The sequence below is a fragment of the Henckelia pumila genome, chromosome 1 (assembly GCF_033568475.1).
Source record: "Henckelia pumila isolate YLH828 chromosome 1, ASM3356847v2, whole genome shotgun sequence".
In the NCBI taxonomy this organism is placed as follows: Eukaryota; Viridiplantae; Streptophyta; class Magnoliopsida; order Lamiales; family Gesneriaceae; genus Henckelia; species Henckelia pumila.
The window spans coordinates 119986363-120048469 of record NC_133120.1 but is presented as its reverse complement, the minus strand read 5'-3'; the positions used below and the strand labels follow the sequence as shown (position 1 = coordinate 120048469).

The 62107-nt window shown below is 33.5% G+C and overlaps 5 protein-coding genes across 5 annotated transcripts; all 5 read right to left on the bottom strand.

The window, feature by feature from the left end:
* Nucleotides 1-13503: 13503 nt before the first annotated feature.
* On the bottom strand, nt 13504-16301 carry LOC140875912 (transcription factor bHLH30-like). Its single transcript, XM_073279744.1, has 2 exons — nt 15674-16301; nt 13504-14013 (listed from the first exon to the last, which is right to left on the bottom strand). Exons 1-2 carry the CDS (start codon nt 16070-16072, stop codon nt 13531-13533), a joined length of 882 nt encoding a protein of 293 aa, XP_073135845.1. The 5' UTR covers nt 16073-16301; the 3' UTR covers nt 13504-13530.
* Nucleotides 16302-20435: 4134 nt separating this feature from the next.
* On the bottom strand, nt 20436-23502 carry LOC140875386 (uncharacterized). Its single transcript, XM_073279052.1, has 6 exons — nt 23373-23502; nt 22519-22581; nt 22355-22434; nt 21493-21601; nt 21253-21412; nt 20436-21159 (listed from the first exon to the last, which is right to left on the bottom strand). The coding sequence occupies exons 1-6, from the start codon at nt 23373-23375 to the stop codon at nt 20660-20662; spliced, it is 915 nt and encodes a 304-aa protein (XP_073135153.1). The 5' UTR covers nt 23376-23502; the 3' UTR covers nt 20436-20659.
* A 9082-nt stretch (nt 23503-32584) lies between these two features.
* LOC140873837 (uncharacterized) lies at nt 32585-38133 on the bottom strand. Its single transcript, XM_073277113.1, has 7 exons — nt 38090-38133; nt 37963-38020; nt 36991-37042; nt 36008-36889; nt 35882-35907; nt 34823-35791; nt 32585-34705 (listed from the first exon to the last, which is right to left on the bottom strand). The coding sequence occupies exons 1-7, from the start codon at nt 38131-38133 to the stop codon at nt 32585-32587; spliced, it is 4152 nt and encodes a 1383-aa protein (XP_073133214.1).
* Nucleotides 38134-38985: 852 nt separating this feature from the next.
* LOC140879275 (transcriptional repressor ILP1) lies at nt 38986-44539 on the bottom strand. The gene is made up of 6 exons (XM_073282955.1): nt 43012-44539; nt 42660-42827; nt 40968-41635; nt 40094-40388; nt 39700-39989; nt 38986-39591 (listed from the first exon to the last, which is right to left on the bottom strand). The coding sequence occupies exons 1-6, from the start codon at nt 44275-44277 to the stop codon at nt 39399-39401; spliced, it is 2880 nt and encodes a 959-aa protein (XP_073139056.1). The 5' UTR covers nt 44278-44539; the 3' UTR covers nt 38986-39398.
* A 9580-nt stretch (nt 44540-54119) lies between these two features.
* LOC140876271 (small polypeptide DEVIL 4-like) lies at nt 54120-54564 on the bottom strand. Its single transcript, XM_073280189.1, has one exon. It carries the CDS (start codon nt 54456-54458, stop codon nt 54330-54332), a length of 129 nt encoding a protein of 42 aa, XP_073136290.1. The 5' UTR covers nt 54459-54564; the 3' UTR covers nt 54120-54329.
* Between the last annotated feature and the right edge of the window lie 7543 nt (nt 54565-62107).

The window sequence follows — 62107 nt, the reverse complement described above, 5'->3', positions numbered from 1 at the left end:
ATTAATTGATTTTACGTCTTTTGAATGTTAGCCATGAATTCAGTGATTCGTAATTGTCATGAATGATTGGTATTTGAGTAGCGATAGATTAGGTGTGTTGTTCTATCATAGCATATTTAATCTAAATAAATCAATGAAACTATATTTAACAATTGCAGCTATCTCGACTGTTAGATTTTAGGATTAACTGTTTTCACAAATTGAAAAGCTATTTTTAATCAATATGGAACGCTATCGTGCCTAGTTGGTTATTGATAAGTTTTGACTGGATGCTGGGTTTGGTCAATTAAAGTAGGAAAACATAGAAATCTTAGTGGCTATCTGTGACGTCCCGTATTTTAAACATTTAATAAAATAGTTTTGAAAAAAAGGTTGGGAAATTTTATTTTTTAAAAAAAAAACTTTAAACACAGGGAGAGCATCACATCAGTTCCAAAAGAATTTAAAATTCTAAATCTTTAACAATAAAACTCGTGACTCGATGTTCACAAAGACTAAGAAATAGTGATGCAACTCTATAACAAATACCATTTAAAATACGACACGTCAAAACATACTACTAACATTTAAAGAGGATGGGGAAATGTGAATTCAAATAAATAACTACGTACATAAATTACATTTGAAAATAATTAAAGAAACTACGAAACAATATTAAACCCAAATGAAATTAAAAGATTAAATATTTGAAATCCTCAAAACTCATCCTTTTAAAATACTAACAATGAAAATACTAAAATCCAGATCTTTAAGACTGTGCGTAGAATAATTTAACGACATAATCATAACAAACATATAAAAATATTTTTTCTTTAAAACATCAGAGCTTCTGAAATGTCGTGACATGCAATGCCTTCGCCACTTGGACCCTTCAGCTGATTTACCGAAGTCTTTAATTCAAATCTGCTAATCCAACTGCACCATTCAAGTATAGTGAGTCTAAAGACTCAACAAAATTAAAAACATGCATATTGATAACGTAATAGCTTTAAAATACTTTAAACTTAAAATGACTTGAACATACATAACATGATACCTTGAACTTGAAAAATTTTAACGTAAACATCATGGGACTTAAAATTCAAACCTTGAACATGAACTTCAAAACTCTTAAAAGATTCAAGGAACTTAAACATGGACATAAACTTACTTAGCTTTAAATCTTGAACATAACTTCATGCATTACCACTAAAATTTACCATCTCATTCTTAAATAAACATTTTTACTTAACATCTAATGAAAATCATTCAACTTGGACAAACATCAAACCATGAGCATGACATAAAAACTCATCATTTTGGGGTGATGAATTATGTTAAATTGTGTCAACCGTCATAATGGGCACATTCATATTTTTCTGGTTGATCAACAAGCATATGGCACTAAGCCTCATAACATTCGTTCTTTGGAAAGGCCCTCTCCGGAGCTCATCTAGGAGCACCAGTCCCGTGTACATATCCATTTCGTGAGCCATATTTGGAAAGGCTCCTCCAGGGCCCAATCCGGAGGACCGAATCCCGTATTGCCACCATAGAGACACATAAGACATCAAAATATTTTTATGCATCATCATATCATATCAACATGTTTCCTCATAACATTCATTCATCATATCATTTCATCATGAAACATCATCGTGTCGTCGTAATTTCTATCATAACTTTCATTTCGTGAACATAAAACTTTACTCGATAACTTCATGCATGTCGTGAATGATTAAAATCATTACTTGCATATTGAACATAGGTTTCATGAATGAACATAGACATGTACATGTATCACATAACGTAATTGGTCCACGTAAGTCGTTCTTTTCGTTCTTGATGTAAAACTTGAAACATTTTGCATAAGAACTCTTAAACATACTTAAAACACCTTAATACATCATAAACATGCATTTAGAACTTAAAAACATGCAAGAACTATTTTTGTACAGAGCACAACTCGCTCGAGCGGTACAATATTCCCGCTCGAGTGAGACCTGTTCTGGTCTAGCATAATTCAGGCGATAAAACTCTATTTTTCATTCTAAATTTGGAAAGGTGGTAAACATGAAAGTTGTAGCCCTTGATCTTGGCTTTCCAATTCCAAAAACATAATCTTAATTAGAGTTTTGAATAAAAAGTTATACTCATTCTCCAGAGATGTGTCACTGACAGAAATTCAAAACACTGACACACTTCGGGCGATTTTGGCCAATCTTACAAAATGATTTTGACAAAACTCAAACCATAAAAGTTGTAGATAAATAATATAAATTTTAAATAAAATTGGCCTCATGGCATTTTAATTAGTACACTAGTCGTGATCATCAAAATCATAACGGGTGTCGCTAATTCGGTGCCATGGAACACATCTTCAACACTTAAAACTTCAAACATAAACTTCTTTTACCCAAAATTCTAACTACATAAATCATCAAAACTCATTTTCTTGCAATTAATCATGGATTAACTAACTTCAAACTCTAAAATCTTAAATTATTTTGCTTCAAAACCTTTAAACCGTAACTATCATTAAAATTTCTCAACTTCTTCAAAATTTCAAAAATTTATTTTCTTTCAATTAAACATCAATTTCTCACCTTTAAAACTTCCAATAACATCATAATCTTCAAAATATTCATTATTTTTAACCCATCTATCAAAAACTTGTCAAGAACGACCACGCTTCACAATTTCAACAATTCATAACTTGATACTCGTAATTTCATGCTTTTTCAAAATCATAAACCGTTAAAACATGCACATCAACATATATCTTCATATTATAATAATTATAATCTTGAATGGGTTTCAAAACCTTAAAATACTTGTTGAAAAACTTGCCTTGATGAAGATGGAGCTGATCAGGATTCTTGGAAACGAGCTAACCACGAAAAAGAACGAGATTGAAAGCTTAACTTTCTAAGATCTTCAAAGAACCGAAGGAAGAAGAACAAGAAAAGAAAAGAGGAATGGAAAGGGAGGTAACCGTGAGAATGAAGGAAGTAAAGTCAAGGAAACAAGGGTGTAATGAGGTGGGGAGATGGTGGTTGCGTGGGATAGTGTTTACTAAATACATAACGTGTACTGACCACTTAAAACACAGTATAACCGACACTAATTAAACCAAACTATAAAATTCCTACTCTCGACTCTTACGCTATAACCATATGAATATTATACTTAAAACACTCGTAAAAATATTTTGTATCATTTTGTGAGTAGTTTAGACTCGTCCCGTGAGTCCAAAATCAAACTCGACCTGAAACCATCAACTCAATCAAAATCGTTAAAATAATATAGACACAATTCATGAAATCATATGCATGATCATAACTTAAAACAATTTAAGAATATAAGTCAAGAATAATATTTTAAATCACGAATAATAAAATGAAATAACTTAAAAATCATTTAACACAACACATGAAATCATTTAATTAAGAATAACTATTAAATCTTGATTAAAAAAAATAAAATAACTTAAACTCATTTAAAATTCTTTTAATAAATCATGAATGGATTAATGAATTTTTTGGATATTACAATCTACGCTCCTTAAAAATAATTTCGTCCTCGAAATTCAACCGATTTATCTCAAAAATCATAATTTTTCCTCAATTTAATCTATACATTCCCACACTTAATTATCAAATTCACAATTTCATTGTCTCGCCAATCATACATCTGATGTGCACTCTGATATACAAAATGTTATATCGTTTTTATTTAATCTTATCGGATCAAAACATATATGTTTGAATCGGCTACAAATCTGCTTGAAGATTTAATTTAGATTGAAACATATATTTTCAAGTTGGCTGTGAATCTACTTTACGACTTAATTCAAATCACCAAAATCATCAATATCTTTAGACACATATTTCTACTCCAACACTTGCTAAAGGTCAAAGCGGTAATAAAACGGCTTGTTTTCTTCTCCTTTCACCTTATAGATACGATCACTCAAATTTATTCTTAATCACACTCAACTTATTCTTCCTATCACAAGTTATTTCCTCAAGATCTCGCAGAAGAAGATGGTTGTTCCAATATTATTCTTTGTAATTATCTTGATTATCCTTCTCATGTACCTTGTATTTACCGATGAATATCCACCCCAAGTTTTTTTTTTATTCTTGAATTTTCTTGTACTCGTTGTTCTTCCCTTATATTGTATTGTCATAATGATAGAAATTTACTAAGATCAGTCAAATTCTCAATTTCATCCGTTAAAACTTAGCACTCAAAGTATTAATTTCAAAAATAAGCTTGTTCCAACAAACTTAACCTTGCAAATTTCAAAAGTAATCTCGCATGTCAACAAATTTTCGTGTCATAGCTTAATCCTAAAACATTATTCTTATATTCCAAAGAAACTGTGAGACCTCGATTCTAATCGACTAATATCAAATAATCCATAATTAAACATCATTAATCAAAGCCTAAAAGAAAAGGAAGAAAATTTTTTTTTTTTTCGGATGAATAGTGCTGCGCTCGATCCGGCAAAAATCCAGGATCGAGCGCACCATATTCCTGAACTCTCTATCGAGAAAAATATAAGTGCCGCGCTCGATCCGGCAAAAAGCGAGGATCGAGCGCACCAATTGTTCAAAGTCACTACCTCCAAATAATCAGGGGCCGCGCTCGATCCCATGAAATCGTAGGATCGAGCGCACCCTGGGATCAGAATTTTTCCAGAAAACTGAACATGTTTCAAATCTCAATTCAACAATTCGACTCAATCTAATATCAATCTAACATGCTCAATTACGAATCCAACAACGTGTAATTAACATACAAACTTAAATATTCATCATTCATAATCAATTCTAATATTCAACAACGTTCGAATTCTAAACATGCTTTCAAAACATAAACTAGATTGGCATGCATTTCCAATTCTAACTCGAAGTCCCACTTCTATTCTTCATTCTCGTTCTATCCATGTCGTCTCTGACTCGATCCTGCCCCACCTGTTGCCAAGTACACATACAAACAAAGATAACAGCCGGATAATCCGGTGAGAATAATATTCCCAGTAAAAGAGACTAACATGAAATATCATAAAAACATCTCAAACGAAATGCATCATCTTCCAGATATTCAAATAACAACCATGCAATTCCAGTAGCATGTCTAAAACTCAATTCATATGCATAAATGCAATGCATGTCTTTAAAATCTGGGATTATCAAATCGGATAATCAAAAGAGTTGCTGCTTTTGCTTTTGGGATCCCGAGGACGAGATCACGTAAACAACTCACCGACTCTCCCGATCGAGGTGGTGCTACGTATCTCCATCCTCTAGACTTTGGTGCGACTATAAGGAGTATGCTAGCACTAGGTGAAACGACTACACCCAGGCCACTCACAATATATCCCCAAAACGTCTATCATAAAAGGGCCGTCCTGCCCGCTGCTCAAATCAAGGATTCTTAGCTCAATATGAATGCAATGCAAAACATAACTCAAATAACTTAAATAATCAAATAACATGTCAGTATGTGATTTTTTCGGAACACTCGAATCAAGTCGGATTCAAGTATCTCGTTCCATTCCAATCAAAGTCATCTTATACCTCTTTCAAACGTCGATGCTCCAAATCTGGAAACAACAACAACAAGAATTCCAAATCAAAATTCCATTCCAAACAAAGTTCAACGATGAAGATAATTCAAGTCAACTTCCGAGGATGAGATCAACTCGATACCAAACCTCGATCAACTCTTCAACGATTTGAAAGCTGACAATTCTAAACTCCGCTATCTTCAATCAATCTGTATGGATACAAACACAATCCAATAACAATCCATCCAAACCAAATAATCCCAAAACTCAACAAAACTTCCAAAATTCTTAAAATTCAAACCGGCGGCATAACGGCTATAATCTGATAAACCGGAAACACAAACAGCATAATATCAATTCAAACAACTCATATCAATCATCCTTTACTCAATTAAATTCAATTCCAACAATCTAAAAATCCACATTTTCGAATAATCTTCCAAAAATCAAAACAAATCCGAACGTCGCTCTAATTCAAAACCGACAGATAATAAACGACCAGAACTCCGCCAAGAACAACATACTCAAATATCAATCGATTCTAACAACATCCAAAAACTAGAATGTATCTGATCGTAGAAAAACTTACGATAGAACGAAGCTCTCTCAGCCGTGATCGCTAATCTGCCTTCAGAAATAAATTCCAACGGACGGATCGACAAAAACGGAGAATTCCAAAGCTTGAAACTCACGTTTGGAGTTCTTCAATGGAGGGGAGGCGTGTGGGAGGGAGGATGAGTGAAGGAGAAGAGTCAAAGAGATTATAAATATCTAACAAATCCAATATTTGCATTTTAATCCCTCAAAAATCCGAAATTTTCAAAAAGGACCCTGATCAAATACAAGTCGACTTTTAAACTCTGAAATCTCCGATTATCTCAAATAAGCGTAATTAAGATAAATTCGAGGCGTTACAATTCCCCTCCTCTAAGAAAAGATTTCGTCCTCGAAATCAAACGCGGTTCCAACACGAACTCTGTCTCTCAAATAACTCTTTCAAGTTCGTCAATCCAAAGTCGGCTCATTCTCGTCAGAATAATCTTCCTCTGCTCAGTCACAATTCGACTCATCTCTGGTTCCAAAACAGGTGACACAGAAAATCACCTCCAATCAACGGGGATCTTCCTTTCTTCTCGTACAACTCTTGAAAAGTGCATCCAATAATTCATGAAATAGTTGTCGTTGTACAAAGTCTCCACGAAAATCAAATCCTGCCACTAGTGCTAAGTCGAGCACTACAACACATGGCATCTTCTCTAAGGTTCGCCTCGTCTGATCTGACTGTCCGTCGTTCTGAGGATATCAACTGAACTCAGATGTACTAGAATAACAAAAACTCTTCGGAGACTAATCCAGAAGAATAACAAAGATCTCTGTCTGAAATGACTAAATCAGGTAGTCAAAACAATCTGACAAAATTCTGACAGAATATCCATCATCTGATCATGTCTGAGAATCACTCTGTAGGGAAAACACGGCAAATCCATCAATCGATCAATCAAAACAGATAGTAGATAAAACAAGAACAGATCTTTCGGCCGACGAAACGACAAACAACTTGATAAACTCCAAGGATCAGCTATGGTGCTCTAGAAATCTGCTGTTGGTCGATGGAATGGAGGGGGAAAGGAGAGTGGAGGCGGCTGATAGGGTTTACGTAGTGTAGGGAATGATTTTTGGGATAAAATTTTGGGTAGAAAATAGGTTAATAGATAATATAAATTAATTAGTTAGATAATATAACATAAACATAAAATTTTAAACTTTTAAAAATACATACTAATCTGATATAAAACATAAATCCCGAAATATTAATTTAAGGGAGTTTGAAAAATTAATAAAATTCATTAAAATGACTTATTTTGGCTAAAAATCAACTCTTAAATAAATATATAATTAAATACTAAAATTTTCTTGACAAAATACCATAAAATATTATTTTAAGGCTCATAAAACTCATAAAATATTTTTGGCTAAAAAGATTGGTATCTCGTCCGTCCACGGTCCCGTCTACGCGATCAAAATAACTTATTTACTCAAAAATCTAAGAATACAATAATTTCGAGTTAAATGCTAAAATAAATTTAAATCATGTATATAATTCACATAATAACACATAAATGTCATTTAACCCAAATATAAATTTTAAATAATTATTTTCCTTAATTATGCATGCGAATTTACGTATTAAAATTTCCGAATGTTACACTTCTCTTTTTGCTTTTTTTTCGATTAAAAGGATTTCTAAGTTTCAGCTAATTCAAGAAAGCTCTCTGTTTGGAGTGTATCTGATCAACGGTTGGTTCTATTGTGCTCTTTCGCATGTTTCCTGTTTCTTGTTTTGAGCATCAGTCATTGATTCTTACTGGGATTTTGTGACTCTGCATATGTGATAAATGAAGTACATATGATGGTTTGTAATGAAAATTGTTTCTCATATGATATGTAGTCTCACTTGATTATGATTAGATTTCTCCATTTTCTTGATTTCAGATCTTGGTTTAATAGCTTATCTTTATCTGCTTAATGGTTCCTTTATTTTTCCAATACTTGGTGGATTTTTTAGACTTTTGTCTGTTCTGGTAAAATCGAACCATAATTCTAGCTACAGAAACAGTCACATCTTCCCATGGTTGATTTAGACCTCGAAAAAGTATTGCAAGTCTTTGAGGCCAATAGTGTACTGTATGGCAGATGCAGCACATCTTTGCCTCTCTTGTGATGCAAAGGTTCACTCAGCCAATGCTATTTCCTATCGGCATCCCCAAACTCTTGTGTGCGAGTCTTGCAGAAATCGAGCAGCACAAGTTCGGTGCTTTGACCATCAAATGTTCATGTGCCATAGTTGTGATGCTGGCAGAAATCGAGCAGCACAAGTTCGGTGCTTTGACGATCAAATTTTCATGTGCCAAAATTGTGATGCTGGCCATCACCATGTTTCTTCACAGCATAAGAAAAGAGTGATTAAAAGTTATGTGGGGTGCCCTTCGGCCAAAGATTTATCCATGCTTTAGGCCTTCGATTTGAATCAGTTGGAAAGTAAGTTGGTCGATAGCGATGACCAGCGGTATATTTGTCATCAATTAGTGCTGACAAAGAGAAGAAGATTAATTTGAGGTATCATATCAATTACTTTTTTAGAGTATTAGGAATATCAGTTTCATTTTATTTTATTATGCAAAAACAAGGTCAATACAAATCCCAAAAACACTAAATCTGCTGGCAAGACTTCTGGGAAAAAAGCCGAAATCTGAAATATTATTTCATTGTAAATTGCAATTAGATATCAATTACCACATATTTTTTTAATTTCTTGAGTGCTTCTTATTTTCAAAAAAATTTCATTTCATATTTTAACTTATTGAATACTATTATTGGAACTAAAGACATACAAAATTTCCAATAATATCTCATGAGTATTCAATCACTAACTCTCGGAATAAAAATGATGTCAACTCAATACATTAATTATTGAAAATTACCTGATTAATTAACAATATCTTTAGAATTTTTTTAATTAATTAAGATAAATTATTTATAATAATCATATGTATTCCTTTTGAACTACATATATCATTTGTTACTTAATTAATATATTCATAGCATTTGGTGAAAACTATCAAAATTTAATATTTGCAATACGCACACATGCTTACTAACCCATTGAAAACTTAGAAAAGTAAAATAGAAAGAACAAATTTAGATAATAAAAATATTATCATGGGCTAAGATGAATGAAACACATTTTTATACGTATTTCATCCACTTTGTACGATTGGTTAACCAACCTTATGTTTCATCGCTACATCAAATGAGAGTTCGTATTTTTTTCCGTCACACAAAATTTTTTAAGGGGTTTTTATTTAAAAAAAATTGTATTCAGTTACCAAATACTACGTATTATATTAGAAAATTATATGTACTACTTAAACTTTATAAACGTAATGCATTTTTCTAAAATTTACAATGCATATACAATTAAACATTCAAAGACATCATTCTACGCATATACCAATATTAATAATTTTTTAACTCTCAATAAACCATGAGTTAACGTGACAAATTAAAATAGGTGTCATAAAAATTAACCGCAAAATTTACATTCACCAAAATATTATTATTTTAAATTGCAAATAAATTATAACAATCAATCGATATTATTTCACATTTAATAAAAAAACTACTTCTATATGTTGGTAATTTATTAAAATAACACCTCATTTTCAAATAACCATCTATCGACATGTATTTTATTTTCTGTTTTTGTGTTTAAACTCTTTTTTTACGAATATATATATTATTTTATACTATTTTTAAATATGCAAATGAATTCACTTAAATTTAGCGTCACACACACATTAAACAATTCACTCTACTTAAATGTGTCGAAATGTAAGATAATAATTAACCTACATATGACTTAAATAATTTTTTATATAATTAAACGGATGATTTGTGTTGCTATATTTCTTTAATCCAGTTAACAACGATACATTTATTTTAATTTAAAATATATATATATATATATATATATATATATATAAATTTATGAGGCGTCACATCTCAATATTTTTAATACCGTGTATCCTAATTGTATGCATGCTTATATTAAATTATTATTTTTTTCCTCTTATGTTAAAACATATATTTAACACTAATGAAAAATAATGAAAAATATGCATGAACTTTAGTCTTTTTATAAAAACACACATAGCATTGTGCAGATGAAAGACACAAACAAAGATCCGATATATGAGAAACCAAATAGATACATCATCTTTAATTACTTGAAATCATTGCCCTCTAATGATGTATCCAAACGTTACCTATTACTGGACGCTTCACTTGATCCACCACAACCTATGGATTAAATGATATTTATAATATTAAATTGGTGCTTTATGTCGCATTTTTATTAACACAATTGTCTGTTCATATCCACTTCAGAAGATATATATATATATATATATATATATATATATATATATATATATATATCAAATACATACAAAATTGGAAATATTGCACACAACCAAGCAAGTCAAATGGAAACACCGAACGTTATCATGATAAATAATCTTCAGGAAAATCAATCAGACATCGTCATCGAAGCGCTTGTGCTTCGACAGGGCTCTGAAACCAAAGCAAAGAAAAGTATGACGACAATCAGGAAAGTAATACTAATGGACAAGCAGGTACGTAACTTATATCTTATTCCGAACGAGCATCGTACCACAATCGGTTGTATCGAAATGCAATATTTATCTTCATTCTTGCCATCTTTTACTTTCGCCGATGTACTATATTACACTTCATATTCATATTTGCAATAATCTTGTGCCGAAAAGTGTTAGCACTTGCTTTTCTTTTCATTTGCAGGGAACAATGATTTATGCATGTATCTTTTCGAATGTTATCCCGCAATTCAAAACCTTACTGTAAACCAATACAACCTACTTCATTTGTAACCCGTTGGTCAGGCCAATCAACTCCACATATGTTAATGTCAACCCAAAGTTCGACCTTACTATACAAGCAGGGTCTATAGTCACAGAAACTCAAGCTATGAAACTAACAATGCCGCTAGCTATCGAATTCAAGAGGTTTAATGAAATCAGTCCCGAGCTTAAACAAAATGAGTATCAAAGTAAGCCTTATTCTCAACCATTGTTTCGAAAAGTTTTCAATAAAATGCTTCAGTCATGCTAACAAAATGCCTGCAGATTTGATTGGCTTTGTCAAGAACGTTCGACATCTTCATACTTTCAGGAGGCCCCTTACTGGAACAATTGGATATCTAAGAGAAATTATCCTCATGAATGAATAGTAGTAATTCATGAATAACAATACCTAAACACACCAAATTTTTTTTTTTATACTGTAGTTCCCAAATTTCCAGGTCACAATTATAGTACTGACCATTTCTACAGGTACGACGTAATCACAGTTGGATTTTGGGACGACATGGCCCTAAATGAAGCCCAATTGATGAAAAACAGAGAGACTCAATGGCAAATTGTGGCTATATGCTACCTTACCATGCAAACACAAAGTTATATTAACAATCACCACCTCTCTATTGTTCTTATTATCATCTTACAAACAAATAACTAATGATTTGCTTTCATTGTTAGACGTTTCACAATTGAAATCTACTCCAACAACATACATTATTTTGGATCCACCATGCCCCGCAGCAGCTCAAATGACCGCATGGTAAGGAAAGTTTCAACAACTCTTTGTCTTCAGCATCACAGCAAATCACACAAAATTTGTAATCTCACACATTTACACACCTACTGCATACATGGAAATGAAACTTTTATTACGTTTGTTTTAAAAAAAAACCAAAACTGATTATCATGTTATTAATAATTTTTCTACGGTCTTGTTTAATGCTACAATAACGGATTTATATACCAGGTTTAACGCGAGTCACGTTTTAGATAGAGTGGATACAATTTGGACAAATAGAAAGTTTGCGGAAACAGATGACATAAAGCTGGAACAAATCATCAAACAAAGGAGCACATTAACTGAGGTAATCGTTGTTTCGAAACCAATGCTCTGAAAATTACGAATTCGCCGCTTCGTATGCACGCCGTCATACATGATTACATACAAACCATTGAACTCTGTTTTCAATTCTGGACAACAAATGCGCCAACTTATGCCTGCCAACTTCTGCTCCCAAAACAATCTGCATAAAAAAATTGACCCGCATAAATAAAAATACATAAATACATTATCTAAATATCTATTTTTATTACTCTAGAATAACTACTACTGTGTTCGGGGAACAATAAAAGAGATCGAAAACAACTCATCACTATTGTACAATGCCTGCAATCACTGCTACAAAGCAGCTACAAAAACACAAATTGGGATGTCTTGCCTTAGCTGCACAAATGTTCCCGTTGAATTTGTTCCAAGGTAATAATTAATTCTACGTACTTAACTCTAAACTCTACTGAATATTATATCCTACTTTTACGTATAATTATGTACCTATTACATCACCACTCAGGTATAGACTCGCCGTGTTGATCGAAGATGGAAGTGGAGTAGCAAGAATAACTATGTTTGGACATATTGTTGAATCCTTCATCAGTCATCCAATTGAAGAATTTATCAAAATCCGCAATCAGGTTTGCCGATTCCCATACAAACTGATATTAACAATTTATTATTCTTTGGACATGAATGGTCTACACACAATGTCATTCGCATGTGTATCATCTAATGTAATGAAACTCAAATACGATGCAGAACATAGACGACGTAATCCCCCACAACAAAGAGAATCATAGGTTTCTTTTCAAATTGGATTGGAGCGTTACAATACATGGAAACATGGTCGCGATGATTGCTGAAAACTTTCAAAAACCAAGTCCTCCAAATTCAAACAGTAGCCAGACTAAAAGACAGAGACGTCTGATAAAAGGAAAGATAAACAATGCCAACAATGAACTATCGAAGTCCTCCTCCTCCTCCTCCTCATTTTCGAAGATAGATAATCTTGGTGGAAGTGAAGCACACAACACATCTACAGAAATAGAAGACGACGAGTTTCTTGCGGACTATACAAAAAGAATTAAAAGAAAGACTGCATCAAGCAACAAGAAACCAACTGCTCCTCGCAAAATCAAAGAAAGGAAACTTAAACACATATCTTAATAAAGACTCGTGTCGTTTTTTTCTTAATATTTTTCAACTTTTATGCGTAAATTTAACTCTTGTTTTTTTCGCCTAAAATCAATATAGAGTTGAAAGCTTCTTTTTTCTCTTAAGTATAATCCATTTGAAATATTAAATATCGCTTTTGTTATTTTACCACGTGCAACGCACGTGCCTTTTGCTAGTTAGTACTAAAATATGATACAAACACCTCTATGAAATCAAATCAAAACCCCAAAAAAACAAAACACAAAAGGAAAGGTAAAAAGAAGTTCGTTTTTAGAGTAAAATTATCTTTAGAGGAGCCTGTGTTCAAGGCTATTCAAATTTGTTCTTTGCCTTTTAACACCCCCTGAAGTACCATACTCATTGCCATTACACTTCATTAGTACTGCTTGAAGTGCTTCTTTAACTGAGCTAATACATAATGATGGCTGTTGCTGATCAAAACCACCGTTGGAATCTTGATGATCTTCTTCTTCACAAGTTATGTATAGAACATTCTTAACCCGGCCTCCGAGCGTCGTCATTTCGGCTTTTAGTGTTCTTAACCTCAAAGATTGTAGAGTCTTGATCAGGTCAGGTAAGAGGTCCGACCGGTCATCGCAGCATATTGAAGCTTTGATCACTAGTTTATTACCATCTTCATCTGATGCATCATCGACTTTTATTTCGTCGGTTTCGGATGGAACCGAACTTGTTCCTTGAATTAGGGAAGTTTGGCGTTTTAGCTCCTTCACTTGTTGGACCACTTCTGCTAACAATGAAGCTTTGTCTGTCTAAAAATTCACAACACATTATATGGACAGAATAAAAGTTACAATATTAATGTTTTTTTTTCTTTCAATTCAATAAAGTGTGAAAATGAGCCGAATTACTGACAAGAATGCTTCTATGTCTGTCCATTTTATTTTATTGTTTTGTTTTGTTTCTTTTAATTAAGAATATATATCCCTTTGTATAGAATTTTTTTTACTGCAAATCCGGCAAGAAATTTCAAAGGAAGCATGGCTTTTGGACTGGTCCAAGGTTTCTCTTTATCGAATCAAACTGAGAGGAGATGTGACGCCTGTTACCCCCCCGCCCCCATATTCCCTTCCCTTGGAACTACCAACGGGAATCAAATATTAGTTAAATAAATAAATTTTAAAATCAAACATTAATGTAGAATATAATAATATGAACAGCAGAGGTTTGTAAAGAAACGGGTAATCTACGTTCATACCAACACTTTGTTTTTGACATTTATCTCTCTCGTATGTTTTTTTTTTCCCCCACATGTAAGGGAGGTTTATATCAAATACATAAAGCGTAAATGAGATGAATGTAAATGACTCTAAATAAATGAGTCCCGTTGGGAGTTCCACATGCAGCATAGAAGAATTCAAATTGCTTGCTAAACTGAGACCCGTGTCACATAAAAGAAAAAAAAAACTCGTTTTTTAGTTTTTTTTCAGGGTTAATTACTTATATCACTTGAAATCGCAAGATTGCTGAAAATTTTTATATGATTATTAACTCCCCGTTTTTTTCAAATTTTGAGTACATGACACAGTCATGTTCATATGTATTGGATGTATATGCACTCAATTACAATTTTAAAACACAATAAGTTAATAAATCACTTAATATAGGGAGTGTTTGCAATAGATTGTGATTTTGTTGAAGTGATTAATTTATAAATTATAAAAAAGTTAAGAAAAATCAAAAGTTGGTAGTGTTTGGAAACAAATGTGAAAATCTAAAAATCAAAGTTGGGTAATGTTTGATAAATAAGATAAGTGATTAGAGTGATTTTAGCAATGACTTTCTTATTAGAATCACTTTTGAAGAATCATAATCACCACATGACTAGCTTTTGGATTTCAATTAAGTTAAGCATAAGCTAACACATAATCTAGATTTAAGAACACACAAAAATGATTTTTTTAAGCCAAAAGCTAACAATCACTTTTTTTTAGTGATTGCAAACACTCCCATAATACCGAGATTTCACGGTATATAGTATAATTTTATGCAATTAACCTTTCTTTTAATATATATATATATATATGTCTATTCAGAATGCCAAACAAAGTTGCACTCAATATAAATATTTGGATTAATTATATTTTAATGCGCATAAACTATCCACTCATCAAACTGATTATTAATCCTGCACGTACTCGAAGTGTAATTTTTTCTTGCCTAGATTAATTCTTCCATTTTCTGAGTCACATGAATCCCTAACAAAACCTGTGTGAACTCGGACCGGACCCTCTAAGCAAAAAGTATTTCAAGTACTAGAATCTTGGGATATGTTATAATCTGAAAAATCTTTGAACCCACAAAAGATTACATGTAGAATATTCAAGCTCCAAGATTTGAGTGAACACCAAATTATACTAAGAAATATATTATCGAGTTAACAAAATGGGTGGGGGGAATAAAAATGCTTACTTTGATTGTGGTAGGGAGTAAGCTTCTGAGCTTAGCAAGATGATTATTGATCCTTTCTCTACGTCTCCTCTCAGCTTCACTGTGGCTTTTAGAGGCTGCAAGAGCCTTTGCATCACTCATTTTCTGTTGCAGCGCAAAAGATTCAGATACAAGCTGTCTCATTTGACGGTCCAGAACCGGTCCATTGAATCCAAATCGCAAGCTGGCCGGACCAGCTCTCCCGTTGAAAAAACCGGCAGATGGATGAAACGGGTCCCCATCGGAGCCCGAAAAGTTATCAACCCGCGGGTTGAAAACGTGAACGGGAGAAATACATGGCATGACTTGTGATAGCTTGGAAAAATCTAGGGTTGATCCTCCAACTCCAATACATGCATCCCTTGTATTTTCTTGATTCATTTCTTGAAAAATTAAAGTGATATAGATCTTGAACTTGGAAACCCTCACAATATATATATCTAGCTATTAATGAATATATTCTGGATTCTCGTCTTTAATTTTTTCTTTCTTGTTGTAGGGTTGACTCATGATCGTGCCATCTTTAATTTCTTTAACATAAAGATGAAAAGAAAAGGCAAAGGATCAAGAAACTTGGATTCTACGCATGGGGGGAGCAAAAGGAAGTGAATAGAAAAAGGGATATACTATGTAGACAGACCTAATTTTGTTTTGTGAGAGAAAGAATAATATTGTTTAACTTGAACTTTTTCTCGATCGTTTGTTTCTCCTCAATTACCTCTTTTTCTTTTTTCCTTTCTCTGTCAAAATTATATTAAAGCCTTTATAATTAAGTGGTGATTTTGTTAGTTTTGGTGAATATATATATGGAGTGAAAGAAATACAACCTTTTCCTTTGTGGTGGGTTTAATTTGAGTTCTTGTTCCTGGCATTATCCTCGTGATATATGGTCATTATTTTGTTAATTTTTCATATTCTTATGGGTTAATATTAATAATGATAATTAGATTCGGAGTGAAGATAATTATATCATCGAGTGTCTTTTAATTAATTGGATTGATCCATGCTACCACCAACTCTTCATCCAAGTGTTGTAATAGTTAGGGACACATTATTTTTCACACAAGTCCACATATATATTGTGTTACATACAAAAGCAAATGTGGCTCTTTATAGCCCTTGGATCAAGAGTTGGCTTGGATACTTTCCATATGAACAAATCTATTGTCTATATATCATATGTCAACTGATGGGTAATATTGATATTGCTAGCTAATACGGCAAAACACAAGTGTTTTAGATCAACTATATATTAGAATAACACATTTAAGATAACTCGAACTCAATCCTTTAACTTTATAATTGGTGTCCCTATATTAATGGAATGTATCTCCTATAGATAAAGCCATCCGAATGAGGATAAGGTATTATATTATATGAATTGTTTTTTTAAAAGAAATGACATCATGACAAAAATATTTCATGAATAAACCGCATATATTATATATACATGAGTAATATATACACACACATGCAGGTACACCGTACGTATATATCATTGTTTATCAACCCCGACTCATAAAAAATCAAGTTGCCAAGTGATTCGTTTGAAGTTCCTGGACGAGCATAAACTCCGGCCCCCAGACGAAACACACTCAGAAACACGGTAAAATTAACAAGCAACACAAAGATTGTGACAAATAAAAAATGAGTTTTTTTTGCACCAAAAACTTTTTAAAATATTGAAAATACACAATTCCTTTATCTAAAAATTTAATAGGCATCCCGACATTTACCTTTTATAAGAGTTGCACGTTTTACCCTTGTCACAATGAGTTGTTGAACACGCGTTGTTGCGCCTAAGTAACCATTTTTTTAAGGAAAAAGTGCACTTTTGGACATGTAATTTTGCCACTTTATGATTTTGGTCATTTATGTTTTTCAATTTCAGTTTAATCCTGAATATTTAATTTTTTTTGGCAATTTTAGTCTTTTTCATTTGGAATCCTAATGTGGCACGATACAATGCAGCTCCATATCAGCTCTGCATGAGTGTCACATCAGCGCTACTTCGAAAAATCGTAAAAAAAGACTAAAATTGCCACAAAAAAAACAAAGATATGAGACTAAAACTGAAAGCTGACAACATAGAAGATCAAAATCGCAAAAAAAAATGATTTTATCTTATTTTTTTTAATATTAAGCCTATTGTACGGAAAACATACCTTATATATTGTAATAATATAAGTAGATATGAAAAATATGACAATTATAGAATGACATTTTTGTACAATAGACCTAATATCGTCAAACAAAAATGGTTATTTAACCACAACAACGCGTATTCAACAACTCAGCGTGACAATGGTAAAACGTGAAGTTGTTATAAAAAATTAAGGGATAAGATGCCTATTAAATTCTCACAGGAATGAAGTGTATATTTTCAATATTTCATAAAGGAGTGTGCCAAAAAAGTACTCTAAAAAAAGAACATTAGGACTCTGTTTTTACAAGGACTTAAAAACGTTTTTATAAAAATATTTTACAAAATTTTTATAAAAATATTTTAATAACAAATATGTGTTTGAACAACTATTCTGTAAAAATATTTGTACAGTTAAAAAGGAACTTTTTAATATGTTTTATCAAAAAACGCTTATCAAATGTTTTTTAAAAAAAATTATACTTGAAAAACAATTGTTTAAAAATTATTTTTCCAAAACTTTTTACAAAATTTTTATCCAAACCTATATTTTTAAATTTTTTCACTTATAAAATACTAAAAATGTTTTTAAAATAATTGTCCAAATACAATGTAATTAAAATTATTGCATATGTGATGATGGGAGTAAAAATGATTTTAGCTAGTTCGTATCAGAGTCAAGCGCTAAGTTTGTTTTGTATCAAAGAAGACATTATAGACAATATAATATAAATTATTACAAATATAATCCTTATTATTAAAATTTAATAAAATCTTTTCTCAAAAAATAAAAATAAAATCTTAATTTATTTTTCAATAATATAATTATAGTACTAAATCACTTTTACCAAATTACCTGTTGGTAATGGAATCATTGTGTATTGAAACACATGACTCTTACACTACCTCTACCCACCCTACGCTACACCACCCACCCAACCCCCTCACCTCAACTCAAGTTTCGCTTTATGAACTTTACAGTTTTTGTCTCTACTCTATATATAACGTACATGCAGTAGTTTCCTCAGTATTGTTATGTTGTCTCCAATACTAAATGCATAATTTCTTCTTGTTTTGATATGTTGATTGTTGGATGCCTATTGCGTTATTTTTTCTTATTTATTTTTGTTTGAATAGATTTTAATTAAGGTGTGCAACATAGATTTTATTTTCATCATTAGTCACGTAATTAGAGTATGGTTCCAACTACTAATATGTTCGATGAGTAGAGTTTAGTGAGTTTCGACGAAAAAATTAAAGATCGAGGATCAAAATAAAATTAAATTCAGGTTACTTAATGAAAATCAAACTTTGACACAAAAAATAAAATAAAATTATATGACTAAAATATGGTGAGAAAGGGGGTTTGAATATGTAGGAACTGAATAAAAATAAACCAATTTATAAGACTAAAATTAAAAAAATTCCCTAAAAAATATATGGTACACCACACCATTGACATGCATGGGACGAGAATAATTAAGTACTTTTGAATATATATTTGATATTCTAGGCATTCATTGAGATGTATTTTAAAAACGTTTTTAAATCATACCAAGAGTACCAATATGTTCTCACATATATTTTTTTAAATCGTGTTTACTTAGTGAGATGAGATTATATGTGATAATTAAATAGCACTAAGAGTACTAAAATAATTTTATAAGATGTGCAATAATTATAGATAAACATATATATCATGTTTACTTTAACTGATAGATTTTGTGATTAAAATTATAATTAAGTTTTGGGTCCGAAAATGCAAGCAATCTTGATTTTGATAATAACAAAACTTGTTATTGTGTTTCTAATATATTTACTCAAGTGTGAAGTTGATAGTTCATATTTTGAAAGTTTTGAGATGAGACTCGAATTCAACCAAACTGAATTTCTGACGAGCTAAAGTATTTTTGATGATAACATAACTCGGTGATCCAAATGACCAGCCGCCAAAACCATTGAACAACCAACTCAAAAATACCTATGTCCGTAAGAAATAATCTTATTTTTATTTTGTATTTGTAAAATTAAGATTTTGGTTTTTATTTAAAAAATGTAAATTATTACTAATCTCATTCAATGAACTTTTATATATTAATTCAAAAAAATATGGTACGTACATTGATGAAACACAATGAATTTTTATATAATTAAATTTATGTTGTTGAATAAAATAATTAAAAATAAAACCCTTCAAAGTAATAAACTTTTAATTCCTCAATTAATAAATACCTCTTTTGATTAATAAAATTTTATGATTCCCACATTATTAATTTGCAGAGATTGAAATACAATCTACATGCTTTATTTTATTTACTAATACATAAGCTAGCAATTACAAGTTGGTCTCAAGCAGAGAATTGAATGCATGTGATGTGTTCCAATCGAACGACAATGATCATCAAGATAGATAATGTAATATGTTCCCCATTGATAAAAAGAAGACAAACCCAACCCTTTTGTCACACGCATGCAGTAGGATCACTTTTTGGTCCCCAATTTCTTCACCAGCCCTAGTAGTTTTGTATGTTGATTTTATTTAAATTATCACCACTATTCCAATGACATCAGCATCATGCTATCATGACGCACACTCAAGCCTAAACAGTAAGGCTTCCAATACCAATCAATCAATACCTTCTTAAAAAGTACAAATAATACATCAGATAACAAAGACTTTACATGGCAGGCACAACATATACACACAAACTCCAAATTTAATCTCAACAACAAATCAACTATCGGCCGTACCTCACCAATTATTTGTGCTAATTTTACATCTCAAAATGAACCAAACAGCGGCTAATCGTGGGGAGGGGGGTGGTTCAACGGCTGTTGATTTTACCAGGAGGACCCTGAGCCCATGATGATGGCTTGAATCCTCCTCCTAACAATTTGGACACGGATGACGCATTTATCTTCCTCCTTTTAGCTTCCAGCTCCAAACGTCTTCTATCAGACTCGGAAGAACTGGACGGTCCAGAAAAAATTGAGGCGGCTTGAATTAGTGCCCTTTTGTTTTTCCTATTCTTTTCAAACTTGGTAGCAAATTTAACGCGAGATGCAGCGGCGGCGTCCTCTTCAGAACGAGGAAGAAGTCTTAAACTAAATCCGGATTTCTTAGAACTAGCTTCTTCTTCAGCCACTCTTTTCTTTTGATCCCTAAGTTTGGCTCGCAGTGATTTGTTTAAGGAATAATCGTCTGAATGCATGGCATCCGAAACTCGCTGAAGACGCACCAGTACTGGCTCAGCTTCTTTCTTCTTTTTCATATCTTTCTCCTGGTGCTCAAGACGGTGAAAGGGATCTGCCAGCTTGTTCTTATCTGAAATCGACAATAAAAGAGCCGGAAAAGCATTTTATGTTTTAGGTTGTATTGATGACATGCCAGATTCATCTTTTATCAAAGAAAACTCACCATCTTCCACAGGCAGCAACAAGGTTTCAGCATCTTCAGCATCATATTCCTCAACCTTTTTTCGAGCTCCACTAATAATCACATACTCGCAACTTTTTGGATCTGTTTGAATGACAATCTCATGCCTGCAGCATGCAGACTTCATCGAAAAGCTCCATATCTGGAAACAGTATACACGTGACTATCCATAGCAACAATGCATGAAAACTAGTTGAGCAATTGTGTTAAACACCACTATACCTTTGTAGAATAATAATTTCCCACTTGTTTTTTCTCAGCATTAAACCGCACACCTTTTGCAATCATGGATTCGCATCCACCACACCATATATTAAAAGGCATCTCAAACCTGTAAAATCAAAAGCATAAGTTATGAATTTAACTTCCTAAACAACTAAAAAAACCAAATGTTTCACATTAAAGATATCACAAGACACTTTAAATCATCGTCAGCTGCAAAACACAAATATTCCTTAAGTGCACGATTGATGAGATCCACAATCATTTATTTTTGTTTTAAACTCGGACTCTTTCATTGATGTCTGATTTGATAATTATGATTATAAGTCACAAGTCTCTTCACCGCCAATACACTTGGGAAAGAGAGTACACATTTCATTTTTCAGTTGATACTATTGTGATATGAATATGAATATGCTTATGCCAGTCACAGGAAATTAAACTTTGTCAAATCAATCGCCCAATGAAGTACCACAAAACTCTTTTGCCTGTATGGAAGGAAAATGATCTACATTGCCCTCGTCGAAACAAACTAAAATTTGCATGACAACGTCTCTCCAGGACACAAGGTCGTGCATTCCACGGAAATTCCGATCTCTAAACAGTTCTCACAATCAATGAGACATTTAGCCTAAAATTTTCATAGAATCATTTCACCGTTTTGTATCACCCAGCATCTTTCAAATGGACTAAAGGCTGATTTTCAGCTATACTACAAAAATTCCCAAAGGGAATCCCAATCCCCAAAAATGACTGTTTCTCTTGTTGAGCAATTACGATCAAACAAAAAAAAGTACAAGAATTTTCTATAATCAGTTCTCAGAAGAAAGAAACTAATCACTAAAATTGCCCAGCGCATTACCTTATAATCAAGATGCCTTGATCGATTTTTCTTGCTCTCTCCCTCAAAGCATGTTGACCATGAAACTTGTTCAGCCCACCCTGAAGAGATGAGAGTTTAAAAATCTGGAATACATGTAGATGCTAATCATGATAATCCATTAAACAAATGACACTACATGATACCTTTTTTGGATCCCATTCTGGTGGGTAGTAAAAATTATCTGCCCTAGCAGCTGCGAGAGATGACTGCAGAAACCATACAAATTTACTTCAATCACTTCATAGACAAAAGTTTATACAAAGCCAATTCCTAGAGCATCAATCAAGTCTAATAACATATAAAGAAGCAAATCAGGGCAAATAAAAGTGTAAAACTACTTGTAAAGTGGAAGTCGTATAAAACAAACGGTTCTTGTAGTCAATATTTTATCAAGATCAAATTTTTTCGGAAAAGAACGAATTTGCGGAAGCTCGTCTTACACTTATTTATGATCAATACAAATCCAATTTAAATTACATTGATATAGTCTGAGCATTCACTGCAAAAAAGTTTACAGTTCACAAATAGAACGTATTCTTTCCACAACTCCCCAGCCAATTTTTATTTTTATTTATTTATTTTTAAAAAAATACCAACTAGCATGGAGGGATAGAACCAGAAGGCAGACAAGGAAACTGAACCTCCTCCCATTTCCCCCAAAATAACGTCAAATTTTCTATTTTCCTGAATAATTCAACTAAATTATTTCAACTTCTATGTCAGATTTGGGTAATTTTCATGTCTCAAACGGCCCTATTCAACTCAAATACTGGGAAAGCAATAAAATTCAACTGAATATCTCACAAGAGTGTCTAATATTTCCATCCTTCAAACCATTCGAAAAATTGGGGGGAAACATCTAAAATAAAGATCATACCGAGAATAAAATTCTTACATAACCGCACAAATCACAAATCACAAATCACAAATCACAAACCACAAATCCTAATCCAGTAACAAAACCATTAACTAAACCAAAAGGAAAGAAATTACGCACCATTTTGTGATAGTTACTCTCTTTTTCCTATCAGTTTTGGAGAAGGCGCGCTCTGGAGCTGTCGATTTCTAGTTTTCCGCGAAGGTCTCAATTATACTATGCGAGGGATTCCGATGGGGGAGAATTTAACTCTTGCTGAAAAAGTGTATGCCGCGACGTCGTTTCATTAGTAATAGCCCCCGCCCCAGGCCCAATTCAAAAACAATCAATCAGGCTAATTTTGTAAAGTGTGGGCTATGGCCCAAATCAATATTGCCGTGCAAGATCGAATGTGGTTTATATTACTTTTTTTTTTTTGATTGAAACCCGGAGTTGTACACGCGGTTACCTTCGTTAATAAATCAAAAGGCATGTTTAATTTCTTCGTTTCTACACCATATAAGCTATATATGCGTTTCATGACAGATTTATAATGTTTTTACTTCGATTTTTCTGATGCATGCAAGATATTAAATTGTATATTGGAGCAACTCGTTTTCTTTCATGTTTGGTGTCATCTCTCACGTTTTCTTGTCATGGAACAAGCATGGCTGCTGGTCCAGGTCCAGAGGAGTTTCCTTAGGGTCCCTAGGGTCGAGCTTGGTCAGGGTTTGGGGTTGTAATGGGCTGGAACCGAAGCCCTTTGCTTCTGATGCACAACAGGTCGCAGTTTGAGCGGTCTGCATAAAATGACTCGTTCTCGGTCCACAGGTCGACTTTAGGCTTGGTTTTAGTTGGGTTAGAACCGCAAGACAGAGAAAAAGGTAGTACATGTGGGCCTCTGGCCGTTGGTTTCCGGAGATAAGCGGCCGAATGGCCTGAAGTTTCTGGTCGCGTTCTGCGCATGAGCAGAAACTAGGGGTAGATTGTTTTGGTTCGTTCTACTTCTACAGAGCTCCGTTGGAGGTAACCTTTGTTGGGTTAGAACCGTCTGGATGTTGGCTAAGTATGGAAAGTGGTTTCATGGCCAAAGGTGGCCGGAGCAGGCGGCACGGGCAGTTTTTCCAAAGTCGCTCAGGGCTGCCATGAGTTAGGATTAAGAAAAGAAAGGCTAAGGTTGTGTCTAGGCTTTAGGCGGGCCGGGCTTGGTGTTTTGGGTCTGGGTCGAGTCAGTCAAGTCATGGGTCGGGTTTGGTCGGTCCGGGTCCGGGTTAGGTGGGCCGGGCTCGGGTATTTTAATTTTTAAGTGTTTATTTATTTAATTGGCTTTTGGGCTTTTAAATTAATAAAAAAATTATTTGGGCCTCCAAATAATTTTATTTGGACTTAAATAATTTATTTAAGTTAGCCCAATGATTTTTATGGATTTGGGAGCTCATGAGAATTTTTGGGCCAGTCAGTGGATCTTTGGGCCAGTCTAGAGTTTTATTGGATTTAATTAGGTTAATGGGCTTAAATATTTTATTTAGGCCCGGTTAAGTTTAATTAAGTTATTTGGGCTAAAATATGATTTTTGGGCTTAGCTTAAGTTAAAAGGCTTAAATGTTTTTATTTAGGTTCATTTATGAATAATGACATTTAATTAAGAATTTATTTCTATTGGGCTTTTATTTAAGTTTAATGGGCTTAGAGTGAGTGACCAGCAGTCTGGACCAACCCATGAAAAATAACTAAGTCCGAAATATATATTTAATTATTTTTATGCATGAAGTTTATTTTAAGTATAAGTATATTTATTATGAAAATTAATTAAATATATATTACGGACATATTTTAAGTGCATGCATACATGAAATATTTTATGATGTGTTTATGATTAAAAATTGAGCATGAAAAATATTTTTATGGAAATTGAAGTGATGTGGCGGCATAGAGGTGGTTTACCACCGGCATAGAGGTAGTTCTACTACCGGCATAGAAGTGGTTTTACCACTGGCACAGAGGTAGTTTACTACCAGCATAGAGATGAATTTATTCACCGCCACGTACGTTGGTTCTTTAGACTGATCAGTCGGCACGGTTATTAGTCACATTCATGGATATGACCATACTCAGTTTTTATGATGATGACATGCTCAGTTATGTTATGTATGATTATTTATGATGTATGTATGTCAGATGATGAATAATTTTATGATGCATTATTTTAAGATCATGCATGCATGTCCACGTAAGATATATGTATTAGTATGATTATGTGATGTATTATTTTAACCCTCGTTATAAAGGATTAGACATGTTGAGCCCCTAGGCTCACTACACCTATATGATGCAGGTGAGTACGATGATTCTTATGTTGCTCCTACTGGTGGCGAGGACGTATGAGTGAGCATGGCAGTGGCCCCGTGACCGTCGCATTGAGTTTTTGCATGTTTGAATACTTTCAAGAATTTTTAAAACATGTTTCTTATTTTCAGTTTCCGCATTCGAGATTTGTGTATTTTTACTTAGATATTATTATTATCATTTTATTCAGCACGACGTGAGATTTTCAGTGGCTTAATGCTATTATTTACTTAAGCTTTTATTTTAAGAATTTTATTTATTAGTTTTAATGTTTATACATATATGTATATTTATAAAAAAAAAAAAGTTTTCCGCATTTATTAGTAATAGGCGTTTCAATTGGTATCAGAGCGCGGTTCTTGGAGGGTGTCCATCTGCCACGTGAAGCTCAGAAATCCTACTACCGGTCTGTAAGTTTTAAATGTTTTATTATGATTTATCAGGAGCATATGTTATGACTTAAGACTTTACGTTAGCAAAGTTTTAAAATACTTAGTTATGCATTGCGATTTACGTGAAGAATGTGTGGTGACGCAGTATGCCCAAGACATATTATATGACAGGTGGACCACAAGAAATTTCGAATTTGAGAATTCAGTTTTATGTTGTTAAAACTAAGTTTGATATTTATGATATATGGGTTGTCACTTAAATTTTTGTAGTAACTTATTGATTTTAAGTTAGAATGATTTCATTGGTAAATTATTGGGTTGATGATGGTAAGAGGTAGCGGGCCTATATAGGAAATTTTTATGAAGGTATAGCGATAAATAGAAAAATAAAGGTAAATTCCGATAAGAGGTATTAAGTTTTTGTGATAGCAATAGAATTATTGTTTGAGGCAAGAGTAGGATTCCTCGCAAGATTGATTAATCGAGGGTTGTATCATTTTCTTCTTTGGTGAATTTAAAATGTTACTTTTTAGAGGCTAGTATATATTTTTGGAAATTAAGTCCGCATGTGTCAAATTATGCTAGTTGTGTTCACAGATATCATATTGTCATTCATTTAACTATTAAGGTTTTTTCTTTGACGAAGAAGTCATGATTTTTTTGGAGATGACAATTGTACCATAAGGTTATAGTTTGATGGTTTGTGGTTTTAAGTTTGTACTCTTAATTATATGAGGTATAAATTGATAATAAATATGTTTTGTATTAGGTTCTTGAATCTTTGAGAATAAGAATAATTGTGGAGTTAGTTTGATAAATAATTAGATAATCTTTGATAATACTTAAGGGTTCGCGTGGTTAGTGTTACCAAGTACGCTGTATTGGATTTGACGTTCAAGTCACTACATTTAAATAAATAGATTTGGAAACTTTTCAGCCTCACTTATAGATATTGTGATGACTGAATGATGAAGGTGTAAATTTTTATAGGCTTGTGTAATTGGTCAGGTGTGGCATAACACTTGTTATAAATTTTGGTTTCGATGTCAAGTATAATATAAGCTTTAGATATGGCCTAAGAGTTGACGATATATATATATATATATTTTTGGAGTGAGTTCTTTTGTTAAGAGTTGAGTCGTTTGAGAATTTGGTTGTTAGTTCTACACACGTATGGGTATTTGAAGCACTTGGATTAATCACGAGTCAGCGTAATGACTTGATATTATAACTGTTATCTCGATACTTTTTTTTTACGTTGGGGTTAATTGTGTATAAGTATTTGTATTGATGTTCTTTCAATATCCTTGGGTTGTATAAATTTGAATTTCGGGGTCATGATATAGTAGTGTTTCCACCAAAATTTTTGTGATGCATGAGAAAAAAAAAAGTATTATTTGTGTTTTGACTGTACATGGGACCAACATGTATTACTCGTGAATGGATTATTCAGTTTATTAGGTAATTGACTTAGTATTTTGATTTTGAGGAGTTTAGATTCCATGGACTTTAAGTAGAGGCAACTAGGAAATGATATGAAATTAACTACTCAATGTTATATGATTACACTATTTAGAGACGACGACATGTAAATACTGTTCGGGGAATTTCACTCCTCCAATAGGAGAATCTAAGTGTCTTAAGCCTAAACTAACCGCGGAAGTAGAATTCTTATATTTTAAGCATATTTCTGACGTTAGGAGAATTTAAGTTGTACATGAAGTTTGACACTAAATTCATTTTTTGGGTTTCATGGATTTATAGAACTCAATATTTAAGACTTTCAAGTGTTCGATAGTTGGAAGTGTAGTGGTAAATGGATAAGTTGAAGAAAATTGCGATGAATGACAGATGTTCGACTCAAAGATGTTCAACTTATTATAGAAGGCTAGTGTGTAGATAAGCTTTACAAGTTGAATTCATTGGAGTTTATATCGTAATCCTATGATTTAATAAGTAAATTTGAGAACAAAAGTTCGGCTCACGAATGTTGGAGGATTGATAAGTAGGGTGTATAAGAATATGAAATCAGTCAAGTTTTGGCATAGTGCGATTGTTGTGTTTAGGAAGACGAATAGTAGAGTTAATACTTGAGTTGTACGTATAAGTTGAGGTAAGTATGTGGGTGTACTTTCATTATGGTACTAAGATTTGTATAAAACGTCAGATTTTGTTTACAGTGGAATGTAAGTAAATTGTAATGATTCTCTTTACGAGGTATTTCAGAAGCGGAATTTATAAATGTAGGTTTGATGGAGATGAAGAGGACAAATGGGAAGGATAAAATATTTTATTTATCAGAGTGCGCAGCAGAAGCAAGACTTTTGTGATACCGAAACTTGGGAACTAGATAGGTAACCGTGGATTTAGTAAATTGGATTTTTGAGGCACTCCGTCATTAGAGTTTGATCAGTCGAATTTCGAGGACAAAATTCAATTTAGGGGGGGGGGGGGGGGAGAATTGTAACATCCGGAAATTTTAATACGTAAATTCTCATGCATAATTAAGAAAAATAATTATTTAAAATTTATATTTGGGTTAAATGACATTTATGTGTTATTATGTGAATTATATACATGATTTAAATTTATTTTAGCATTTAACCCGCAATTATTGTATTCTTAGATTTTTGAGTAAATAAGTTATTTTGACCGCGTAGACGGGACCGTGGACGGACGAGATACCAATATTTTTAGCCAAAAATATTTTATGAGTTTTATGAGCCTTAAAATAATATTTTATGGTATTTTGTCAAGAAAATTTTAGTATTTAATTATATATTTATTTAAGGGTTGATTTTTAGCCAAAATAAGTCATTTTAATAAATTTTATTAATTTTTAAAACTCCCTTAAATTAATATTTCGGGATTTATATTTTATATCAGATTAGTATGTATTTTTAAAAGTTTAAAATTTTATGTTTATGTTATATTATCTACCTAATTAATTTATATTGTCTATTAACCTATTTTCTACCCAAAATTTTATCCCAAAAATCATTTTCTATACTACGTAAACCCTATCAGCCGCCTCCACTCTCCTTTCCCCCTCCATTCCATCGATCAACAGCAGATTTCTAGAGCACCATAGCCGATCCTTGGAGTTTATCAAGTTGTTTGTCGTTTCGTCGTCCCGGAGTTGTACACGCGGTTATCTTCGTTAATAAATCAAAAGGTATGTTTAATTCCTTCGTTTCTACACCATATAAGCTATATATACGTTTCATGACAGATTTATAAGGTTTTTACTTCGATTTTTCTGATGCATGCAAGATATTAAATTGTATATTGGAGCAACTAGTTTTCTTTCATGTTTGGTGGCATCTCTCACGTTTTCTTTTCATGGAACAAGCATGGATGCTGGTCCAGGTCCAGAGGAGTTTCCTTAGGGTCTCTAGGGTTGAGCTTGGTCAGGGTTTGGGGCTGTAATGGGCTGGAACCGAAGCCCTTTGCTTCTGATGCACAACAGGTCGCAGTTTGAGCGGTCTGCGTAAAATGACTCGTTCTCGGTCCACAGGTCGACTTTAGGCTTGGTTCCAGTTGGGTTAGAACCTCAAGACAGAGAAAAAGGTAGTACAGGTGGGCCTCCGGCCGTTGGTTGCCAGAGATAAGCGGCCGAATGGCCTGAAGTTTCTGGTCATGTTCTGCGCATGAGCAGAAACTAGGGGTAGATTTTTTTGGTTCGTTCTCCTTCTACAAAGCTCCGTTTGAGGTAAAATTTGTTGGGTTAGAACCGTCTGGTTGTTGGCTAAGTATGGGAAGTGGTTTCACGGCCAAAGGTGGCCGGAGCAGGCGGCACGGGCAGTTTTTCCAAAGTCGCTCAGGGCTACCGTGAGTTAGGATTAAGGAAAGAAAGGCTAAGGTTGTGTCTAGGCTTTAGGCGGGTCGGGCTTGGTGTTTTGGGTCTGGGTCGAGTCAGTAAATTCATGGGTCGGGTTTGGTCGGTCTGGGTCCGGGTTAGGTGGTCCGGGCTCGGGTATTTTAATTTTTAAGTGTTTATTTATTTAATTGGATTTTGGGCTTTTAAATTAATAAAAAAATTATTTGGGCCTCCAAATAATTTTATTTGGACTTAAATAATTTATTTAAGTTAGCTCAATGATTTTTCCCATGAGAATTTTTGGGCCAATCAGTGGATCTTTGGGCCAGTCTAGAGTTTTATTGGGTTTAATTAGGTTAACAGGCTTAAATATTTTATTTAGGCCCGGTTAAGTTTAATTAAGTTATTTGGGCTAAAATATGATTTTTGGGCTTAGCTTAAGTTAAAAGGCTTAAATGTTTTTATTTAGGTTCATTTATGAATAATGACATTTAATTAAGAATTTATTTCTATTGGGCTTTTATTTAAGTTTAATGGGCTTAGAGTGAGTGACCAGCAGTCTGGACCAACCCATGAAAAATAACTAAGTCCGAAATATATATTTAATTATTTTTATGCATGAAGTTTATTTTAAGTATAAGTATATTTATTATGAAAATTAATTAAATATATATTACGGACATATTTTAAGTGCATGCATACATGAAATATTTTATGATGTGTTTATGATTAAAAATTGAGCATGAAAAATATTTTTATGGAAATTGAAGTGATGTGGCGACATAGAGGTGGTTTACCACCGGCACAGAGGTAGTTCTACTACCGGCATAGAAGTGGTTTTACCACTGGCACAGAGGTAGTTTACTACCAGCATAGAGGTGGATTTATTCACCGCCATGTACGTTGGTTCTTTAGACTGATCAGTCGGCACGGTTATTAGTCACATTCATGGATATGACCATATTCAGTTTTTATGATGATGACATGCTCAATTATGTTATGTATGATTATTTATGATGTATGTATGTCAGATGATGAATAATTTTATGATGCATTATTTTAAGATCATGCATGCATGTCCACGTAAGATATATGTATTAGTATGATTATGTGATGCATTATTTTAACCCTCGTTATAAAGGATTAGACATGTTGAGCCTCTAGGCTCACTACACTTATATGGTGCAGGTGAGTACGATGATTCTTATGTTGCTCCTACTGGTGGCGAGGACGTATGAGTGAGCATGGCAGTGGCCCCGTGACCGTCGCATTGAGTTTTTGCATGTTTGAATACTTTCAAGAATTTTTAAAACATGTTTCTTAATTTCAGTTTCCGCATTCGAGATTTGTGTATTTTTACTTAGATATTATTATTATCATTTTATTCAGCACGACGTGAGATTTTCAGTGGCTTAATGCTATTATTTACTTAAGCTTTTATTTTAAGAATTTTATTTATTAGCAGTATTTAATGTTTATACATATATGTATGGGCGTATATGTATATTTATAAAAAAAAAAAGTTTTCCGCATTTATTAGTAGTAGGCGTTTCAAAAAGAGTTCACAACTCACATGAATGAGTCAGTACATACATGTCTAAGTTGAAGTAAAAGAAATGGGGCATTAAGGTATTGGCGTGAGATGCCATTAAGATGAAACAACAGTATATTGACCATTACGAAGACCAGCAATCAGCTAATTGAAAACAAAGAGGACATATTTACCAAGTAATCATTTGCAATAAGGCGCATTCATGATGACAAGAAAAATAGGAGGATGTAAAATCTGAAACATTGGCAGTATATTATAATCACACGAACCTTGTAGATATGTTTCCACGAGAAAGTTACAAAAAAAAACAAGAAGATGGGGCACCGCATATAAATGAAAACAAATGAGACACAACATGATTTGTTAACCATGATGTAGGAAATGAAGAGTTGACATAACAGAATCTTCGGCAGGGCATCCTAGCTCCATTGCAAATAATCTGGTAATCGAATATTCATTTTATTAAAAACGATCCCTTTTTATTTTGTGTGTTGCGTAAGAGAGCACGAAAGTTTATTTCATTTAGCGATGAAACATCAGTTGGGTTCATCACTCATTCGAAGCGAGATACTCAGATATATGAGTTTCATTCAGGTAAACTTATAATTTTTTAGTAACTCAAGTTGTTTTAACAGGAAATGGTAGCCTACTATCAGTAATCTTAAGTCCTTTCAAGCAAATCATTTGTGCCAAAGAGAAATAATTTTCAACCTCATCAAGCATTATGTTTCCTAAGTATAGCCTCTCCACTCTCCTACAGCCTATAGGAAGGATCCACTAAAGTGTTTTGTCCGGATATTTTTTGTCCAGAATGACTGAAACCCAGACAACAATTTCTAGCAAAATGTTGTATTGCTTACAAGTAGAGTAAGCTAATCTCTTATAGAAATCATACATGTTCCCTGCATCCAACGTCGCTCAAGCGCAAGAAAAAAGAGTGGCCATGGGGAAAAGTGGTCAACCTCAGGTTGATCGTACTAAGAGCAAAGGAGCACCAAAAAAGTGTGCTAAAGCATGCGGAAACAAAATTATAGAAAAAATGATATTCAGCAATATCGTTAATCTCTCTTCATCATCTAATTATAGTAATTTTCCAACAATATAGGATTATAGAGAGAGACTCAAATGACATAAAAATTGGAACCAATAAAAATGTGAAGAAAGATACAGAAAGACAAAAAAGAATAATCAAATATCATCCAGAAGTGAACAATGAGTTAAAAAAAGTAAAAGACAACGGCAGCTAGATTAGAACAATATCAAGCAGATTTTTGTAAACAACATTTTTTGTTCGGGAGTAATCACCACCATTGGAAATATCTGGTTTTATCAGCACTCGAGTATTCTTCATCGAGATTCCTCTGGACAAAGCAACATAAAGTTGGCCATGTGAGAAAACAGGCTCTGGCAAGTAAATCCCAACTACTGGAATCGTTTGACCTTGAGATTTGTCTATTGTCATTGCAAAACACAAGCGAATCGGAAATTGTTTCCGTTTGAATTGGAATGGGTATCCTTCGTTTTCAGCTGCAGAGAGAGGTATGCGAGGTATCAATACCATTTTTCCAGCATGTTGTCCGATTGAAATCTCCGCCTGGATGACATTATTGCAAAATCCTCGACAAACCATCCTAGTACCATTGCACATTCCATCAGAAGGATCTAAATTTTTAAGCAGCATTATAGGGCAATTTTTTTTAAGGACCAGTCGGTGAGGAGGCAAACCATTAGGTGTTAGCCCATTCAAGAACTCCTCTGGATAATAATTATGTGTGTCATCAATTGCCTCATCAAAGCTCAGAAATTCCACAGCATCTCCTGGAAATAATGCTATAATCTTTTCATTCAACGTATCAACATAGGTATTTTTCGTTGATAAAATTGCTCTCTCGGTCATATAAGTTGATGAAAGATAATTCTCATATAATCCTTCGTACACATGTTCAATCAAATTATTTTCTAATGCCTCAATGTCTCCTTCACAAACTTTAGTTACCATCTGTGTTGGGAGCTTGATATTTCCATTGACATCTACAGGCTCTACCCCTGCACCCACCCTGAGCAAGAACTCGCAGAAAACAGGGTCATTTTTCGCTCGCATATTTTCATGTAGAAGAATGACTTTCATACGTGGAAACAAATATGATCGAATAAGGCTCCCATAGATAGTTTCTTCAATTGTTGCTTTAGGAATAACAGGAAGAACTTGCATAAAATCGCTGCCTAACAACACAACTTTTCCACCAAACGGTTCCTTATTACCAACAAGGTCTTGCAAAGTACGGTCAACAGCTTCGATTGCATGGCGTCTGCACATCGGAGCTTCATCCCAAACAATAAGTCTGGTTAGGCGTAGCAGATTACCAAGACCGCTTTGTTTCGAGATAGTGAAATAACTATTTTCATGCAGCTCAATTGGGATTTTAAAGCGCGAGTGCGCTGTTCGGCCGCCTGGTAGGATAGAAGCTGCGACACCAGATGTAGTAGTGTAATGAGAAATGATTCCTCGTGAACGAATGGTTGCGAGTATAGCACGATATAAGTAAGTTTTTTCAGTCCCTCCAGGTACATTTACAAAGAATAATCCACCAGAGTTTCGATCAATACAATCCATGATCATGTCGTAAGCTAACGTTTGAGCATGATTAAGATGATGGTGAGCATCCAAATCAGTTGCAGGTATTGGGACAGATTGTTCTTCTATCACTTCCCTGGACTTCAACAAATCACGATGTTTTGAGACCATTGTTAGTTTGGGTAAATCATACATACTCGCATTTTTACCCATACTTTCCAAGAAATCACTAATGGATTGGAGTGTCTGACTCATTATTTCCAATTCATCGATGAGACCACTCCTTCCAAAATCTTCGGACAGATGGTGGCAAAAAGCATCCCATAATCGACGAACATCAGATGGTTGGCAGTGCACAAGTATCGTCGCAAATAATCTCCGCAAAGCATAAGGCATATGAAAATCAACGGCCTCATTTAGACACTGAAAATTACTCTCATCGCACTCCAGTAAACCTCTAACTTGGGATGATTCTTTGAATGTAGAACAAAGTGTTGTGCCAACTATCAATAAATCATCATAAGACGTAGGTCCTCGAACGTGAAGCAACAATAGACGCAAAGAATACCTCTCACCCTCTATTGGATTAGAGGCTTTAACCCGGCCAATCACCTTCCCTTGCTTCCTTCTATTCCATGCTTTCTCTCTACTATCCCAAACAAAATGATAAGGAAACTCTGAATATAAGTACTGCCTTGCCTCAATATTTGCACAGCAAGTCGAGAAATATTCAGTTAACATAGTTTTCCCCACATATCCAAAATTCAACACATTTTGCAAATTTTGATTCTTTCAAAAAGTAACACATTGTTGATTTGGTAAATGCAAAGGTAAATTAATAACCGCGGAAAAATTTTTATTCAAATCAAATTCAAAGATTCTCCACATTGCATTGGGAGCAGAAACCCATCGAGCATCCTGAAAGGTCTTTATTTCATCAACATACGGCTCCATGCTAGATGGGGATACATGGACGGATATCTTATCATGCCCTTTATAGATGTATTTGTAGAGATATTTAACTGCTGTCAGGCCCGAGAAAATCTCAACATTGATATGGCAATCATAACGATATAATAAGTAGGGATTGTAAGGGACAACCCATTGATAATTTAGTTGACAACCTCGCGCCTCAACAGTAATCCCATTGTCCCTTCTTCGATATATTGGGTAACCATCACGGCCCTGTCTTGTTTGATCCGAGTGTGATCGAGGGTAGTGATGTTTGCATTGTCCATTAACCATGCAAGGGCACTTTTTATTCAAATTTCCACACGGACCATGCATCATATGATGCGAAACCAGCTCAAATAATCGTGGGAATAAATTCATGTTGGGAATTTCAGCAGAAACATATCTGTCAAATACATCTGGCGAAGAAATTTTGAACTCGGGCTTGAGTATAACAAGAAAATGACAGTGTGGTAGACCTCTCTTTTGGAACTCGATTACATAAACATATGCTGCAACATAACCAAATATCTTTTTCTTAATTATCTGATCTTTCAAATCAACCAACCTTGCACGAAAAATGCGTGACACTAAATCAAGCCGGTCATGGGGCATTTGACCATCAAACAAATTATTTTTAATCTCGGGCCATTCAGGGTTACAAGTCATGGTAATGAATAAATCTTGTTTCCTTAGAGATCTGACCAGCGCCATCGCATCAAGATACCGCTTACGCATATCCCTTGGTCCCCCAATAAAATATGAATGGAGAACCACACGACGCCCAACCTCTGTACCACGTGTTTCTCCACTGGCGACACTGTCAACTATGCCTTGATATAATTCTGATCTGATTTCTTCTTGATTTCTCCTATAGTAATCGAGTCTAGTTGTTTCCAACTTAATATACATATCGACAACAAACTATTGTAATAACCATCCACCATACAACAATAGTGAAGAGTCATTTTCTTGTATCTGTAGTCGATAACAATAGTATTCTCGGCACGACACCATTCTATTATTTTTCCCACGAACAGCTGCAACCAACGCATAAGAATTCGAAACATATGTGAACACAATTTTAATGCAGGGCACAATAATTTAGAAACTGAAAAACGCGCGTATGATTAATCTTACCGTGACTTTCTTTTGAAACAATCTGATCAAATAAAGTCAAACCTTTGGACGGCAACACAACTTGGGCAGGAGGCGCACTGCGTTGGTCGTTTAAACATTTAAGAATATGTTGCTTCCAACCACAGTCACCATATGGGAAAAAAAGAGGATACTGTAATGGATCGTAACAACCAAAATAGTGTTTGATATGATGGGTCTCGCCATCGTTTCCTCGGACAACTATATCTCTATCGTAAGGGATATTGGTATGATCATTTCCCTCGACCCAAATTGCTGCCACCTGATCAGATGACGGACAATTATAACACCTCTGATCGATTAAAATGTTCTTGCTTATATGCAATCGAACATCTCGGATAGATGAGTATTCATTTATTCTCCGAAGGATCTCTGCATAAGGATTATACTGCATAATATTCATCAATAATATCATAGTGGCCTCATCAACAGCCTTATCATTTACTGCAGACATTCTATTATGTAACTCATTATCATTATCCCAGAAATAGAGCTGGAAATACTTAGGTATTCCTTGTTCAGGCACAAGTGGAGGTAATGTATGAAACACCTGCCCAGCAGCGCGAAAAGTGTACACTCCACGATTAAGATAAGCCAGACTCTTTTCTGTCCGTACACCAAAAGATGTGAACGAAAAAATACTATTATACAAACGTATCTTGCGACGGAATGTAGTAGCCATCAGAGAAGAAGTGTCGACGAAAAGATTTATCAAATCCACTGGTGCATTTGGTGATACAAGTCGAATTTTGCCATGGTCGCAACAAAACGTAGGGGGTTCATATGGAAACCTGAACGCCCCACAAAATCCACACGTCGGAATTGTAGAAAGTGTAATAACATTATTTAATTGCACCTCTGTGACTGAAATATACAGTAAAAGAAAAATATAATGAATAAATCGACTCAAACAACGAAAGGGAAAAAAAAGATAAGCTTTTTTTCAAAGTAAACATGACACAAACCACTCACAAATAGGCAAGCAAGCTGATTGCAACATTGCATCCGAACTAAAACCTGTCATAATATAAAAAAACAAACTATAAGCTAGTTAGAGCATTTTTTTTTCTATTAGAAAACAAAGGCAATAATAATGTGTTTGGTCCCTGTTAGTTTCGATGGTTATTTTCAAATGTTCTAAATATTTATGTCCAACTCTTTTCACTCCTAGCATTGTTGGATATACAACACAATAAGAACTAATACTAAGATTACGTACTGTCAAAAGTAATATGTGATTTTGGCCATATTGTTGCTACACAGTTAAAAAATGACAGTATTATTCTTTAATCGAGTATATCAAATTTTAAAATGAATACTATTATTACAATGTTAAAATGATTTATACGTCAACACGTATTAATTCTAAAAGTATGTGTACCTCCCTAAAAAATTTTATATATACTGCAGTTATCACGTTTTCTTGATAATAATGAATAATATGGACTTTTGGAAATTAATTTTTATGAAAAGAGTATAACAATGAAGCGCCTAAAGAACAAAGCTTTAAATAATATTACCATTTTGAAAGCTAGAGGCAACCTATTAAATGTGATTCTCTGATCAGAATCGAAATACATTGAACCAAGGGCTAAAAATAGTTATGACTCGGCATTTTTTTTAGATTAACTTAAAAATCACGTGGAATTTTTTCCTCAAGGTTTATAGATGTTGCACTTGTTATTTTATAAATTACAAATATTTATTTCAATTAACCAACTCTTTATATATTTATATTATATTATTTTATGACATAAATATTACAACATTTTATCTATATATATAAAAATAATAATAATAGACGATCCTACAAATGGAGATTTGAGATTTCATTTTGTATAATTAACTAACATGGTGTTTTGGGGAGAAAGTTGATCACCTAAAATTGAAAATGTGAACAGGATGATAAGTGGAAGAAAGGTATATATCTAACCAACCGTGATAGGCATCGCCCGATCATCACGCGCAATTTCAGATTCAAAAAGAGCACTACTACTGCAGGCAATGAAGACGACATTGAGATAAACAAATCGAATAAAGCATACAACAGACGACAACGAATACCTTGCAGCATATGCGGACATTGCGGAGGGACGCCGACCACGCATCACAAATGTCGTCGGGAAGTTATATGGTAGGAAAAGTTATCAGCAATCCAGAAGTTAATACCCTCTACCGACAAGTGGTTTGAATTTGATTTCCTTTCTCAATGGATATTACAGGTGCATCAATCGTATGGCATTCATTATACACGGAACAAAAAGAGTGTGCATGCAAGAAACAAAGCCTAATTGTTATAAAAAAAGTGACGACTGACCAATGAGCAATAATTAATATATCAACATTATTACTCAAAATCAAAGCTGATGAATAAGACCGGAAAAGAAGACATAAAGGACCGTAAAAGAAGACAAAAAAATTTGAAACGTTTTCAAATCCTTCATTAAGGTAGACGTAAGGACTATATATTAATTCTCTCCTATTAAAGATGAATGAAGAACGGTTTAAGCAAAGGATATGTATGTTTCGGCTGGAAAGCAAAAGGAGAAACATCAGTGAAATGAATTCAATAGGGAGAGGTAATTAGGAGAAACATTAGTAATAAATTCAATATGGTCAACAGAGACAAATGAGTCTTTTCACAAATCAAAGCTACATATTTATATATAAGATAAGACTATTGGAAATGGGAATTGGCCCGTGTGTACTGAAATTTTGCCCATCATCTATTATATCATTATATGCTAATTGCTAAATGTACAATTCATTCTGCATTTATATATTTTTTTAATATAAACATTATAATTCATCTTGATATGCTGATTTTCTTTAAAAAGAATACACCCGTAACATTATCATTATGTTAGAAAAGTATGCAATAACCCACAATTATTAAGAGGGAATTATTACATACTGACATTATTATTAAAGAAAATCATGACCTTAACACGTTCTAGATATATCTTCAAAAAACTATATATATTCCTGGGCCATCTTATTAATGGTTACCAATTTAATGTCATTTTAACAATGGTACCTTGATACTTCACCAAGTATTGATATTACACTATCCATCTCATGATCCTGAAATAAATTGAGATTGAACAACTTTTCTTAACCAATTCCCTTCTTGGCCAATAGAGCACCACAACCAAATCAAATAAAAAAATCACGCAACTGCTTCCAAACGAGAACACAGCTGCATAACAGTTTGAATAAACTCAAGATAAACCATAGATACACTCGTGTCAACGAGCTCGGTTGGACGTGCTTGCTACAAGCATGCGGGGTCGTGTTTAGAATCACCAACAGAGGAAGAAGCCATATTTATAATTCTACTATCGTCAAAATTGTATAGAGCTTGATGATGAGATCAGAGAGCCTCTTTGAGATTAAACGTTCTTGATAAAGCTCTTGCATGGTCATATTCGTTCAGCTCCACCAGCATTTTCCTCAACCGTCGAACGAGTTTACCAGTTTCCGTTTCCATGTTGCCAGAAACTAACTTCTTCTCCAGTGTTTTCCCGATCAGCAGCAAATAGTCCACCAAAGCTTGCAACTTTCGACTACAATGCAAAAAAGTAAAACAATAAGGATGCTATCTTAACAACGAAGAATCTTGACAATTTGGAAAAAGTCTTCAAGCAAATCTGAGTGAAGCATATTTATCATACCTCCGATCCCCTGTAACACTCGGACCCGCCCAGACACCATTCATTGAAGCTATGACTCTCTCGGTTCGGAAGATTGCATCATGAATATTAGAATGTATGATGTTAAGATGCGGAAGAATCTTGCCACACAAAAGTTCATCGAGAGCAATCTTCTCCAGCACATGCATAGAAAGAATTTTATTCCACAAACAAATGTTTCTCAGCAACCGTACCGCTGCACCAAACCTATATGCTGCTACTCGAGCCGCATTTGATATGGTATTCGTTTCGACTGGGCTCCATGTTGGGACCTATAATTTATAATCAGAGAAGAATAAACAATCTCAAAAAGAATTTTAAGTGATAGTCTCACAAAACAAATACATCGATTTGAATTCAAATTAAGCAACCTCACCATCAGATCAGCTACAGCATTAGTAAGACGATCGCGAAGCACAGCTACCAAATCCCCAAGAGCCGAACTGGAGTGATCTACGTATCTGACGACCAAGTTCATAGCAGATACTGCATTGTTTGTTTCAAGGGTACTAAGGGTGTCCCAACAAGAACTTAACTGATGGTGCAGAATAGGTATTGCAAGTTTTTCGACCAATACAGGAATAAGATTTGCATCAGCGTTGGCCTCAGAATCTTCCCCGCCGTTTCTAATCTCATTTCCAGGTACACCATAATCAAATAGCACGGAATGCCTGGAATACACAGAAATTACATAAACACATGGGGTAGAAAAATATGAAATGTTATCAACTCGCATAATAAGGATTCAGCACTACCACCACTTGACTCTCTAAAGAGAACTTTTGGGAAAAGGTAATGCATTATCATACACAGAAATTACATAAACACATGGGGTAGAAAAATATGAAATGTTATCAACTCGCATAATAAGGATTCAGCACTACCACCACTTGACTCTCTAAAGAGAACTTTTGGGAAAACGTAATGTATAATCAATCCAAAAAGACTAATTATCAAGTATCATAATAGCATGCAAACAATCTTTGTGATGTCGACGGACACTTTCAGAAGAGAAAGAATAGAAGAAATTTGTGATCATGAATTACAGTCTAATCCTCTAAGATACTAAAAAGCTTTAGACACGCAGCAGTTAGTGCATATATAGGCAAAGCGATCAGTCAAAATTGATAACCCATTAAATCAGGTGAAAATGAGCAAGATGCCTCAATTTTCTCCATGTTATACCCAAGCGATTGTACAATGATCTTTGCATCCAACAAATTACATCAACTGTTTATGAACGTACTTACCACGACATATCAATAAAATCAGAATCTTCATGCAATGGATCCCACTTCAGAAGCTCCAGTCTCACATAGGGAGAGAATATAGATGGTACACTCAATGACATATAAGCATCAACATAGCTTGATGCATAAACTTTCTTCCATCTATCGAACCTTTCTACCACTATTGAAAATTGAGAATATTCCTCATCTGCATCACTTAAAATTTTATCCGCGACCTGAAGCAATTGATCACGGGTTGACTTGTACGCTTTACTCTCACTATCACTTTCATCAGTGCTCGATTCTCCTTCCATTTGTGAATAAAAACGGTCATTTTCAATGGCCAACTTTCTTTTAGAGTCGGATTTGGCTCTTCTTCTTTGTCGAGCTTCAGCCCTTCTTGTCATATCCATTCGTTTTTTAAGATTCAAATCTCTACCAAGTTCATCCAGCTCTACTGGTGCATTTTTAAATGCTTTAGCATTAGTAGATGCAGCCACTGCAGCAGCTATTTTTGCCATGTTGCTTCCTCCTTTACGGAATTCTGCGCGTACAGCAATTATAGCCTGTTCTATTTCAGGAATTTCATCATCATTATCAGCTGCTCTTCTTTCTGCAATGGCTCTTGCCCGTTCTTCATGAAGTTTTTGCATTTGTTCCTCAAGTTCTTCAATGAAAGGAGCTTTATGCTACAAAATGGGGAAAATTTTTGATATTAATAAAGCTCACCTATCTGTCACCATGCAAGAAACAAGTTTGATAAAACAATGCCAACTTGCAACACGGGTAACCAGAGCACAAGCATTACCAATATTCGTAAATCATACGACAGAATGCAAGGTTGAGTAACCCATAAGGTTTGAATAGTATACACGCTAACATAAACCGACTTGTTCAGTAATTGAAGTATAAGATAACAAAAGGTAATGGTATACTTTTTTAACCTGCTAAAAGTAATGCAAATTTTTGGCCTATGTATGCACAGGATCAGGTAAAAATTACCGCAAGGAAACAAAAATATAATTGATTTTCCTTCCCCAACCCGCCCCTCCCACTCTATCTCCAAATGCAAAAGAAAGTAAAAGAAAAAGGAAATCTGAGCAAGAGCATTCTAGGTGAAGGCAGAAACATCGAAAGCTATAAGGGAGACAAACTAACAGAAGTCAACTTAAATAAAAACCAAGCATTCACTGATCCAGATATCCATTATTCAGCATGTAGGGCAGCGATTTCAAGTTTGTGGTCAATCAAACATAGTTTCCCAACAGTACCTAAACCAAGGTATAGCAATACGTCCACCCCATTGTTCTGAATTGTCTTTAACATTGATGGTTATATATTCTCCGTCACAATATGTTCTTGCAATTTATGAAGAATACAATCATTTCGCAGCAGTTTTCTCTTAGATATGCAGCGGAAAACAGAGCAAATTCAGGGTAGGTATGATACAGTCCCCTCGAACTAAGAATGGAGAAAAAAACAAAACAAAACAAAACAAAACAAAAAACAATGTAACAGATCCCCTCATACTAAATTGTGTCACGATTGAGAATTTAATGGGTATGTCATTGTAATAACTAAGGACGCCAAACCTCATACTTCACGATACATCAAACAAGAACAACATCAACACATAATCTTAGAAGGTACGTGCGTCAATCGAAAATATTATAACAAAAACAAAACAAAATCCATAATTAAAATAATTCATACCTGCAAAAACTCACATAAAACAGAAACAAAGTCACGAAGCTTTTGCATAAAGAGGAACTTCTCACCGGCAGCAGAGAAAGAATCCTCCAGGCTAGTGACATTAAGCAATGAGGAAGATAGATTTTCTTCATTCTTTGCCAATGACACCATAGTTCGACCATGAGATTCCTGAAAATAGAAGATACGATACCTTGAATTGCATTGTTAAAAGCTCATACAATCACAGAAGCCAAATGACAAATATTATATAACACATAATAATAATGATATAAATAATAAAAATTCAATGTGTGTTATATCTTCATATTGGAAACAGAAAAGCAGAGAAACACATGCAATCAAAAAGATGTACCTTAACCCTACTCAAGTTCTCGTTCAAAGCTTTCTTGGTGAGGTCAGCCTGAATAGAAATAGACATTACATCCGGACCAAATAATCCTCCAACTGCTCCTCCAATACTGCTATAAGTACTACCACCCAAATTTTGCACTGCAGGGTACGTCCCACCAGGTCCGATACCCGAGTATCCAAAACTCGGTTGCAAATCAACAGCACTATGATGAACGTTACCAACAACGCTAGCGCTAGCGCTAGCACCCACTCCTTGATTCACAATACCGTCATCTAGCCTCTTGCCCAACCCTTTCCTTACCTGTTCTTCCTCCCACATCTTGTCCTCCTCATCCTCCTCATCACTAATCCTTTCACTGACCCTATCTTTTGGCCTCACCCCATCCTCAAAGTATTCAAACACGCCTTTCTTATCACCAGGAACTTTCTCCCCAAAGAACCCAATCCTCCCCTTAAATTCTGGCTCCTCGTCACTCAAACCATCAGCTGCACCATGATTACTCCCTCCATCCAATGCAATATAATCTGGCGCTGCGGCCTTAGCTTTCCGCAGCCTCTCCCTCTTTGCCCTAATTGCCTCTATCGTGGCTTGATCAGGAATCACTTCCTCACCTTCCCGCAAACTTTTCCCCAACCCGAGTTTTCCCAGCCGAGCCAAATCCGATGCATCATCTCTCTCCACGGCTAAAACTTCACCCTTCTTGCTCAAATTCACTTCATCATCTTCAAAATTTTGGTTTTTTCCTGCAGTCTCCAAATCAAAATCGTTTGCAATAATGGGTTTCAGCAAACCTTTCAGAACTATCACAGGTTCAGGTTCGGGCTTAGGTTTATTACGGGCTGGCGCGGCAAGGGTTTTAGTATTCTTCTGAAGCTCTAAAAGGGCTTCTTTTGTATAACTCCCGGCTTGTGGCTGGACATTAGAGGGGAGAGAAGATGATGGCGGGTGAGGCGCACTTCGGTCTTTCGAGGAGGTAAGCTTATGAGATGATTTGCCAGAAAAGCGCGAGGAGGAAGACGAGGGTTTGGAAGAGGGACGAGAGAATGGAGATTCTGAAGATTCCTCGTCCTCGGCGAAGGAAAGGAGGATCTTAGCGGTTGGTGTGGATGTTTGCTTCGGTTTAATCGCGGGCGAATGTGGCTTGCTCTTGGTGGAAGAAGTGCCTTTAATTTTGGCGGTGACAGCGGTAGAAAGGGTGGCAGAGTCTTCTTCTTCATCGTCATCTCCGCCACGGCGGCGGAAGTTGCGGGATTTGGCGCTGCTCATGGCGGCAGAGATGTGGGAACAATGACCGGAGCGGAGAGGGATGGCCGGATGGATGTTTCCTGACGAATGGTCGCGAACTCGAAATAGGTCTGCGGAGCGGAGAGGGATGGCCGGATGGATATTTCGGTATTTGGATCGCTTCGAATTGGTGACCGGGTTGGATTTGGTTCCACAAAACAAGTTGCTATCCAAGTTGGAAACTTTTGCCCTGGCCTGGCCCAATAATCCTCAATAAATAGCCCAAGCCCACAGATTCTGATAGAAATAATCCACAGCAGAAATTATTACACCCCCACAAATAAACCAAGCCCACAGATTCTGATAGAAATAAACCAATCAGTATCCACAGCTGAAATTACGATTCGAAATAAAATAAATATGTTGGCGTTCACATATAAACATGATTGTGTTTATTAAAAGATTTAAGCTGGGAAAACCGATCGGATAGTAAACTTTGGTTTATTTGTGTTGAAGTGTAATAATTGTCTCAACTAGGGGTATAAACGAATCGAGCTGGTTTGCGAGATTTTCGAGTCGACTCGATAAATATTTGATTTGTATTTGAACTTATCGAGCTTGAGTCGAATCCGAACATGTTCGAACTTTTATTCGAGTCGAGTTCGAGCCAAAATTATTTTGTTCGATAGTTCGCGAGACTTAGCATTTTATTGATATAATATAATTATATAATAAATATATATAAATTTCGAACCTTTTCGGACATTTTGAGTTTTTCGAACCATAATATCCGATCAATAGTTCTAATAGTTCACGAATAGGTTCGAATATTTTGAGTCGAACTCAAACTTCATTTCGAGCCGAACTCGAGCCAAAATATTTGAAATTTTCGAGCTTCGAATCGAGCTCGAACTCGAATATACTTAATTCGAGCCAAATTCAAGCCATAAATTTTTACCATTATTCGACTCGATTCGATTCGTTTGCAACCCTAATCTCAACTACAAAATAGTCTAAACATGATACTTGGATGATTGTACGTTTTAAAGTATTCGACATGTACTCTTATCACCACTTAATTACCAAATACAAACCTTCAGTCCTACAATTTGTTTAGCTTAAAGATTTTTTTACCATGTTTCAATTTTGATTTTCGGTTATTCATTTTTCATTTTGGGTTTTTTTTTGTTTTTCAAACTAAAACTACAAAAACTAAACCGACCGTTTTACTTGTAATATATATTGAAATATTTAAAAATGATATATATAATATCTTAAATCTTAAAATATTTAAAAGGGTGATATTTATCCATTCAAAAGTCCGTGGACATCTATGTAAAAAAATGTTATATGGATGTCATTTTAAAATAATTAAATATGTTATTTTATAAATTTGTTTAAAATGGTTATTTTATTTAATTATTAAAGTTGAAATTTTTTGGAATTTTAAATGAATTTTCAAATTATTACCAACAATTAATTTATTAGTCAAACCGTATATTTACAAGGAATACTGGAATAGTTTGGTTTTTGAATACATTTGAATGACAGGAGAAAAAAAAAAAAAAAAAACTGAAGTGAAATTTACCAAAATCAAACCGAACAGACGATTGGACACCTCACCATTGACCTTAGTCATCCTAATATCTGCATATCCCTACCTATATAAAATTACTTCATCTTTCACCATTTCCGAGTATCATCATAAAAGAAAAACTCCTCAATGCTCCTCGCACGTGGACTCCATGGCCTGCCACCGCCCGCCACATCATCATTACGAAGTGCAAAGTGCACATCTCTTATCTTGGATTTGATCTCAACTTTATTTAATTAATCAATATACATAACACTACTATATATTAGAAATTGTTAAATTTTTTATGTGGAATAAGTCTCATCTCACCCACAACACATCAATTAAGCATTGAACACCAATATTAAATAATTCATTTATCATTCATCCGGAAAGGATTTTGAGCAAATTAATATACCATAATTATCTACTCGAACGCGGATTCCAATTATTCTCAAGTCAATTTCCAGTTTTATTAGACGAGATATGCTCAATTTATTTCGAAGCTTAATGGACCTCAAATCCCATTTCCATAAGGATCTTGTCAATGGAAATTGTTACGAGGGATCTGCTAAATAAATCAAGAGGAAGAAGAATGAATGACAAACTTCAAGGGGCAAAATGTAGAACTGAACAGATTTTGATACAAAAGTTTGCTTAACGCCTCTCGTTTTCTTACTTCTATTATTTGTTCTTCTGGTATATTTTTGGCTGCTGCTCTATTGTAGATACATAAAATCCTTTGAGCTGAGTTTTGATTTAGAATAAAAGTGACTCCAAAACTACATATGTAATCTTTTTTTCACAAATTGTTGTTTAATATGATGAGTTTCTTGGGTTATGTTTAAACTTTTATTTCTCGAATTTGCTTAGTGAGACAAAGAGGAGTCCCTAGGGTATCAATATGAAAAATCAAAAATATCATAAAAGCTTGGCTATGTAAATTAAATAATGAGCATTTATGATTCTCGTGATTTTTTTTTATTTTATTTTTTGGCCATGCATCTAGGCATACTTCATCCAAATTTCTCCCCAACTGTACGTATTTATTTAATTTCTTGCATGATAAATATGTACGTATATGTAGATTTTTATAGGATTATTTCAAGTGGGATCCCCCATTATAATGGTTTGTCCAAAACAAGCACAATGTGAAGGAGCATGGGAAAATGCATGAACCTGATCAGAAGTCTTACAGGTAATGTAGCTGTTTTCCAACTCAAACATGAAGAAAATAAACAGACTAATGGACCTACTTAATTATATCATTCGTAGATCGTGCAGCTTAGAATTATTAATTTGCTCATTCAAAATAATATGTGGCTCCTCCTTTTGCTCTAGGTTAGCTTCATATATTTCAATTAAAAAAAAACTACGAGAGAGGATCGTACGTCGCGTGGTGCAACGTTTTATCGTATGGCACTCGACAGATGAGAGCTTGAGTTTGATTCGAATCCGATGATGATCATATAAGATTTGTACTTCCAGATGCATTTAATATAGTGTAGAATTCAAAACTTAATTCCTTCCATCTTTTTAAGTTATTTTTATAATTTTGGACTTCCATTTGCTAAAATACATTTGTTTTTCTCCATAGAAATTTATGGAACTTTTGTTGCTAATTGGATCTTTAGTGGCTTAAGTTTGTAGAATAGACCAACTTTTTCTATGTGTATCGAAGAAGCACGTGAACATTGTTGCATCTAAATTTCTCTAATGTCACTATCAACGTCGAGCTGTAACCATGGATGATGCATGTTGAACACTATTTAAAAATATGTGACGTAATTGTCGATTTTAATTTGGACGATGTTTGACTAAACTAGAATGGAATTTTTACGAATTTTAATTATGATTTGGTTGAAGTTATAATATATTTTTAAATTAAATATTTTTTAATTTTAAGTTTTAAAGATTATAAACGATTGTATGTCTTATTTTAAGTTTAATTATTAAATAAATTGTAGGAATTTTTTTTTTCATGACCACAAGAGTAGTGTCTATGCATGCATGGATGGCTGTAGTTACCCCGTGCCTCAAGTGTTGCAAACTTACGATGTTTTGATTTAATATATAAATATTAATGATTTTGTTTTTTTCTCGTTTTATAACATTAATTTGTTGTCACTTGAAGATTTTAAATGACAATTGCACAATGGATGGCCACCATTGTTTCCATGAGTCAATAATTGCACACATACTGTGACATACATGCAAGCTGTGATGAATATATATTTGATTTGTTGCGCGTCTGATTTTGCTTGGCACCCATAGATATATATACGGAGATGTTCTTATGGATATCCTAAAAGAATTTAATGATTTTCACAAGATATTCGCATGAACATCGAGGGATGTCTGCGGATGTCCACAACAAACATCCATGACATCATAACTCTATGCATATATTTGGTAAAAACGGGGTTGTTCATTTTGTGCCCACAAAGTCTCAAAGTGCGCACTTCAACCAGCTAGCCAACGGGAAGTACGTCATTCGCTATGTAAAATGCATAGTCAGATTTCAACTCTTTTGGACCACTCTTTTAGTCCCAACATGCACCAATGTCTTGTCAATTGATGCCACATGCATGATTCCCCAAGTAGAAAAATTGGCAATATGTCTAGAAAATTCACTCATGTGCATATAAAAACGTATCTTAATCATCAACAGCTAAAATTTTTATATGTTGTACACTAATTAACCAAAAACTAGTTCACATCCAAATGTGAAACAAGCTAGTGGAGAGTGATTGGGACTTGGGAGTGACAACTTGACGCATATATCTTCAAGATTATATATACAAGTTGAATTGTGTTCGAAATAATCGAACTGAATCTGGTTCTTAACCCTTTTAAATATATGCATTTCCGAGTTAAATTCGAGCCAAAAGTTGTTTTGCTAAGCTTGTAGATGTAGTAGTACATTGTGTGAATTAATGTGTTTTGAAAGGTATATGATTAATGTACTAATTAAATAAGTGAAGATGACATAACATAGGTGGACATGCATGCATACACACATAGATACAATGATTTGAATAGAATCAAAGAGTGAAGCTAGCTAGCTGGGTGGGGTAATTTGAAGATGAGAAAGTAGTGCACGTGGGTGAGGATAAGGCTGATCTTTTGACTCATCACACATTATGTCGGGTATTGCCTTAAATTCAATGCCAACCATTATCACATATCATATGCGCCGATTTGGACTCTTTCCCAACTTCCTCTACACTTGTCTCGTTCACTGTTTTTCTAAATAATTAACGTCCTCTTTTCTTTTCCAACATTTTAAAAAAAAAAATTCTATTTGATCACTACAATTTGTGGCCATTTTGCACATATTTTTGTCCCTTTCTTATATTTCAAGGACATTCTTTAACTTTCTTTTCCGTGTATATATATGTACGTACGTAGTTTTTCTTTTCTTTTTTTTTTTTTTTTTTTTTGCTACAAAGGTAGTACCGTTCTCATGTAAAATCAAACAATCATGTTTGGTCAAGCATGTGGGATAGTAGAACTCACATGAAAAAGAAACTTGGCTAATTAATATGGGTCATTGATACGTTGTTAGGACAAAATGAGTAGTGAAATTAACCGTCCCGGAGTAATACATTTTGTTGGGTATTCAACCAAAATCTCACATTTAAAGATCAAGAAAAAATCATGGGTTAATATATAAAATGATATATCCATTTATATGAGGCCTTTTGGGTGGTTCCAAAAACAAAACTATGAGGACTTGTGCTCAAAATTGACAATATCGTACCAATGTGAGATCAGATTCCACTGATTAACAAATGATGTCGTCCGTGGGAACGAGTCATGGTACGATCAAGACAATGTGGGTGGAATCCTCATAGATCACTTGAACGAAAGAGGGTGAGGGCTTCCGGTAAGATCCTTGATAAGCTCTCGAGAGTGATGCTCCTGTATTTCATGTAAGGCGTGTAGTTCAACGCATTGAAGAGGAGTAGCCTCGATTGGAGGACGGATTGAGGGAAGGCCCGGACCATGTGAATGATCGTAGAACTTCGTTTGAGGGGAGGATTGTTGGGTATTCAACCAAAGTCCCACATTGAAAGATCAAGGAAAGATCATGGGTTAATATATGGAATGATATCTTTATTGATATGAGATCTTTTGGGTGGTTCCAAAAGCAAAACCATGAGGGCTTATGCCCAAAGTGGACAATATCATATCATTGCGGAGATATCCGGATTTCATTTTATTAACACATTTGTTTAGAGAAAATATTTTTTTAGGTCCATTAACTTGTTCATGTTTTGGTTTTGGTCCATTAATTTTTCAAAATTTTGTTTTGGTACACTAACTTTTAATTTTCAGTGATTTTGATCCAAGTGCACACGTGTCACCTAGACATTGACACATGTCAACATTTTCCGAGTGATGTGTGTCAATGTCTAGTTGACACGTATACAGTTGGACCAAAATCACTGAAAATTAAAAGTTAGTGTACCAAAATCAAATTTTGAAAAATTAATAGACCAAAACTAAAACATGGACAAGTTAGTGGACCAAAAAAAGTATTTCTCCCATTTGTTTATCTAGCTAAAAAAAAATATAAATTATATTAACATCTGAGAAAGGAACACAAACTGTTGAATTAATTATATAAAATATAGTTTCAGATTGAGTCTAGTTACAAATAATATGTTGAACTTGTTTCAGTTCAGTGATTTGTGAAATGATTATCAATCAATTATATATTACTTGAAGTGATCCGAAAAAACTTAGAAATTAAAAGCGAAAAAAAATTTTACATTGTAATAGTATTTTAGTATTTGACCCGCACGAAAAAATTTATTAAAAATGTTCATTTATATAATTGCTAATGTCAAGTTGGTTGGAATTTGAAATTAAAAAATAGTAGAAGTTGTCAAGTTGATAGTTAATTACATATAGTCAAACCTCATACGTTGGACCGAGATTTCAAATTTAAAATTCGATTGTAATAATCTTCTCTCAACGCTAAAAAAAAATCTCATCGTAAGTTAATATGTTAATGAAATCGAAATTTTAACCATATATAATGTCGATTTTATTGGGATTTGGAAGTAAGATCACCATATTTATCTAGCCTGAAAGTAAATAATTTAAATATATATGTTTTGTTTTGTCCCAATCAAAATTAATAAATCATTGTTACAAGTCTCCCGACCCACCCGTTCCTCCGACTACCTAAGTCATTCAATATGGCTGGCCAACAAAACTGAGTTAGTTTGCATTATTCATGATGTTTGGTCGAAGACATGATGCAAATTAATTAAGATTATCGTTTTCTATAACATTACATTAATCGACATTATATGAATTGACAACTAAAAAATAAAAACCCTAACCAGTAACCATGCACTCTAATGGAAAAAAAAAAAAAAAAAAAAAAAGCTAAGTCATGTTGGTCCACTAACTTTAAATTTTTCTCTTTAATTTTAGTATTGTAACTAATCAAATTTGGGTATGATCCTCTGATTTTTATATTTTGACTATTTTAATCCAATTTTTACTGAGTGTCTAAGCTTGGCTAGAAATTGTTGACTAGATTGTAAAATCCGATGACATGACAAAAAATTTGGGGATTTTCAATCTGATGGATGAAGTAATACTAGTAAACTGCTATCTAAAATTCTACCACATCAAGCGAAGTTATAAAATATTCTTTAAAAAAAACGAAGAAGAAAACTCAAAAAATAGGACAACATCCTCAAATTTGTTGTTATTTGATCGAATCTAGTCAGTAATTTCAAAACTAACGGAACAATACCTAAGTTTAACCGTTTACAATTTAGACTAAAAGACATAACAGGACTAACATGGTTTTTTTGTCACTTTAACTAATTATTAATTATAATTGTTTGATTACGTATATCTTGGCTTTTCATTGTGCGATACATAAATGGCTCTTCATGCGATTAAATCATTAAATGATTTGATCACGCTTAATTATGTAGCGTGACTTCAAGCCAATACCAAAAGTGTTTGACTGATTCAAAAGGGCGTTGGAATATTTTGCAATATTTCATTATTTTCATTAATATTAATTGTTAGGGACTTAGAATTACTTTAACTTTAAGAATTTTTATAATGTTGGCGAAATAATTATTGAAATGATTGCATAATCTTGCTTTATGGATTGCTTGTTTTCTGATCAATCATTTGAATTGAAGAAGCATGGGTGGAAATTGAGGCGCGGTTTTTTTTTTTTTTTTTTTTTTTTTTATAAATCTTAAGTTACTTTCCTTCATGTTTTTTAAAAAATACATTGCCTATGAAGAAATTTATGTTATACATTATGGTTAAATAATTTTCTCTTATTATAAATAATTTTTGAGTCAGGTCCTTGTAGAAAGTAGAGCTGTCAAACGAGCCAATCCATGGCGGGACGGGGTGGGCCGACCCACCAAAAAACCACCTTTTGGTGGGTTGATGGCGGGCCGACCCACTATCCTAGCAAGCTGAAAATCATCAACCCAACCCAACCCAAGGTGGGTTACGGGTTAGGCGGGCCGGCCCGCAGGTTGGCTCATGAAAAATAAAAATAAATAAATAATATTATAATTAATTATAAATATCATTTCATAAATAAATATTAATAGAAATTTTAATTATTGATTTCATGTGTGTAAATTTTATATAAAGTAATTAATACAAAAAAAATTCACAACTTTTATTAAAAAATATATATATCACAATAAAAATAAAAACAAATTATTAATTCTTCAGGCCCGCGGGCCAACCCGCGCGAGTCGCGGGCCTAGGTGGGTTGGCCGCCCATTAGGCCCACCTTTTGTTGGGTTGAAAAAATTTCAACCCAATCCACTTAAATTATGTGGCGGGCTAGGCCGACCCGATGGGCTTAACCCAAATTGACGGCTCTGGTGGGAAGAGAAATAGCATAGTCGAGGGGAATATAACTATTAAGCCTTTTGTATGAATTATTGAAAAAAAATTATTATTTCAGTAACGAAAATTGTGATTTTTATAATTGGTTCTCGAACACCAAACTAGGGGTGGGTTTTCGGTATATCATATCAAAAATATTGGTATAAAAAAAATTCATACCGATACCGATATCGAAATTCTGAAATTTTGATATGAAAAAAATACATACTAATATCGTATAGATATCGAAAAAAAATTCGATATACCAAAAAAATGTATATATTTCGAAAAAATTTCGATACGATATCTCAAAAAGTCGGTATTTTGGTTCGGTATCCCAGCCCTACACCAAACTTCGTCACAAACTTAAGATTTTGATATTATATGAACTACAAACCATTGACAATTATCGGAAGAATTCGAAGAATGCCACAGGAGATTTAAATAATTTAATTAAGGAAAACACAATCATATTGTTGGATGAGTGTGGTAAGTGATCAATGAAAAAAATTAAATAGGAATTTGATGATAAGATTACTTAGACTAAAATCATTTCAAGTTTTCGAAATTCATGATGTTTCACAATAGTGTGTGTATGTGTGTGTATATATGCATATCCTCAGTGTATCTTTTACACGCGAGCGTTCATATGTATAAATTTTTGCCTTATTAATTAATTTTCATATTAATTTCGAAATTAATGATACGATGAATTAAATATTCAAAAATTTAGATCTTATATCAAAATAATTTATTATTACTAAACAAGATTACAAGCTTTACAATTAAAAAAAATTAAAATAAATTAATTACTCTAAACTTCTTATACTTATTAATATATCGTATTGTACACATAGACGAGAATATAATTGTAATTTTCATTTAAGTTTCTCCAATAAAAAATTATATTTATATACACATAACTTTCTTTGGCTGTCATTTGAGATCGATCCATACATCTCCATCATAACCAGAACTCATTTAAAGAAAGGGGTACGAAAGATGAAGTGGAACAAGTTGGTATGCAGCAAGTACAATCAATCAAAGCGAAAACTTTGACCTCGTATGGATCACATGCTCTAAACTCCAACTCCTCTTCATTGTGCTTGCTAGCTACCATTGAATTTCAAACTACAACTGCACTTCTAATTAGTTATTATTATAAATTGATTGGTTAGGTCTTCTTGATTTGATGTGCTAGCTAATTAAAAGTGAATTCTATTCAATTCGAGTATATAGCCACAATGTATATATATTCATCAACGCATCATATCCCAATAATTGAGCAAGAAAAATGGATGCTACCCTTTCTCAATCACATCGACATCCAATAATTGAGCTCATCAAGCTTTGAATAAAAAAAAAAGTAAACAATTCCAGAATTCAAGAATTGAACCAAACCAATGAATTTCCCATTCGATTCGATCCACAAGTCGGATGTATACAAGAAGCCAACTTAGGCCAATTAGTACAAAATTGTCAAAACTTAAAACTAAAAAAAATCTCTCCTCCACTATTTACACAACCAAATTACATTACATATCCCCTAAAAAAAATCAGCATCTTCTCACTAGAAAACGAAAAAAAAAAAAGAAAAGAAAAGAAAAGAGAAGAAGGTGGATGATCAATCATGATAGCAAAGAAGCATGACTACACATCTTCTAATGATGTAAAGCCTAGCCCTTTGCTCTCTAAGGACTCCTCCAAGCCCTCTGCTTGTAACCCTTCTCTTGAAATTGCCACTCATCTTCATGATGGATATATTCCTTTTGTCAAATTTTGAATGATTTCTTGGGAGTGAATTAAAAAGAGTGGATATTATATTTTTGCTCTTGTTAATTGGAAAATGGTGTGTTGAAGTGAAGAAGAAAAGTTGGGGGGGGTTGGGTTTTATAGAGAAGAAGAGATGAGCTAGGAAAGTGGTCTAGTAAAGAAGCAACTAGGGGACAAGATAGAGCGTGCAAGTGCCTCCTACCTCACCACACAATTCCCTCCCTGGGGCCCTACCCCCTACTTGGGATTCCATTCCAACACAGTATATAAAATTATTGGTTTCACTATTCAAACAAACCACCCCTCCAATCTTTATTATTATTATTATTATTATTATTATTATTATTGGGTTTATGCAATTATTCAAACAGATGATAGATTATTTTGTTATTTTGTTCAAGTACAAGAATTATTTTTTTTTTCCCTTATTTGTGTGCAAGATTTCACCACTCATAGATAGGCCATAGCCTACCCACTTAATTTGCTTTTTTTTTTTTTTTTCTTGAGACATGTGCGATATATGTGTAACATAATAAATAAAAACTACGTAAATAAAAAAAAAAATTGATGGAGTTAATGAATAAAGAAATATATGAAATGCAAATAAGCTGATCATAAATGTTTCTTATAAGTTTCAAATTGGAGATGCTAATGGTGTTATTTTGATTTCAACTCATTCGTCTTTTAACACTCAAAAATGAATTAATATTTTTATAGACTAGATATATAATTAGGCCGTAATATCATATTGACAGACCAAATCAGTGAGCATGCATGTATTTCTCAAGTTTTATATATTATCATTATCATTATTATTATTATTTGAGATATGATACTGAGTCAATCTCGATTTAGTTTTTTGTTCACAAGATAATTAATAAAGATCTTGGGCTTTGTCAGATGAGTATGTGTATATGTTGGTCTCCCAGCCATTTTTGTATTTAATTATATATCGTAATATATAAATTGTGTTCCCTATTTGGTGTTGACATTAATCACCAACATATTGGGTCGGCCATTACTTAAATCAGGATACATATTTGCATAGTTTCTGAGCTGCCTTGCAATATATGGTGATAGTGAATAAAGATATAGGGCCATTCATAATTATTCAACTTGGACCTATTGACCAATGTACTATACACATTTTACACATATTTTATTTGTTTATTTATTTCTTCTTTGTCGGTATATAATGCGCACAAATCAAATTTATATCATTGTATATATTGGAATTTAGTTGAATTATAGTCCTAGCTACTTAACATTCAATATATCATATAGGAATCCTAGTCGCGCGCGACATATGGGTTATTCTTATTGGTATAATATCCTCCAAACAACAATTACATATACTAGCATTCTTTGCATACGACATGCATATATTTTAAAAAAATTAATACATAGTTTTTTTTATGTTATTTAATTTTCATGTTATATTTATGACTGGTGTGATGAATTTATTAATTTAATATTCAAAATTTTATATTAAGATAAACAAAATATTTTAATTAATTTTAAAAATAATGAATAAGGTATGGGATATTTGGGAGACAAGTTTTAGGGGATATTAAAAGAAATATGTTTTTGAAGCTAATATTATAAAATTAATTAAGATTTCACTAAATTGATTGGAAATTAGTTAGTAAACTGGTATATTTTTAATTAAATAATAATATATATTTATCAGTATTTAATTAAAATCTGAAAATATAATTTTACTTATTTAAACATATATATATATATATATATATATATATATATATATATATACCATGAAAATAATTTAGATGAAAGTAGCTAGAATATATTGTGTCGTTTTTTAGAAATGAAAACAGTGAAATATTAAAGGCCGTTGCACCAAATAGTTGTTTACTTCAACAATTGTTGAGTATCTAAAGTTTATACCCGAGTGGTTGATTATATTCTATTCGATTACGTGTAGAATACAATACAATTAATCCACTTGCTTTGTCTCGTGTTCCTAATTTGATTCCATTTCACTAAGGACACCAGCATATTAACAACAGTCGTATTTTAATTATATAATATGATAGTTAACCTTTTAATATTATTATTATTATTATAATATAGAGTCATTAGCATCGATAATCGTGATTAAGACTTTTGGTTTCGTCTTTGCTACTTGAACCAAAGACAGGTGCAAAATTGATTACACAATCTATTCCGATTTGTACTCTCGGAATCTACGCAATTGAAAAATATTTTAATTAATTTCGTTATGACTTTTTAATTATGCATTCAACGTACTACTCTTTGTAAATTATCTATGCCTAATTTTGATCAATTCCATCCATCTATATATATGTGTATATGTATGTATAATATATTAATGTCAAAATTGGAAGTTTAATTATTGAGCTAGGCATTATATGTATTGATCAATACATATATAATTCATGATCATATGTGACATTTTTATTCATATATCTTTCGTTGAATCGATTATAGTCTTGTAACTTTATTTTAAATAAAATCATGTAATTAAATGATTAATGTCATTTTTAAACTTGTATGTACTTAAACATTGTTAAACACACATGCATGATGCATGCAATGAAAAATATTTTAGCCGCATAAATTAATAGAGACATAATTTGTGGGGACCTCGGGTTGCTAATCTCATCTTAGGGCAATTAATGATTAATAAAACAATTAATCAAGTATTTAAAATAATATATAATATCAAACCAAGAGCTAATTTTATTTTTTTTTTAAACTTGGCCCTGCGCTCGATCGGAGCAATTCATGCGATCGAGCGCACGCAAAAGTTCAAAGTTTCTGTTTTTCAAATTCAGGCCGCGCTCGATCCCATGCAGTCATCCGATCGAGCGCACTCCAAAAACATAATTTTCTGTTTTTGAAAATCAGGGGCCGCGCTCGATCCTGCGAGTTCATGCGCTCGAGCGCACTCCAATTCCAGAAAAATCTGCAGAACCTTTGTTGCTGTCAACTATGCGAACTCAATCCAAAATAATCAAAAACCAACTCAAATCATGATTTATAAAATCTAAAACATGCATATATACATGTAGTAAGTTCCCAGCATCAACCATGCGATTATTACATCAAACTAGTCGTTCAAAAAGCAATAAACGACACAACTATCGCAATTCTCAAAAGTGTAATTCAAACTACAATATAATATCATGTTTGATGCTTCTAAACATTCTAATTTCAGCTAAAACCTGAGTCCACACTTGCTACGTCTCTCTTTCAAGCTGTCAATGTCGTCGTTGACTAGCTTCTTCCCCCTTTGTTACCATGCACATATACAAAACAAAGCAAAGCCGGATAAACTTCGGTGAGAAATCATTTCCAGTATAATCCTGGATTAAATTAAATAATCATAGGCCTTACATGATTGATAATGTTATGCACGACAAATTTTTGCTTAAATTAATAGAGACCATAGATCATATAGTGGAAAAGCCCATTTATTTTACTTCGTCAATTTAATTTACAGTATTTTTGTTACAGAATTTTATATTTTTAAAATAATTTTTTATTGTCCCCTCGTCAATTTGTTTGGAAATAAAATCAAACGTGTACGAAGTAGTACTACAGAAAGGTACCGCCTACGGACCCAAGAATAGAATGTTGAACATTATGGAATTTGAATTTTAATAATACTGGAATAACTTGCACAATAATCACTGGAAAATTTTAAATTATTAATCATTATATGTTATTATATATATATATATATATATATATTTATTTATATATTTATTGTACAGAAAATCAGGTCACACGTGAAGATCTCGTGGTTCAATATATGCCCATGGCTCATGCTGCCACTCGACATTATCAGATAAAAAAATTTATTATTATTAATTATATTTTGTTTTATTATCAAGCTAGGGTTTGAATATTAATTATTCTGAGGCTAAACTTAACTCCATCACCTAAGGAAAAATGCTTCCGACAAACATGGTATAAAACACGGACATTATTTGTCATGTTGTATGTCTAATGAAGATTATAATTCCTTAAAAAACATAAAATATTACATAATTAAATTAAATTATTTAAATTATAGACGGGATTTCGATAATCACAGCTCAAATATCACTCTGACAAACATGCCCTGGTTTTGATAATTATTCACTTAGGTGATAAAGTTAAGGTAATAAATGTTAATGAGTTACATGCATAGCTAATGATATATCCAAACAAAATTGAAACAAACTCTTTTTGAGTTCAATAATAATAACTAGTAGAATCCCACGCATTTGGTGTGCTAAACAATAATCAAATCAAATAATTTTTACGGAAAAATGGCGTGAAAAATAAAGGTAATCGGTTTCTTCATTTTGAATTTTGAATTTTGAATTTTAAATTTGAAGTTAAACGTGATTACGTAAAATGATGTGTATTTATTCTGACCATTTTTCTTAGAGATAATATGAAATAGAGTATAATTTTCTAGGGTATATTGGTAATTTGATTTTGGTGTAAGCAAGTCGGGCCAAATCGATTTCTATGTGAAACTGAAGTTTTATAATATACTAGCTACAGTGGCACACGCCAACTAATAAAATGTGATAATATAAATTGTAGAAAAAAATTAGATAGATGATAAGAAATCAAAGAAATTCACTATAATGAAGCATAAAAAATTTACTGAGATATGGGAGAGAAAAAAGAAAAACAGTAGCAACACACCCTTGCATTGGAGAAGAAATTCCTATCTTTGCTTGATATTTTGGCTTACAGAATTGGACGATTGAATTCTTTTCTACTTTGTGGAAAAAAGTTGTTATGGAGACATGGGAAGGTGCGATAGAGAATGAAATAGGGAGATGGAGGTAAAACGTGAGAAAAAAGTTAAAGTGAGGGTAAAATGGATAAAAAAACATGGTGTCCTCTTGTTATACCAAATACGATTATTATATATCTCTCAAGTATTATAATATAGTATAGATATAATAATAATAATAATAATAATAATAATAATAATAATAATAATAATAATAATAATAAATAAATAAATAAATAAATAAATACGAAGATATTACATTAGCATGGCGGGCTCCAAGGGGAGATTGCCTAATAATAATAATAATAATAATAATAATAATAATAATAATAATTAATTAATAAATAAATACGAAGATATTATATTAGCATGGCGGGCTCTAAGGAGAGGTTGCATAAGGCCTCTTCTTGGCAGGATCTCAAAATTTTGTAAGATTTTTTATTGTTATTTTTGTTTTTTTCCAAAAAATCTTAAAGTAGTATTTTAATTATTTATTGAAAAATTGAAATGATAGTTAATTTTGTACTTTTTTTCTAATAATTTCTTTGTGTAAAGAAAAAACGCATTTTCTTTTCTTTTCTTTTCTTTTTTATTTAAAAAACTCTCTTTTTGTTATAAATTTAATAATGAACGAGAGAGGAGAAGAGAATAGAGAGAAAAGTGAGTTCCGAGAATGACTCAGAACTATTTCATTCATAACTAAGAACCCTTATTTATAGGGTACAATTACAAGATACGAATATGCAGATAGATAAGATTGAGATATCTATCTTAACCAAAAATCTATCTTGATAATCATCTATATTCAAAATCATATCATAACACTCCTCCTTAGATGATTATTTCCGTTTGGCAAGATGGTTGCTTGGGAACTTCATGAAAACTCAAATGTTGCCTCGTTAAAACCTTGTCAGTAAAACCCAGTGGGATAAAAACCTGAGCGAAGGAAAAAGAGTAAAATAATTGATATTTCTTCTTCGATGTTTCTTGAAGACGAATTTGCCTCGTTAAAACCTTACTAGAGAAAACTCAATTAGATAAAAATCCAGTGAAGAAAAAAGAGTACGACATCTTTTGCTTCTTGTTGACTGCCTCATCAAAAACCTTGTTATAAAATACTACTTGAAAAAAATCATAAACAAGTCATAAGAATTACTCCCCCTGTTACAAGCATCAGTTGAAATCTTTAAGTCGTTGCCCGATATTGAATCTTTTTTTTCTCAAAGATTGATATCGGCAATGCCCATATGAAAAGATTCGTCACATTATCTTCGATTGATGCTTATATAAAGTACTTCAGGATTAAAAATATTTTGATCATTTAAATGACCAAACATTCATTAATGAATATAATATGTTACGCCTTAAACGCATATAAATCTCGTGTTATGAGATTAATATTTTTAATGCATTAACAAATCTCATATTATTATGTTTTGATGATTACAAAACTCGGTTAATTGTTACTAACCATTTAAAGTGAGACTTTGCAGATTAGATCATATTAACAATCAAATTCTTGGAAGTTACTTTGAAGTTGTAAAAGAAATGGACAAGGACAAGCCAATATTATAAAGCAGAAACTTGCAAAATTCACCGGGCACTTACCGGTCATCCAAATCAGATCTCCAACAATGAAAATCAAGATCAGGATGTTCTCAAGCTTCTCTCCAAATTTCATAGCAATCCAACGGCTGGATATGGAGATATGAGTTTTTTTAACAAAGCTGCACAGTACTTACTTCTGCAAGGAATGAACTATGAAGACTCAACTTCAGAAAATAACTGGGAATGCTTCGGTTATTAAAATCCGATCTTCACCGATCACATGGATTTCTATGATGTTTTAAAGTTTGTATCCAAATTTCAAATCAATCCAACGGCTGGATATGGAGTTATGATTTTTGCAAATATGTTGAGCAGTAGCTATTTCTGCAAGGAGCTAACTGCTGAAGTATCGGATTCAGAAGACTACGGGAATCGATGGAGGCATCCAAATCCAATCTCCACCAATCACGATCAATATCAGGATGTTACAAAGGTTGTGTGTTAATTTCAGGCCAATCCAACGGATGGATTGTGAGATTCGAATTTTTGAAAAGTAATGCTCAGAACAAAAGCGAGAACGTGATTTTGCGACTTCCGAGATTTACTGGAAATGTTTGACTCGTTAGAATCAAATCTCCACCGTTCAGATTGAAGATCCAGATGTTTTAAAGCTTCAGTTTAAATTTCAGATCAATCCAACGGTTAGATTGGAAGATATGATTTTTCCACAAAAGCTGCTCAGTGCTGGAAAAAGAAGGCAGCGGCGCCTACACTTTGTCTCTACTCCTTGGCTTCCCAATAAACGCTCCAAGCACACAAATTCAAATTCAAATCTTTGCCAACTATAAATAGAGGCTTGCCAAGACCATTTAGAGACATCCCAACTCATCTCTTATCTCCTTTGCAAGCAATTTCTCACTATCAAAGTGTTTGTGTGATATATTTGAGAGTGTTTGTAAAAATAGTTTGTGAGTTGGTTGTGCTATTGTTGTAAACACTTGAGTGTGAAGTCAAGTGTGTTGTGCTATCGTTGTAAGCACTTGAGTGTGAAGCCAAGTGTTGTGTTGAGGCTATCCTTGGAGCCTTTAAGGCCAAGAGTGTTGAGTTGTATCGGCGCGGTGATCGTGTCAAGTTGTAAGGCTATCCTTGGAGCCATCAAGGCCAAGACGTTCGAAGTGCTAGTGGATCCTTGGTTAATCGACTTAACCAAGAAGGGGAGACGTAGACGATTTATCGTCGAACTTCCATAAACATCTCTTATCCCTTTTACTGCTTTATTTACATTACGTATTTATTTA

Coding starts and splice junctions, on each gene's coding strand:
- LOC140875912 (XM_073279744.1), bottom strand. CDS start 16,072: ATGAATCAAGAAAATACAAGGGATGCATGTATTGGAGTTGGAGGATCA. Junction 14,014..15,673: donor TACTCCCTACCACAATCAAA/GTAAGCATTTTT, acceptor GTGAATTTTTAG/ACAGACAAAGCTTCATTGTT.
- LOC140875386 (XM_073279052.1), bottom strand. Junction 21,413..21,492: donor GAAATTATTATTCTACAAAG/GTATAGTGGTGT, acceptor TACTGTTTCCAG/ATATGGAGCTTTTCGATGAA. Junction 21,160..21,252: donor GTTGCTGCCTGTGGAAGATG/GTGAGTTTTCTT, acceptor TGTCGATTTCAG/ATAAGAACAAGCTGGCAGAT.
- LOC140873837 (XM_073277113.1), bottom strand. CDS start 38,133: ATGCGTGGTCGGCGTCCCTCCGCAATGTCCGCATATGCTGCAAG. Junction 38,021..38,089: donor ATGTCCGCATATGCTGCAAG/GTATTCGTTGTC, acceptor CATTGCCTGCAG/TAGTAGTGCTCTTTTTGAAT. Junction 34,706..34,822: donor CCTTTCAGGATGCTCGATGG/GTTTCTGCTCCC, acceptor ACTTTTTGAAAG/AATCAAAATTTGCAAAATGT.
- LOC140879275 (XM_073282955.1), bottom strand. CDS start 44,277: ATGAGCAGCGCCAAATCCCGCAACTTCCGCCGCCGTGGCGGAGATGAC. Junction 42,828..43,011: donor AGAACTTGAGTAGGGTTAAG/GTACATCTTTTT, acceptor TTCTATTTTCAG/GAATCTCATGGTCGAACTAT. Junction 39,592..39,699: donor AGTGTTACAGGGGATCGGAG/GTATGATAAATA, acceptor TTTGCATTGTAG/TCGAAAGTTGCAAGCTTTGG.
- LOC140876271 (XM_073280189.1), bottom strand. CDS start 54,458: ATGAAGATGAGTGGCAATTTCAAGAGAAGGGTTACAAGCAGAGGGCTT.